We start from the raw sequence: 72,089 nt of genomic DNA, 5'->3' as shown, positions 1-72,089 counted from the left end.
ACATAACAAAACTACCACGTGACAACAAGAGGCGTGGCCGCGTAAAGACGTGTACGAGAGCTGTTTGAGAAATCGAAACTACAAATTATTATAGCTAAAATAAACACCGGCTGCAGCGGCCTAAGGCGACTGCTTCCGCCTGATGGAACGACCGCGTGTATTATCCTCTTGAAGATATGACTGATTGTAGGGTTTAACGCACCGACGCACGCAGGTGATTAGGTGCGGCGTGGTGGAGAGTTCCGGAATAATTTTGACCCCCTGAGGATCAATAACGTGCGCCGAAATCTTGTACGCATGGGCGTTTTTGCTTTTCGCTTCCATCAGAAAATCGGCCGAAGCGGCCGTGTATCGAACCTGCGTCCACGTGCTCAGCAGCACAACGCCTTAGACACTGAGCCAAAGCGGCAGGTCTCTTAAGGACCTGCTGGAACGGCCGTTTCGGAGGTGCCGCCCAATTATGGCGCACAAATGCGCCTGTTTTGACCTTAGCCGCCCAATGAGGTCTGGAAATGTATGGCGTCAGGCATTTCGCATTCCTGGACGTGTTTGCGGCGATAGCTAGAGACGTCTGGACGTTTTAAAACGTCCAGGCGTCTCTCTTTTCTGCTGCCTAAGCTCTGTTGGGGCGTAAGACTATCGCCTTTCGAAGACGTTAACTACAAAGTGGGCATATATGACGCAATTAGTTTTCAATCTGCAGTTTATATTTTGCTTGTTTAGCAGCTTCTGCCCAAAAGGTAAATTCTGCAAGCTTCATTCAACTGCAATTGAACACCTTTCCACCTGCGTCGGTTGTGGTTGACGCTAATGTAGGCGTATTCCAATAGTATCCTAAATCAAGAATTACTCCTCTTCTGTTACATCGTCTGTGACGCTTGCTGTAGTGTCAAGTGCAATTATAAGAATACTGTCACTGCTACTCAGATTGATCCAAAGTATAAAGTTTAAACAGGCCAAAGCTCCACTTGGGATATAAGGAGCAACCCGGTAGAGGGCATCAGGTAAATGATAATAACCAGCGATTACTTAAAATGCGCCAAAAGCTCGGCGGCAATTTTGCAGTTTGGCTTTTTGCCTCATTCTGAAAATTGGCCGCCGCAACTCGTAAACCAATCCACCTCCTCGGCATGAGAAACACAATGCTTTACACACCGGTTTCGCGTGCCGGTTGCTGACATCAATTCTATGGGCACATGGCCCTGTAAGTGAGCCTTGCGAATTTTTTCGCTGCTCTGTCACTTTCTATTTTTGTGAATTGATGGCCTTGGTCGGAGTAACGTTCGTAATTAATGTTCCTACAGTACATGTTAACATGATTACAGAATTTCAGTTTGCAGTGATCTGGTATTTTGTGCTTCAAGTACTAAACTATAAACGAATGCTTTGAAAAGTATTTATGTAAAATAAAAACTTTTTCTGGTTTGAAATATAAATTTGTAGCAAAACATTAAACACGGCGGGAGCGTAACGGCTTTCGTGATTTGATATAAAAATCTACATTAGAAAAGAAAGTTTATCACTGCTGGTTTGCACAATGTCTACTCACATGGGAAAGTTCAAGTGTAACCCACACTCACATTCAGGCACCTTTTTCTCTTTTATTTTACAGTTATATCGAGCAGGCTGATTAGACTATCAATGCTTCGAATTACTGTTCCACCCCCAAAACGGGTCGTGCCACACAGAATGCAGCGATATCGTTTGCGGAAACGCTGGCAGCTACTGAATAATCGCACCAGTATGCGCACAGTGGCGTCCACTGTTTTTCGAAATATGAAGACATCGCTAGTGTTCTCGCATTAAAACAATACTTGTTTTTTTACACTATGAATGCTGTCATCTGTCCGGTAAAATGAGCCCTAAGAGAAATAATAGTAACTTAGGAGATGCGGCGTAAAAGAAGGAGGCACTTTCTTAATGCCTTGTAAAAGCACAGGAGTGAGAAAAGAACTGTTTTCAAAGTGTCTGGGATAAACGTTTACCGGGCACTTTATCTGCAAACGTGCTTGCTGCTGCACCATTTGCTTCGAGTACGGAGTCTCATCGGAGTCGCTGTTTCTGGCGGTTGCAGGGCACTTAACATGCCGCACTAAATTAAATAGCATTTTGGCATTTTTCTGTTTGAGCTACGTGCGTCTTTATAGGCGGAGATAAAGTTTATTCGATGCGCCTAAAATTTTGCATTTCAGGTGTACAGTCCCTACAAATAAATGAAGAAAAATACTGATGATGAGAAAAGCAGAACTTTATTCATTGTCCAAACAGGAAGAATAAAATGTGATTCAAACCTAAAATGTCTATACACTTTTTCTGGAGAACCAAATAGAACTGCCACAGGGGTGCGCAAAGTAGCTGGGAGTTTTTGGTAAATATATCCAGCCGATGGCGATGTTTACACCGATTCAGGATGATCATGATGATGACGTGCACAAAGAAGCAAGTTGGGACTCCCTGACGAAAAGCACCAGGTTACAGCTCGAGCAGTTCTGGAACCGAATGATCTGTAAGAAGCGCCAAGAAACACAGAAAACCGAGATAAGAGTAATACAGCTGCATACGTAGCCTTGGTTTGATTCTTGACTAAATGTACACCCGCCCAATTTTTTACCAATATCACGTGAGCGTCGACCATTCCGTCGATCAGCGTCGTATGATGGGGTGATCCGATGAACTCGGCGAGAGTAACCGCATGCCAATTAAGCAGAGGCCGCTGCTGCTGTCTGCTAGGCTGTTCCAAGAGCAGACAGCCACACCCGATGTTTTTATTCGCTTATCACACTACCCTTCCACCCGCCGTTAACGGGGCGAAGAGGGCAAGTGAAAGCAAGCGGTAACAGCAGTGCGGGGTGTCTGCCTGCTCTTGGAACATCCTAGCCGACGACGGCAGCTGCGGTCTTCGCTTAGTGCGCATGCGGTTACTCTCGCCGAGTTTGTCGTATCACCCTATCATATGGCGCTGATCAACGTAACGGTCGACGCTCCCGTGATATTGGTAAAAAATTGGGCGGGTGTACATGCACCTCCTAAGCTGATTGTAATGAAATCAAACGTACGGGCGGGGGGGGGGGGTAAAAGAAATACGAACACCGGAGCCTACAGCCTCCGACGCATGCCGCACCGTCTGGCTGCACTGTCAGTAAACGGCGCGCATGCGTAGTTGTTTCCGAGTGTTTGAGAGTGTGGCCTACTGTTAGGGGAAATACTTGATAAAGAAGCGACGTTGGTCATTTATATTGAGGCGTCTTTTAGGCTCTGTCGCCACTGAGCATCCTCTTATATACTTTATTCGGTAGCAAAGGGCGCGGCAGATTGATTGCAGCTAGCATTACCCCCTTCAACGATCATCCTGATCAGTGCCGACCCAGCGTGAAAAGGCGCCTCAAAATAAACGACCAGAGTCGCTTCTTGATCAAGCATTTCCCATAAGTGTATACCACACTCTCAAACACTCTCGAAGAAGTGTTCATGCGCGCAGTTTACCGAATTTTCAGCCACATGGTGCAGCATGCGTCGGAGGCTGTGCGCTCCGTTGTTGTCATCTCTTTTAATCCCCCCTGTACTTTGAAGAAAGAAAACGAACATCTCAAAGACGCCCAAGTATGTCATATTTTCATGTAAGCAGCTAACGAGTAATCAGCTGCAGCCTCAGTCATCTGGTGACGACCACACACCTGAAGTGGCAGCGTAAAAATGCAGACTACGTTTTTCTTATTTATTGCGTACGCTGTACTTAAGTTGGCCGAAAAAAACATTCCGTGTAGGAATATAACCTTACTGAAGATCGGTTAATTCTGGCGTTCAGCCTTGCCGAAGGTAAGCCTGGGCTATGAAGCACGTTGTAATGGAGGGTTCCGGATTTATTTTGACCACTTTGGGCACCTTTAACGTGCGTCGAAATCTCAACCAAAGGGTTTTCCACTTTACCCATTGCCGCGGCCACCACGACCGCTAACAAATCCCTGTCCTTGGTCTCAACAGAACAACACATTAGCCACAATTCGGTGGGTGGGAATGGGATCAGTTTCTCACCTCGTGTGCGTGTGCCCAAGGAAAGAATGCCTCTTTGCTGGCTTCTACGCTTCTGAGCTGAGGCTTGTGCTGGTTACCCTGTGGCTACTGGCACTGCTCGTTCGTCCGTTGCTGCAGCTGCTACTGCTAAAAAGACAAAGAAAACCGTGCCAGCGTTCAAAGTATCAGTCTGTGTAAATGCCTAAATGGATATAGACCGGCTTAATTACCAGGGTGGCTTTCAGCAGGTATTGGGTAAAAACACATTAGGTGCACTGGCGGTGGGTTTGTTCAGCTTCGGCGAACTGAGTATTTACGGCAATCGCCATCATAAACATTCCTTGCATTGCGCAATACGAGTGCACGAAAAGCTGCTAATATTTAAAATGTTATACGAAAACAGTTCTTGGACAGTTTTATTAAACAACTGGTTCGTTGTGAACTAATTAGTTGGACGCGTACTTTGATTACCAGTTCGTTGTCTCTTTTAGTAAATGAGCATACTTATTTTTGCTTGTTTTTATCCAGGTGCATTCACAAACTGCCTGCCTGGGCTCTTGGGTTCTGAATGGGTAACGATCAATGTTTTCATTATTTAACAACACGCCACCGTTTTTATGGTTTTGTTAGGCGGCCTCAACCCCATATTTAACCGTTTCTCGTGTGCTAGAACATCAACCTTGTGTCCCTAAATAAACATTTGATTTGATGTCATTTGATCCTGCTTCAGCGGCAATGGCATCTTTGAACAGTGCAACTTACCTTGCAACGGTCACAAAGTCGTGTTCTGTTCGTTGGCTTGCTCCTTGTGAGCTAGTCGATACGTCCAGGCAATTTGAAACACGTTGTCTCCAACTTGTCAGAGACTTGTGGATGTAGTTGCCTTCAACACCCCGACGCGAACAGCATGAGCACAGAGACCCCATTGCAGTGTGGCTGGTCTGGCAAAACTACAAATAAATATTTAGGCCTATTGGAGGTATTATAAATAGAAAACTTCACAGTGAAACAAAACATCGCAATATACGTAGCGTGGCCAAGGTGCGAAAGCGTACTTGCCTTGAAGTGAACAGACTAGTTTAGCCTCTCGCTCGGACAGCCGGCAGAGTGTGTGCTTCAGCAAGGCTTCTACAGCCTCCCAAATTTTTAATAATATAGCTGGAGGCACAACCGACCGGCATGTCATCGCCTTATCAAGGCGCTCAGCAGCGATATATGCGAGAGTACGCGCACGCGCACAGGGCTATTTGCTATAGGAGGGTCGTCTGCTACGCGGTTTTGTTGAGAGTTGTACACCCCCTGCCACTGCATCTGAATGACTTTGTGCACCACGCTTCTTTGCTACCTTTGGCGTTAACGAAACGACCTTGCAAGATAAAAAAAACAGGGGGTGTGTTGCACTTACAACAGCGGAGCAGACGGCGCTCCCACAACAGATAGTTGCATGCGCGTGCGCGTACCCTCGCCTATTTTTCCGGTGCACCCCGTGATCGGGCGCTGACATGCTGATCGGTCGTCGCTCCCGTTACGTTATTAAAAATTAGCAGGCTGTACATAGATTTAAACATCCTCCTCAGGCGCATTCGTGGATGGAGTTTTGAAGTCGTAGTTAATAACCTTCTTGTAATCCTCGCGACTGTAATGAATAAACAAAGCTATGAAGACGCAATAAAATTCTAACAATTAATCGCAAAGCCTTCCAAGCTTGCTGGCTATTTCGCATAACAATGTCTGAGCTATGCCCGGTCGTAGTGTTGCCCGAGTGTTTTCAAATACGGCCTACTGGTAAAAGCATTACCTGATATGTAGAATGATGCAGCACACTGCGTCGAACGCTTCATCTATATTTTTGTCGATTGATTGCAGCGTTCAACGCGCCGACGCAACGCCGGTGATGAGGCTCGCCGTAGTGAAGGGCTCCGGGCTAAGCTTGCCCAACTGCGGATCTTTAACGTGCGCCGATATCTGGAACAAACGGCCATTTTTGCTTGTCGCATCCATCAGAGAAGCGTCCGCCGCGACGGAGAATAGCACCGACAGCCTCGTGCTCAGCAGCCCAACGCTTGAGCGACTGAGCCACCATGGCGGGTTCCATTCTTGAAGACCCGCCGCGGTGACGCAGTGGCTAAGGCGTTGTAAAGCTGAGCCCAAGGAGGCGGATTCGATTCCCAGCCGCGGCAGTCGCTTCTCTGATGGAAGTGAAAAGCAAAAATTTGGCTGTCGATTACGATACTCCCTAATGCGATATTTTGGCGCAGCAGCAGTGCGCTGAGCAAGCAGTCACTCATGTGATCTCTGATGATGATGATGATGATGATGATGTTGATGATGATTGCTATTGGTTTCTCATTTTAAGCGGGGTGATGACATGTCATCTTACCAAAAAGGAGTAATATACCCATGTTTAACACTCTTGGCCTAATACTAGCGCTGCTTAGGGCAGGCACAAACGCTTATTAGGCACAAAATGCTTTTCTTTCCTCTTTTCATGGCTCGACGGTAGCCATGATGAACACCGGCGTCGGCGGCGCGAAGTGCGTCTCAGGAAGGGACCGCGAACGGTGTTTTAAGCGAACGCACCTCATAGCCGCGCGCACGCCCACCTCACGTTTTCGCCCAGCGTCGCGCCGTCGAGCGCCCCATGCGGGCACAGCATATTGCCCTCTTCTCTCCCCCGCCGGACACTTTCTTTGAGCGCTGGCTCGCGCCGCCAGAGTGAAACATCCTCCTCTCCCAATTTCGCGACACTCTCCTCTTTTGCTTTCTTTAAGTCGTCGGTGTTCCAGTTCCAACCGATCGCTCGGTCACGTCGACAGCTACGCGGCTCAGCCCAGAGACGGGCGACAAAGGGCTGCGCACTAAAACGCCCATGTTCTTGAGACTTCGGCGAACGTTAAAGATCCTCAAGTGGTGAAAAGTAGTCCTTAACATTCCACTACGGCGCGCCTCATCGCGTGTGTAGTGGAAGTGCGTTAAAACCTCACAATCAGTCAAATCATTCGAAATCATCAATCAATCAAAAAATCAATCCATATATTTACAAGGTTTTATTTGTATTTGATGGAGGGGAGAAGAACCAAGCACATCCTTGTAGAACACATTTGCCGACATGCCGCTAACCCGAGACAGCAAGCACGTGCTGCTTTGAATGATCACGACGAAGCGTGTCTTTTTTTTTTTTGAGCGCAGCAAAGAAAATAAACCCTCCCCCTGACAAAAGCTTGTGCCACCATTCAGTAGAGTAAAAACCCGGTTAATTCGAACTCTAATGTGAGCATAAAATTGTTGTAAATTAGCAGAGTTCGAGTTAGCGGGCAGCAGGTACAATTAATGGACATCGTGGAACCCGGTGCGGGGAGACCCCAAAGTAGCCACCTCCTTACTCGTTATCGCGAGTTTGGCGCTGCTGCACGTTTGGGGCCGACGAGTTCATAAGTAATGTTCATAGAGCTCGAACAGCAAACGAAATTAATTGATCGGTCAGTTATAACTCTGAAAAGGATCGGACAGGCACTCCTGGTAGCATGAAGCCGCCCTGTTTAAATAATAATGCTGTTCATGCTCTAAAACACGTTTGTTTGCATGGAAGGGTCAAGCAAACGAAACTTCCAAGTAATCGATTGATCGTTTTAAATTTTGGGCCGACTTCATTGCGGAGTTCTTCTGCGAGGAGTGGTGGAAACTAGCAGAATCCACTTAGAATTATACGTTCTGGATAACGACGCGTTCGATTCATGAAGAGATTTCCCCTATTGAGAAATACAGGACTGTGCAGGGACGAGGGATTTAGTTCGAATTAACCTGAAAGTTCGAAATAATTGAATTCGAATTAACAATGAGGCGTGCTTTTGTGAAGAGCTCCGGAGTACATTGACTACGGGGGGGATTTTTGATGGACTACGCCCACAACTATTCTAGCTGTTAGCCTTCGTCTGAAACGACGCGGATAATACCGAATCAAACCCTGGTTTTAAAACTCAACAGAAAAAAATATTTTAGGTAACCAACCTTCGCATTCCCAGCACAAGTTTTTCTTGATCACAACCAAGTGTCCGAAATATCAACCCTATCATACCTCAAAGGTTCTCTATTCCTAAATTAAAATATCCCCAAATTGTTTGCATAAATACAATAAATAGCTGCTATTAGATATCAAGTTTGTAAAAGATATGAATATCCAGCCTTCATGCGCTGCAGTTTTGTATCTTTTTACATACTTCCCTTCTTTTGGAAATCTCTCACGCCATTTAAGACAACCCAACTGATCAAATCTTTATGCCTCCTTTACTATGCCGAATACAAACAGTACTTTCACACGTGAGGCGTGCATTCTAACAGCACGTCATTTAGTAAATTAGAGATGCTTATTTGTGGTTGATATTTACAGAACAGCGTTATTAAGCTCATTTATTTTCATTTTCTCGTGGTTGCTAGCCATCCGCTCGCAGCCTTGCTCCTCATATGTCTGCAGAAATACGTCATCGCTTCCACCTGGAAGGTACAACTAATACAGCGAAATACGAGTGAGCGCCTCAATATGTAGTATGTCGCAGCGGCAACTGAAGTCTGGAAGGACCACCGCTCTGGAGACAAAAGAAAAGGTTACGCGTTTTGAGCATATCTCGCGAGCATGCGGAGTGAAGTTTCTTTTATGCCCTGTCACAGGTAACGATCTCCCCGTACGCGCAACTGACCCGATCACACCAAAGCGCGTTTTCACCGATTGATAAATAAATTACATTGTCAGTAACATTACGCGCCAAAGTTCGTCTGGGGTATAACGCGCATCGTAGCAGAGGGCCCCGGATGAAATACAGACGCATGGCCGTTTTAGGGGCGAAGCTCCTAAAGCCATGGGTCTGTCCATCCCTTGTGTCTCGTGGTAGGTGACCGCCGCATGCTTTAGGAGATGTCGCAAAGTGGGCCGCATTGCACGCGCAAGAACCGGCCGCAACCGGCAGCGCAAACTCGGCACCGGCAGGGCGAGCTTGTCTGTGTTCGCCAACGGAGGCGCGAGCGCACGTGCACTGCGAGGGGGAGATCACGCAAGACATCGCGCCACGAACGCAGGCAGTCGTTCTCGGAGATCGAACGAGACGCAAGGACCTTTGCTCGTTTCCTCCCGTCTTGTTCGGGCACAAGTTCGCCCTAAATAAAAGTTCTTTCTTTAAATACGCACTCATATGTATCCATATGAACCCTACCACGATCCGAGGAACGTGTATAGACTTAGTGTTTGCAAACTTCCCATTGCAGCCAGTACAAGAACCTCTCTCGCTTCATTTCACAGATCATAAAGCCGTCGTAATGAAGGAACCTCGCCATCCAGTCATGACAACGACGAAATGAAAAGAACAAACGAAGAAACGAAACAACAAACGAACAAGAACAAAATAAAAGCACAAAATAAACGTTGATTTGTACAATGTACGCACACAGTCTTACGTCTTTCTTAATGATGTAATGGGCGAACTTTCACGGGAGAGTTACGGTCACTGATGATCTCCCCCTCTCGAGCTTCGCCCCACTTATCATCATTCATTTCGTGGATATGGCGTGATTTTTTTTGTGTTGTGCTTCCCACAGAAAATTGTCGCTGAGGCCGTAAGTCTAACGCGTAGAAAAACTAAGGAATTTTGAAATTATGAGCATCAATAAACTAAAATATAATCCGCAGTAAAACGTCTAATCACAAGGATTTGCGGACTATTTTTTTAATTTTTCCGCGGTGATATTCGTTACTAGCTTCGTTTCGCAAACAACGGATGTCGCTCTGTGGCGAACATGAAAATCATCTTACAAAAGGTACAGATGTCCTCCCACAGACGAGTCACGTAAGAGTACTCGACGTGTCTCTAGTGTGAATTGTTAGAGCGAATTTCACGATCGCCCAAAACGTAGAATGTCCATAATATTATAAAGCACCTAACCAAAGAAAGAATGGGACTCAGAGAAGAAGAAACGATTACACTCCTACAACCACGGATGATGAGCCGGATATACCAGAGTATACCGTGTCTAAAACTTATGCGCAGCCAAGAATACCCAATAAACACCATCAGCTGGACAGCACCTAAAGCTGCCCTCAAGCTCGGAATTCTTATCTTGAGCCGGAACAGAAAATCAATATACTTCTGCGGTGACATAATGAATACCCAGAGACGGGTCTATAAGAAGCGGACGGTTATTAACTTGACCGACGGAATAAATAAGAAAATTAGGAGGCAAATAATGGATTTGGGCAGTTCTGGACGGGAAGTGAAGGTCAGTAGGAAAAGCCTTCGTCTTTCATTGGACTTAAGGAGGCTGTTGCTGTAGCTGATGATGATAAAAATGTCCTCACAATGAGTGTTCACAACGCTGTTGAATAGATCAGAGAAGCTATTGCTTCACAACCAAAATACCAAGAAAGCGGCTGAAAAACAAATCGGGACGAGCCAAACTACAGCCCCCCCCCCCCCCACTACCAATAAATAAAATGATGGGACAGCATCATGCACATGTCAACAATACAGCGACTGTGATAAAAGATTTCTCTTGCAAACACTATGTATCCGAACCAACGCGAGGGCAGGCAATATTGGAGAATCCAGTTTATCCGAGGAAAGTTGCAAAAGCGTGAGAACACAGTACACATTGACTGCGGGACGTCGTAAGTACGGGGCAGAAATTGTCGTAGTTCACTCCTGCGATAATCCTTGTAACTGCAAGACAGCCCTACTTAGAAGAGCGCAGCAGAAGTTGAATGTTTCCTCTTGCAAATGGACTAGCGGAAGTATCGAATGTAAGCGCAAATATCGCTACAGACGCTCAAAGAACATTATACTGTTGGCAGCAGGCAGAATAGCCAAATGCTTAACGAAAATACGAATATACTACATAAAAATATTTTTTTCGTCACCTCGACATGCGGGCAGAAATGTCGGGAAGTAAAAGATAAAACTAACAAGAGGCACGTGAACTTGCATACCGTGCTGCTTGTGACCACGACTAGCGCACTACCCTCCTAGAAAAAAAAAACATTCAGAACATTTCCTCATTCAACGCCTAGGAACACAATACCTCTCCCCCGTGCCACAAGGGTGTCTCAACGTCGAATGACATAAAACTCTGTACCTAGAAATCCACGTCAGCGCGGATGAGAACATTTACCATTATCTGAAACACTGGCTAAATTCGTGGAAAGAACTACACTATTTTACAGAACGGCGCCATGTCCAATATATGCTTAGGGAAGAACAACTCAAGAATTACGCATTCCACGTGTATGTAAACATTAAATTACAGGCAGCTTTTACAGATGTTTATCTCATGATCAGCGCGAGCTGAATTTGAGGGCAAGAGAAGAAGCTGCTGCATGTGGGGGCCCTATACTTCAGTTTCCACCCTTGAGCTCCCAGCCATCTCTTTTCCCTCGTTTCCTTACCACAAATACATATTTCTCCAAAAAAAACTTCCCTCTCCCTCTTTCCCTTCCCTCTCTTACAAAAAGCATGAGCTTACAGTTTAGCCATGACAATTTTAAATTACACTTTTAAACTCCAGAAGTGACACCTTCTCGCTCAAACGGACCAACACCCCCCAGCCGCAAACTTTCATGCTGACAGGTTAGGACGCCGAAGTGCAGACCACATTTGTATCTCCATGGGTCAGAAATTAAAAACCCTTGCTTCGTGTCGTTGTATGTTCGCTGACCTTCAGCGTTCCTGCAGCTTAGATCTTAAATGCAGCTATTCAGTTAAAAACGGTCCCTGGGCGTCAAAGTAGCGCAGTCGCGTCGTGCCCCTTAAGACGAAAACGTAGGTGTCATCTGCAGTGTTTCTTAAAGTAACGAAATAATAATTTTCGGTTCAGATAGCAGGCAGGTGTTCACCTTCCAAAGTAGTAGTACAAATATTGATGAAAGCTCCAAAACACTGAGAGTGCCGGCTAGTTGGTAATCCATACCGCCATACAGCACACAAACCGGCAGCAGACAATGAAAGGAGACACACGTAAGTGGTTCTGTCTGTCTCTTTTCTTGGTATGTTATCGATTTGCGCTCTATGTAGAGGTAAAAATGTATTCTGCACTCTTTTCTATATTTAATGCACCGTGACCTGTAGTGTCTTTCAGGAACAGATCCCGAGACATCGTAACAAAAATTTAAAGTTGCTCCAGTTATGAGGAAAAGGCCGGTACATTGTAGTGTAAGGCTGTTTTGTTTCCCAGCAGATTCGGTGATAAAATTTTCAACAGTTTATTCTCAATTGCTAGTGTTTGTTATGTCATCTAACACTGCCGGCAAATAAACATTTTGTTGTTTGTACGGAATAGAAAGTGATACGAGCATTCTTTGCGGCGGTTAATTGGGCGGCCATTACCATTCACCCAGGTGTTAGGGAATGAAATGAGGGAATAAAATTACGTAGATGGAAATCGACAGATTGAACAAGAGTTCGGAGCAGGGGACGTTTCCGTATACAAACATAGCAAAAAAAAAACGCCCTCCCTCCCTGCGAAATTGTAGGCCTAGCGAAGCTGTTCGAAACCGTCAAACGTGCGTACAGGAAGGGTATGAAATTTTCTTTTTCGTCTAGGCGCGATTGTGGCTTGAGCTAGGCTTCCCTGGCGGCAAATGGTGGGGCTTTCCTTGCTTGACGTATGCGCTCGTCCTTCGAAAATGCCACCTTTTTATCTAACCTAACCTTGACCAGAGACACAGTGAGGGGGGGGGGGGGGGTACCATTGCTCCAAGGCCACTTTTTGTACATCAAGCGCTTCCGACACCTGCTTCGCCTTTTGTATACCCAAAAAAAATAGGCAAAATTATGAGAACACACTACATATTGCTTTCCGTAACTACGAAAGTGCGATGCACAAATTGCCGTATTCGAATACTGTTGCAATTGTGTTAACTGGAGGACCTTCCTACAAGGGAATCGAAGGGGAAGTTGAAGGGTTTCGTTTGGCCATTACACAAGCGGAAGCATCGAAAAAAAGCGCAAACGTCATTACAGACACTCAAATGGCAATATTTTTATATCGGCGAGCAGAATGCCGGCATGCTTCAAAAGAAGCTATTATTCAAAGAAAACTTTGAACCTAACTCTATGGCGCATGCTTGATTGGCGTGACGTGCGCGCTAGGTGTGTTCGACGATAACGGCTGGGTCCTGTCTGAGTTGTTTCATTACGACACGAAGTCTTCCCAGCAACCAGGTGCTAAAAGCTTCGCTGTGAAACACGTATGGTGCTTCTTAGCTTCAATAAAACATTCAAGCACAGCCAAGGCCAAGTCACCGCCTCATGTGGTTGCGTAGTTAATGCGTCTAAGCGCTCGGTGTTTTAAGGCGGAGGTGTTACGGAGCGGATATTTAGATATGGTAAAGTGCCGTACCACTTGAAGGAGGAAGAAACACCGACTACACCGCAGAGCGGTGACTGCATGGAGCAACGTCTGTGTTTTTTTTTTTGCGGTGCATTTGCCGCCACGTTCACCTATAAAAACAACCGTTTCGGCTCGGCCGCTCAAATGCGAAGATGCCAGACATGTTTGCCGGTCCCTTGGAAGGAATGCCTGAAGGAGGCGTTTTTAAGCACCAATTTTACAATTCAGCAGATCTCGATATTTCCTCCGAAATTGTCAACGTTGTTCAGCAAAAAAAATATATGTATACTTTTTCATTCTATGAAGGACGTCTTTTTATTGATCGCGTTTGCAGTGTTATGATATATAAAAGTAGCTGTGAGATGAATTTTTTCCAACCAAATCAAAGAAAATGCGTTAAAAAGAATTCAATTACAAAATATCGAACCAGGTTTGCGCGACAGCCTTGGACTCTTAGTTCAAGCGCTTAAGCGTAAAAGTACCAACAGGCGTGACAGAAGTTACAACGAGGCCAAATTGAACACTACAAACATTCATTACACCAGCTAAGACAAGAGGGTAACAGTGTGAGACGTGGGTGGATCGGACAGCAGAGGAAATTACTGTGCCGCAGAAGCCGAAGACTACTGTCGTTCGGCATTTGCAGTAGCGTAAATAGATAAGGGTACTATATTTATTCTCAATCTTTGCTTTTCTGCGTACAATCAAGCCGAACTTTGTATCTTGTGTACGGCCTCGTCAATCTTCTGGTTCAGTTTTGTTTACTTATGCCGATAGCTTGAGACAACGTTTAGCTATCACGGGCAGTATGATTGCATTACTCACGCTACCAGTGTTTAAAGGCGTTGACTCAGCATCTTTTGCCTGAGATTAGGTGTGGCTTTAGGCACTGCCCAAAGTTCTCTTTATATTATTTATCGTTTGCTGATGTTCATGCAATTGAGACGACTTGTTTGCGCATGCGCCTGCAAACTTTTTCCCATCAGTTATCAAATTTCCTTATCCTCGTCTATCAGTGCACTGAACACTACATGGAAGAAAGAGCCAAAGCTTCACAATGTGGCTTAGATCGAAACGGCTGCAAGAAGGATAAAGTTGGCAGCCTCTGTTCATTTTAAACCTAGAAATCTTTCCGCACGGGGTGCGTTTTTACAGTTTTGAGAGAAAGGGACTTCCGTTGCTGCTGCACGCCTTCGCTGTAATTGAGCAGTTGGCAATTAGAGCAGTTACTGAACGCAAGCAGCATGGGTGCTCTGTTAGCTTGCATGAAGCCTCTGGGACGAGACACCGAGGAAGACGTCGCTAGTGACATTAACCCATCGCTGGGATCGGATCCCGATGCTGCTCAGTTACGACGGATCAACCGGCCTTCTCGACAACGTACTGCGCAGGAAATTGCTGCTGCTAAAAGGTGAGGAGCTGAAAGATGCCGAGCTCGGATCTTTGGAGAGTTGTTGAACGTGGAACGCGGTTCATGAGGGGGCCGGGGTAGTATGGTTTAAAGCCTCCGTACTTGCAGGTGGTACGCTTCCCTCGCACACGTCGTCTCAGATTAGCTGTCCAGTTGGCGATGGCGGCAGGATCACGTTCCCAACCTCCAGCCCGACGACGACATGCGGAGTCTTCTAATTCAGGTAACGGAATAATTCGGGGAACTGGAAGAAAAGATTATAACTGATAATGGCAAGAACGTCGTTCGAAACGCCCAGAATTGTGCGTACACGGGGGTTAAATCAGATGCCAACAACGCAGCGCACAGCTTCCGACGTATTCTCCCTCATTTGGGTGCAAAGCCGTAAACTGCGTACACCCGCACTTCTTTCGAGAGCGTTTGAGAGTGTGCCCTTAGAGAAATGAATACTAGTAAAAGGGGACCCTCCCATACAACCCTGCGGCCGAATTGACTGTAGCGCACCGAGCTCCTGGGGAAAGAACGAACTGCTAACTTCCGGTTTCGGTTTTGCGGACACCGATTTTATCTGGTAGTTTGATTGGCTAGAAGGCGCTGCTTACGGCGACGGGCATGGGAATAGTGTCCCGACGCTATCATGAATTGGTTAGTGTTTATTAGGTGCGGAGCACCTTAGGACCACACAATGTCCGTCCGCGTCCGCGCGCATAGCATTTACAATCGCAAAAAATTACACAAGCACCGACAGGATCTGAGGCGGTACCTGGTAGTCCAGACAAAGTTAGTGTCGGTCCGCTTACCCAATGGACTACGACCGTGAATTTGTAACCGAGAGCGAAATGGCTTACTCCATCGCCTATAGCGTGCAGACTACCTTAGGACCTCCCAATGTACATCCGCGTCCATCCGTGCGCACACCACCATCACGCGAAAATCAAGCGAAATTTGATTTGAGCTGTGAGTTGCAGTTTCATTTAAGGAATAATCAGGGTGCAACTCACGGCTAAAATCGACTGACGGTCGGGGAGCAAATTGGATGTCACTCGGGGCGGAACTTGGATGTCATTTCGAGTCCACGCGTACTCTGCACCCTCGCCATCATCCCCGGAGTGGAGATGCTGCCATTTTTAAATATATTATTCTCAGACTTGTTCACAGCATGCTTTTAGAAGAAGATAATATTTGTTTTGAAATATGAAGTGGCAATTCACCAGTACTGTTTACAGATGATTACAAATTCGGTCGTGTGTTCACATCTTGCCTAGCCACACAAAAGGGACCCTCATAAATGAAGAAATATTTATTGCACTGCAATATTTCGTATAGCAAGTTCAAATTGTCATTATTCTTTGCAATACACATGTAATAATAAAGAGTGAGTAATACACCTCAACATAGACAATACACAGTAAAGAGAGAAAAAGCACGAAAAAATACACTACTAAGGTACCATAACCACACACGGGAGTTATCCTCCATGGTAATTGAAAACGAAGAGAACCCGGAAGAATCTGCCATTTGCGGTTTTAGTGGTATCTACGACACCCTCAGACTGTGGGCGCTGTTGCAGTGATACACAAATATCAACCATAACAAAATCTAGATACTCGGATACTTGCGATTGCTCACGACCGAAATCTCTGCAGATCATTCTTTTTCACTGTGGCAGCCTTTTCAGTTTGGATGTGAAAGAAGGAAAGCACTTGCTCCCCATTTATCATAACGGCTTTAATGGCCTTGCTTATTTGATGAGTTCCATGAGGTCTATTCCATCTCGGCAACTTCTAATCAGTAGCAGTAATTGAACAGAAGTCACATTTGTGTGGACATGCACACGCAAAAACGTTAAGAGGAGAAAAATCAAGTTCCTATTGGTTCTTGGCAAGGGTGCAATTTCGCTAGACGCTGGGTTAGCTTCCCAAAGCGTTGCCGTCCAGTAAAGGCAAAGGGCCAAGCGGGGATATTTTGGGTGTGCGTAGGTAGTGAAACGACAGGTTCCAGACACCACCAGGGAACACAAATTCACGTCTTCCGCAGCCTTGCGAACAGTATAATGTAAGAAACAGGTATGGAGTTTACGCTTCTTGTGAATGAGGCAAGGGCGACCCATTACATAGTCCCATAAAGTAACGCTACAACATTTGTCGAACCACGTGCCACATTATTGCTATTTTGAACGCGCAGTCAAGCACAATTTCAACAGAGCCGCGCACAAATGCACAACTGTACTTGACATTATATGCTTGGAATCTCGCAATCAGGCATCAGGAAGTGAGGAACGCTACTAGAGCACACTTTTCATCAGGCATGTTTACAAATCCACCATTTGCTGTGACAGGGTAAAAATGTTGTGCACCTATATGCTCGCGGATTACACAGCATTTGTCGATACAACTTGGCATTATACTTTTAGGTGCGGAGTGGGTTAGGATCACACAATGTCCGTCTGCGTCCGTGCGCGTAGCATTTTGCATTCACTAAAAATCACACAGGCACCTTCAGGTTTTGTGCCAAATGGCCTAGGTCTCGCTTGGAACGGTGCGGAATACTTTAGGACCTCCCAATGTCCGTCCGCGTTCATCAGCGCCCATCCGTGGGCACACCACCATCAAGCAAAAATCACGCGAAATTCGATTTGAGCCGTAACTTGCTGTTTCGTTTAGAAAATAATGAAGTTGCAACTCACGGCTCAAATTTAATCACGGTCGGTACCCGAATAGGATGCCACAAGGGGCGCAACATGGATGTCCTTTCGAGTCTCCGTACTCCGCATCCTCGCCAGCATCCACAAAGTGAAAATGCTGCCATTTTATCTGCCTCATTAAAAGAAGAAGAATTACAGTGGAAGTTTATTTAAGAGGCACATCATGGGAACACTGAGTATATTTGTTAAAGCATCAATAATGCAGCAACAAGCACTGGAGAGAGTTGATACAACTGAAAAACCCTGGGAGGACAGTTGGCACGAACATTTTTGTGAATCGTGCGAGGGCAGGATTCATGAATTTCTGTGCCATGAAGCGCTTACAGCATGTCTGGTATGAGGAATGCAGTTGGCTGGTTGACTTTGCCTTAATGGCACCTCGTCCAGTGTAGGCCACCCATAATATAGGCCTGCAGAAGGTGATTAATGAAACAGTACACAAACGGTTTGGAATCACAGATGACCTGCGAACAGAAATGCGAACGAGGTAAATTTCACTGCAACTAGTACTCAAGTATTGCCTCCAGCCCATGCCACCTATTTACAAAATGAGAAATTCTTTTATTCTATTCAGACATCACGTGGTCGCGATATTAACAACACTAAAAATATGCAAGTCTTTGTAATTGCGCAACACGGGTTAGGCACATTCTTAATGCAATTGAGGTATTGTTTGATATAACAAAAAACATAAGTCTGCTAACATAGCCTGAACCGTTTTCTTCGTTGTAACGTCAGCACGAACAACGAGAGAGAAATGAACGTAATACAAAGCTTAAACACACCGACTGTCCCATGTGCCCGCGAAACAAACGCATCCCGACACCAGGCCCCAGGTGAACGTATATTTCGCCGTTCAGTGGACGCCATGGCACGCACCAGCTAGCGTCGTATCGATGACCCCCAGAGGTCATGGACTGAAAAACATGACAAGAACACACATAACTCCGTGAATAGGTGCAATATGCGCAGAACGTGTTTTTCAAAAGTAGCCAAAATAAGAATAAAGGAAAAAGATCGAACGCTTTAAAAATAATCAGTGCGGAAGAGTTCTATGCAATGCCTGCGATACTAGACTTGATATGCAATGTTGAACGAAGAGCCAATTTGAAGGTTTCAATTCACTGCTTATCACCCCGCATTGTGCAAAGCTGTTATCTGCCGAATAAATACGCATTTTCACCGCAATTGATGCGCCATATCGAAGCGATGCGCGCGTGTCTTTGGCATCGGCGAGTGGGTTGGTTGGCCGGGTACACAGGCAGCCCATGATTAAAAGCATATCAGCTCAGATAAGTCAAATAATGCAGATACGGTTACTTCGTTGCGTACGTTCGCGTGTACGGCATTGCAGTGCATCACGACATATTACAGTTGAAACTAGATTTTTACAAAACAAGATTTTGCAAATGTCCTGATTTAATTAACCAACTCGGATTTCCCCTGCAGTTGCCCATAGTCCTAATGCTTTTCCGAACTTCAAAAAACGAAACAAACTTCGCCGCCAAACCCGATTTAACGAATCATTTTGGGAATAACGATGCATAGAAAAAGTCTTTTTTTCAACATTTATGGCGTCCTGAATTTCTCGCAGTATGCTGGCAGCGCAGTCAAAGCACTCGAGCTGCCAGTGTGCCGTTAGATCGTGTTACACGAGCATGAAGACGCATCGCCCAGTTGTTGGAGGAGCTTCGTCGGCGTGGCGAGGTGGCCTCAGCAAATAACATTGAAGACTTCCTGAACGCCGACGCAGACGCGTACACTGACACAACAAAAGTTCTTGACGGCGAGCTGATAGGGCAGCTTCTTTTCGGCGCACAAGAGTTGTCTGAGGATGCAAACAACCCGGATACTTTAGAAGCTTCCGTGCCCCCAGGATGATGCCACGTGATGGACGCCGTCGACATTCGGCGGCGGTTTGCTGGGGAACTCGAGGGTGGCGAGGACGGTTTGACTTCACTGACCAGCCACGAGAAGTGTCTGTTCACGCTGCTCACAAGGGCGCGCCAACGAAAATCACAAGCGTTTTCTCGAGGCAATAACTTTGTCCTTCTCTCGAACGAAATTTGTCGTGCTGTCGATTTTACGACGTTTCCGATTTAACGAAATATTGGTGGGTCACGGTGGCTTCGTTAAATCGAGATTCAACTCCAAATCATAGCAGTAACAGTTGGCCAAGCTATCTATGGCTAGCTATTAAAATACTTCAACGCAGCGTGCGGCTCATGTAACTTCAGTGAAGCCACAGCGCACAACGCCTGCTTCGACTCCGGACCACCGGTCAACCGGCCACTTCTGCAAGTAACTCACCGCCGTCGTTTGCGGGCGTGAACGCTACGTGCGACGACGGGCGCGAACCGCTGACATCCCTCAGCGCTTGAGCAAACCGCACAACCTGCCTAATATATTAGAGAGTTTTTGCTGAGCGTTTTTCATCGTCCGCTCCACTCCGATAGCAAGCATGGCGTGCTTGGCCGCGAGCGGCATTGGCTCCGGTTGCACTAAGCGGGCGGCCGATACCGAAGCGCACCGTCAAAAACACTCAGCTAAAACTCTCTGTTATTATGTTCGGCTATAAAATAGCTATGTACGCATTTCCGGTACGTTTCCTTAGCTCTTATCTTAAAGATGCAGAACCAGCTGTGTCTGATTTCACTGAAGCTACGCAGTGCTCGCCGCGTGTGAAGCACAAGGAAACGTAAATACGAAATACCATACCAGCAGGTTCTTTTTTTGTCTTACCTTTCGTTCAGGAAGCAAACCGATGCCGCGAAGAAAGCACTAGGCATTTGTCTCACCACAAAAGAAAGTGAGCACGAGGCTGCAGAAATGCACGTGCAAACGCTGCCGTAAGAGTCAAACGGCGACTTCCCCTTCCAGCTTGGGCACGCCTGCCTTCATATCGTGCCTAAAGAAGCCACAAATATGTACTTTCACAAATAGTCAACTTGTTACATGAATAAAAGTTTGCAGTTTTAAAACCAACAAAATTTTAAAAATATATTGTGCCGTAACTTAACTTAAGTAACCTAACTTAGTAGTAGTAACTTAGGTTAGTAGTTAGTTAGTAGTAACTTAAGTCAAGTAGTTAGTTAGGTAGTAGTTGCTTAAGTTAAGCAACTTAAGTAACCTAACTTAAGTAGTAACTTAACTTAACTTAAGTAACCTAAATAATTTTTTCACCACTGGCGCCAACTGCCTCAAAGACAAACAGGCATTCACATGACCATGACGCAAGAATTCGGCCAGGATTTGCCCGATTGCCCACTCTTTTCTTTCTCTATGGTTTGGCCTACATTTATGGCAAATGCTTGATCAAGAAGCGACGCTGGTGGTTTATTTCTAAGCTCCTTGTTAAATTGCGTCGCCACTGAGCAGGATGATCGTTGAAAGGCATCATGCTAGCTCCAATTAGGATGCTGTGCTCTTGGCACCCCAATGTTCTATATAACAGGTTTCTCAGTGGCGACAGAGCATCAAGACTCCTTGAAATATATGACCGCCGTCGCTTCTTCATCAAGCGTTTCCCTTAACAGTACGGCACACTCTCAAACGCTCTCAAAGAACCACTTTTTTTTTCTTTATTGCATACTTGGACACACCACAAACAAAACAACACACTGCTAAAAACGCTAGCCAGCACTTGACTAACACAATATAAAGACTAAAATTGTTTCCTGATTTGTTAGCGCTTCAAACAAGGGCAACCATTCCGGAGGCTAGGGCTGAGCCCTCTACACTTCAATATTCATGCAAACAGACTGAGAAAAGTACTCTTTGGATCGTTTGGCATCGATGTCGTGATGGCGTACCGTCATTTGCGATTTATAAATGTAGTGCAGGGCCTGAAAGATGACGAGATCATGTGGTGCGCAATCCTCACTTTTAAAGTGTAGAAACCCGATCCCGTAGGTATCAAGGTGATAGTCCTTCTTTATTGTGCGCTAACGCACATTCCAAAAGAAGACTCCTTCCCAACACTCCACGAAAACATGCTCAAGCGTCTCGATTAATTTTTTTTGCAAGGGCAACAGTCAACCACCCATGAAATTATAGACCTTTCTGTTTTTGCTAGGTTTTACTGGAAGGACGCCCACGTGGAGTACAAAAAACGTTTTAACTCATGGCGACGCTGCCATTCTTTCAAAGAAATACGCATGCATGCAGTTAACTGGAAACGCAGCCAGACGCTGTGGCATGCGTTGCAGGCTGTCTTCTCTGTTCGTATTTCTTTTAGTCCTCCCTCTACAACACATAAGTAGACCACTTGTGTGCCACCCTAACGTAGCGACGTAAGTCTAGATGAGTGCGAACCCTCTCAGTGTAATTGCAAGGTTTTTCATTGGTTAAACAAGAAATATTTTTTTGCGCGCGGCTTTCCAAACAACCACAGTAACCTAATAATAGAATTAGTACGAAGGAGTAGCTTTGTGCTTTAACAAATTGCTTCAAAGATTTATTACCTATTTTGTGACCGTGGAAGTAAAAATCCCATCCCTTTTTTTCTTGCAGATCAAAATACTGCCCAGGACCCTGCCCAAATATATGATGTGCCCAGTTGATTCGATAGGCCTATGCATGTTTTACATAATTACCGGTCTCCATGTCCTTCATTGCAAACAATGTATACGTTAGGTTTATCAGATTTTATATGTACAAGCCTCCTGTCGTGGCTCGCATTGGTTTATTTAGCTGTTTTTTACCCATGCATTAACTTGTACCTATACATGTTTTACTCCAATAAACACTTCTCATTTGGCACTGTGACCCGTGTTGTCAGAATAATGCTCCTGCATGCCTTTCTGTTAAAGTGGCATGTGCCGAGATAACATACCATATTCGCCATTTCGCTCCGTACGCTGCATCAACGCATTAACCTATACCAGCACTTGCCGCAAGTAATTTCCGGGGAAATAGTTTGTTTGAAAAGGGGGGGATTCGAAGGCACTTCAAAATGAGTAATTTTTGATCGAGATTAAACAAGGGCCCTGTACAGAAAAACAATTTTTGTTTCAATTCAAAATAAAAATTTTGTGTACGAACTTCATAAAGCGTTGCTCACCTGTGTAAAAGAGCCGCCATCATTTTTGCAACGTTTACTTCTTTTATTCGAGGTATTCCATAATCTATGCACGAACACGCCGCCATCCTAAATGGCAAGATATGGTCGCATTTGCTGAGACTCGAAACTAGGTTGGCGCAGCTTCGTCGAAAAAATTCCCACCGCTGAAAAAAAAAAGCCAACGGTATGTGCTCGTGTCATTGGCTTTGGCTTTAATGGCCGATGGGTATCAACATAACATGGCTACAGTGCAAATATTTAACTTTTGTTATTGTGTACGTCAAATTCAAGAACCCCTTTGTTTTCCCGATAAATATTTGGAACCTTTAACTCCGTTTGAACTGTTGCCAATAGTTCAAACCTAAGTGGGCCACCTAGCGTGAAACTGACTCTATTGCATTCGGTGCTTTGGAAAGCACGGGGCGCAAAATGTAGCGAAAATGTATCCGACACATTGGTGTGCATCCGCGTTCGAAGCCGACAGCGGAAGGACATTATAATGATTTATTTTGTGGTTTATTGCATTTGCCTCTGTTCTGTTGTTGCTTTCTCGCTATTTTTCGTGAACTAGTTCAACGGACTCCTTATTGCTTTATTGCATTTGTGTTTATTTGGTCACTTTTCCTTCTTGGTGTTATGGCGCGAGGTAATTCAACTAGCTGAGGGGCAGCAAACCCCAGCTATCACATATTAGGAGTACCGCGAGGATGCAGGTGCTCAGTTTACTCACGTTTCATGACTTTCCCTTGTAGCGGGGTACGTAACCCTTTAACTTTTGTTTGCCTGGCGTCAACGTGCGCAGAGAGCTGAGTGGTTCCCTAGGTGAACAAAATTAATCCTTAGCCTTCCACTACGGCGCGCCTCATCGCCTGTGTAGCGTTGAAGGCGCGTTAAACCTCATATTCAATTACCTCAGTGACAATTCATTGCCATCTTACTCTTGAGATCTGGGTCAAATCGCATCAAATCTCGTGCGTTTTGTAATTACTCTAAAAGGCGTCAGCTGTTTTCAACATTGGACAGCTGCAACTGCAACGGCTGTTTTGCGCACACTGGCTGATTTAGGACATTTGACGTAATTCGCATTATAGCAGCAACTGACCCTGTGCACGACTTTAACTCGCGGTTTATTGCATTCAGGCGAAAACTTTCTTAGGGGGGCAAGACGTTCTTTCAAAAAACTAATTTTCCCAGAGACAGGTTAGTCGACCGAAATGCTGATGAGATCACAGTACGCACAGCGCGTACGTGAAACAGGGCCCCCATTTTCTCAAAACTGTTACTTGAAAATCGCCAAGAGTGAATCTAAAGACGGCACCACACGCATCAATCATAAAGGAGTACAGTAGTATACCTGTATCTCTTACACCACACATCGGTGTATTGTTTGTAGATGCGTCTACTTAGTTCCCGAAAAACCATCATACAAGTTTTTTGTTCATTTACGAATTCGGTCTTGGATGATTTGGCAATCAATTAGGCGCTGTTTCGTAGGATTGGACAAAGGTTTCGCGCATTTCTCAACTTTGTTGGAATGAAAAGTCCAGCTTTCACCTTATAGACCACATCGATTTACCGAATAAGAATCATACTTGATTTGACAGGACACTTAAAAAGTTATGTAACGAAGTTATCAAAAATGACTAAGTCTTTCATTAAATCAAGGACTTCTTAAAATGTGGACTGTCCTTTTACAAGCAGCTGATTGAATAAATTTTACCTCAAGGGAGCCGCATCCCGGCAGCTACCATGTCATCGTAATTGCAGCGGCAAGCGGTTCTCAACTGGCAGTAATTTTGCAATGCGGCAATTGTCCACAGTGAAAATATTACCCATAAACTGCTAGGAGTTCGGGGGGAAACGAATTTATTTCCTGGCAATAAGGCCCGTGGTTTTCACTTGCATGCTCTTCGTTAGCTTTGAGTGGACCGACTTTGCGAACTACGCAAGGGCGCTGAACGTGTACTCGGTTCCTTCATGGGATTCATCAGCATAGATTCCAGTGAGTACGGAGCCCTTGAAGAGAGTGCTTGTAGTTATAGCAGAAAACTTTTCGTTAAAAAATACCGGGGGTTGGGAGACAGGTTAGAAAGGTTGGACGGCTCCGTAAACCGTAACTCGATGCCACTTTTGTTTTTGCTAAAGTTTAAAAACAAATGTGTTGGCGCTAAACGAAACAAATTCTATTTTGCTAATTTTTACCATGAAGCAGGATATGTCTAACCCTCCGCCCGTCTTCCGCTAGCGAGTATATTGAGCCTTCAACACCGTAATCATGTCATAACTGTGCGGGTTAGAGCCATTTCTTTATAATAACGTTGGTTACGATAGAAATTTGGGACCCGAAAGCCGCCTTCGAGTACTCTTAACAGCGTTGTCTGTGCCGTTTCCAAGTGGCGTAGCATAAACATTTTCATTGCATTTCGGTGTGAATAAACAGCGCACGCTGCGGATATGTACCATTTTGTGGGCAGCCTAACGAAAGCCAATTTATGAAGAAGGTAGTGTAAGCCTTACAGCCTGAACAAAATATTGACACGGACGCTGTGAGCCTCCCAAACATCCCGAGACGTACTAGTGAGACGTTCATGACGGTGCACAAAAATTAATGCATAGGGCAAACAAGAAGAAAACATTCATCTGAAGCAAGTAAACCACAACAAATGAAATAGAAGACCGCCGTTTTATATCCCGCTGTGCGATGCGCGGGTAAGGGACCGCTGCTTGGTGCGTAGCATTAGACCGTTGAATCTTCATAAAAGAATCTCAAAAATACTTTGGGGACGCCTACGGATTTGGATAGTTATCAAAGAGCTCTGAGCACTGAAACTGGCAAATAGGCTGAAAGGACGAGTTACACACGATCATCTCACCGATTGTCTTAAGACAGTTGTTCTCTCTATCGCCCTCCTCGTGCGTAGCGAACATGTGCGGGATACATTTAATATTATTCAGAGGTACCAGAAGCTCGTAAAATGACTTAATTGCTGTGAATCGGCTTTTTAATGCACTAAAGCATCCAAGCGGACGATTTATAGCGCAGCCAGTGTTGCCCTTCACAAGCGAGTGTAGCAGACGACAGCGGCGCGAGTCGCTAAGCCGACATCAGAGCCAGGGGGCGCCAATCAAAGATCTCACCGCCAATAGCCAGTACAAATATATTCGATGAAGATATTTTCTTGGATGTAGTGAGGATTTCGCGTAAAATATTCACTGCCTGTTCTCAGAACGTTTCAGAACGGTATTGTGCAGGTTCAATTTAAAACAAACAGTAACGAATGCAACATATTTACCTCAGCTTGCTAGGGTTGTAGTCCTCGAAGGGTAATCAGTGGCAGAAATGAACATAATGTCCAATTGTTTAAAGCGTCAGGCAGAAGCGCTATCCCAGAAGGCGCGAGGTAGCTCGCACCCGAGTTTCCAGCTCCTAGGGTAACAAAGTAGTGATAGTACGGCGTCCGAGAAAACTCAAGCGACACCCGCGCAATCGCGCATAAAGACTTGGCATTACAGCGCGCCAGGTTGAGGGCGCTCACGTTGAAAAACCATGGCTTGTGGGCGATGATGATGATGATTTGAGGAGCTCCCTTTGTAACGGGACGTCGGTTGTTACCAGTCGACTTGCCTGTGTTATTCTACTTATTTGCCCTACACTTAACTAACTGAATGGGTTAGCCCCCGTACCCCCCCCCCCCCCCCCCGTTTTACACTCCCATGGCTTCCTTCCCTTCTTGCTCTTGCACACCGGTTTACTCCCCCATCCCCACCCCTTTGTTTTAAATTTTCATTCGGTATATTACTCTTCCTACGTCCCACTCTCTTCCCCACATTTACCTACCACACCTCCAGCCGCCTGATCGTTACCTCTAATGTGACGAAGGATGTGGGCAGTATCATCTAGAATGCAGTAGCAATAAGCCCTGCGATGCGTAAAGTAGATAATCAAGCTATTTCTTTTAGAGCTCCGGCCTTGCCCCAGCATTCTTTTTAAATTTCCGTCTTCTATAAGCGGCACGGTGCGCCAACACTTTTCTCGGCGTACTGGTCTTTCACTAAAATGTGTTTGCAAAGTGATTTAAGGGTGGCTCCAGTGCCTGTCAGCGGAGGCCCAAACAATGTAAGCGAAGCAGTTCTCTGTAGCGAAAGGCACGCGCTCTTGCCCTGGCTGCCAAACGTGACCGGCTTTGTTCACGTGCGGACGGCAGGCGTAATACGAGACATCGCCCTAACTTAGCATGTCATGAGCGTGTTTCCACATTTTACGAGTGCATTTTGCACGTTGAAGTTCTGTCATCTGTCGTCGATTTTGCATTTGCGTTGCATGAATACGGCTGCCGTTGAAAAATTTTGTCGTCTTGGCTGGTCCCATCGTTCTGACTAGAGCTACCTCTTCGTTCCGACAGAACCCCCCTCCGCGACTGCGGCAGCATTTGATTGACGGTGGCCTTGGGACTTGGTTCAGTATTTGCTGCTAAGCTTTGCAAGTGACTCCGTAAAATGCAAGTGACTTCGTAGCTGCGACGGTATCACACGAGCGAAGTGGACGCCATGGAAGCCATGTTTGGATGAGGCATCGGTCGCTACGGCGCGCCCACGAATGAGCTGGGTGTGTGTGTGGGATTGTCACGAGAACTAGGAGGAAACTCGGTATTGATATTGCTCGGCCGAGTTATACTTGTGACGCTTGTGTTGGCGGCTGCTCAATGTTCAAGGTCTCAATAGCAGGCATATATCTATCCTGACAGAGTTCTTCCTTTAGCGGAGAAGGACGTTAAAGTCCTTTTTCGTCTCTGGAAAGTACTATGCAATGGCCGTGCAGCAATCTGGCGCACGACCCCTTTCTGACGACTTTGAGGGGCTTGCCCTCCATGGCTGCCGAGGAGCAAGTGTTGTGTGCTTAGCTGTTTTACGTGACGGACACCTTCCGCGGAAGCGTTGGTAGCGACCGCACCAGCGACCACCCCCAGTCTACAATCAGCTTGTGTATGCGCAACAGAATTATTGCAGACATGTTTTTTGCCTTTTTAGGTGGTTCGCCGGACAGGGCTTTCGCGGGTTCTTCCATGCGTTTATCTGGGTTCAGCCGGACCCTACGCTTCAGTCGTCACCACTCGATGGAAAGGAGGTTTCATTCGAGTGGCTATGCTTCAGTTATCGTCTGCTAGCAAAACATTCCAATGTGCTGTTGCGTGAACATGCGCTTCATTTGCAGTCAGCCCGGCAAACGGTTTCTCTTGAGGCGTTGCGTGTCACACTATTCTTGCGAAACTTTTCCGCCAGGATAGTATGTAATCAACGGCGTCGGTCTATTATAGGAGGCAATATTTACGCATTTCAATGGGTTTTGTCCAGTGTCCTTGTCGTCTGGTAGGAAGCGGAGCATGCAACGTTGGTGAAGGCGAGAGTTGAGACCGAAAGGAACAGCGCGACGCCAGAAGGGTGAAGGTAGAGAGTTCATAAAAAAACCGGCTGTAGAGAACTTCGTTGAACAAGAGCTTTGAAGAGCAAATCAAAATAAAAGAAACAAACTTGAAGAGCTGTGGTTGTTTTTATTCCGTTCTTTGTAGCTTATGCCTATTAGGGTGACTTGCCCGCAATTGGGAGTTTGAATAGAGAGAGGGGTCAGTTTGTCGAAAATTCACAAAAAAGTGAAGTGCAAAAGTGAAAGTTGCAAAATGATGTGTGCCGCGTAACACGCGAACGTGCCGGTATATGAAAAAGACAGGTGCACACCAGCGCCGCTGAACCCCGATTATACGGAGGCTGTGGTTTATTCCAGTCCTCTTGCTAACGAGTTTACTACAAAATGAAAAACAAACTGACGCAAACACGGAAGCCGGTCGTAATAAGGCCAAAATGTATGTCCAGAAAAAAAACGAGCAAAACTACGCAAGTACAATACATCAGTTAGGAATTCTCGCAAGTGCAAATATAAGTTGTTAATAAGTATCGCCAGTACAATGTATCAGTTGTTATTAATTATAGCCATGCCTTCGCCTTCAAATTACGTAGGAAGGTTTAAGTGCCCCAGGAAATTTCGTATCTCAAAGAGGACGGAGGGTTTCGATAACTGCGAGCACTAATTACTTTGAATGTGGCGCGCTTCAATCACCCGCTTTCTTTTGGCCAGTTTGCCTTAGTCACGTGATTGCACTGTGTGCCACTGACAGCACAAATGGGAAGAAACGGTAATTTTCTTAGAATTTACTATTCTTATAACGGCAAATTTAAAAAAAGAAGCTGATAAGAACGCCTAAAATAAAAAAAGAACATTTTAGTGAAACCCTGATTAGTAAAATGGAAGCGCGATAACGTAATGTAGTTGGATTTGCTTGCCTCCAGAAGTCACCAGTGCAACAGTGTAGAGAGAGAACGCAGTGAAAATGCGTCACGCGCAATTCACGCCACTTTGGAACGCGCTGCGCTGGACCGGTTACGTCACCCCAATATTCAGCGAATAGTATGTATGCATATTGATGGCGCTTGAACTCGGCCGCGAAATATTAACATTACGTAACCTGGGCGTCGCTAGTTGTTGTTTTTCCCGAGTTCCGCTCAATCCTGGGCCTTCTGGAATAGCACCCCAGGTTTGAACAAAACGCATTAGCCTGATTTATAAAATTCATTGCCAGCAAGTTCAGCTTCTCCTTCAAACTGACAATATGTAGACCTTTGAGGCCTAGATGCTTCCGTGAGAACTTGTGGCTGCTCAGTGTTACCAAGTTAGTGCGACAATCCTAAAAGCCGGATGAAGAGCGCAGGCGTACGTCAAGCACCACGCTAGGTTGTAGGGCGCAATTCCTACTTCTGCCTTTATATCTGGCGTCCGTTATTGGTGCGCTAGAGATTCAAAATAGTGTGTGCTTTCTTTGTAAAGGAGTGCTTTTAAATTCTTTGAGATAGGAAAAACGAGCCCTGCTTTAATTTATTCTCTGTCCATATTATACGCCTTCCAATGGCTTCGGTGATCCTAGCACACAATTTGACTTTTTTTTTGGTTTGGTGAGCCAGTTTTTGTGCCGGCATAGTTCCGGCAGGACAGGTGTTTTGTTTTGAAGACGTGAGTCCCAAGCACAGTTCTAGACGTTTATTTCAAAGCGTAATGCACTGTGAAATCTCTAGCAAGTCGGAAGAGCAAGCTTTTATGCCCACGCGCGGCGCCATACTATCATTCTCCTCCTCTGTACACTGCTGTTGTTTCCGCAGCCGCTTCCAGTTTCTCTACACCCAACTGCCCGTCGTACCCATCAGTACGACACCTTTACTGGGAGTGCCATCCGCCAGACCTACCACCACACCTGCGTTCCCGCATCGCTTCCTTGGAGGACTGGTTGAACCCGGGTCCTGGCGTAGATGTCAAATCGATGCAAGAACTTCTGGCGGCCCACTGCCTTTGTGTTAGTGCGGACCTCTGGGAGTTCTACGGCCCAGCCGTCTCCTAATGAAGAGACTGTGGCACGACGGCCCGGACTACGGCGGTTTAAAGAATAAAGTTTTCTCTCTCTCTCGCTCTCCAGTTCCAGGCAAGGTGCGCTGTTATGACGTCACGAATCTCTCCTTTAACAGGCTCCCTCATGTTAATACCTAAAGGTGTACGCAGTGATACTCCTATGTGTGTTAGTAAATAGTGATTGTCTTAACACACTGATTTGCAACAAATATTTCAACCCTATTCTAAATCTCCCAGTTATAAGTATTGAGAGTTTTTATTACTAAGCAAAATTCTTGTTTCCCTGTATTCTTGGTTTTTATGATTGCCTACAGTAAAGCCCGCTTATATTGAGCACGGATATATCAAATGAATGCCTATATCGAACCATTGCATAATTTTGACGAAAGTTACATGCATTTTATACTGTTTATATCGAACGCGATTTTGCTCACCGGATATATCGAACTCTCTCACGCCGGATTTTTCACTCTGCTTAGGCATGCGGCAGTCTTTCCCGCAATAATTTGTCGCGCAGCGGGGGCGCGGGTGTCGCTTGCGACTCCCGCGCGAGCTCAAGCGCTTCCAAACCGGCCATGGCAGAGTAGACTAGCTCCAACAATGCGTGCTGTTGGCACCGAAAGCGCCACAATTGGAGCTGCGGGCTGCGGTGTCACCGATCTTCATGTCCGCGCCACTCGCTGCCCGCAGTTGCTCGCTTCGCTCGGTTCGCCGTTATTCATTTATATCCATGCTTGTCTCCGCTCTGTCCAAGACGACGAGGAATCCGCAACGCTTGCGAGCACAAGAGAAGCCGTCGCTGCCGTGGCCCTGCTACGGCGATACTGCTGTGCCATGAGGGCAGCAGTCTTGTGCTTGTCGACCGTTTAGATACCGTTGAGCAAGCAGTCACCGGCAACACGTTGCGCTCCATGAAGCAAGCTACACTCACGCAGTTCTTCCGCGCCAATAAATGATTGTTTTCGTTCTGATAAAGTGGCGTATCAATATTCAACTGCAGGGTGGTAAGAGCTCAGCGTTAGCTAGTGACTCCGTTGGCAGGATTGCTCTCACGTAAATTTTTTTGCTTCAATTTCTATATCAAATTTTCGCTATATCGAACTATTTTACAATCCTCGTGCTGTTCGATATAAGCGGGCTTTGCTGTAGTTGCATCCAGCCTGCCTAGATGCTGTGCTTGCGTGAGAGTGCGGTTGTCAAGGAATTAAAAATATGACTTTCTGGACCAGGCTCTTTCAGGCTCCACATTCATACTTTTTGTACCCTTGTTTCGTACCAGCGGTAACCAAGTAGTCCATTTTTAACATTTATTAACAGGCCCTTTCTAGTGCGCACTTCACGATAGCCGCCTGCGGGCCGCCGTGAGAGCACCAAACGCACGTGCATTTTCCATACGGTGGAAACATTGGGATGGTGTGAGATCGCCTCATTCACTCTTTATTCAGCCCAAAATGTACACATGAGCTGTCATGGTGCAGTGGAGGCAGGTTGAGAGGAAGGTAAAATCCGCATGTAGCCCTACAGCCACGTATGGTGCCTTAAGAGTGGAAATCCACACCTCAAGTGATGATTTTGTAACTCCGCCAAGCCCAATTATGTGACACAGTCGGAGCTTCAGTTTTGGAAGATTCGTGCAAACAAATGATCACATTTTCAAGCACCCCCACCAGCGTCATCATGCAGAAATGTCGCACCGTCGAAAAAATTGCAAGCAAACTTCCGATCTGTGCCCAAACAACCAGGTATATAAATATTCACATCACCATTTCATCGCTTACTGTACTGTGAGAAGATGCTACTGTACATTTTATTAAAATTGAAAAGATGACCTCTTTGTTGCTTTGAATGAGGTTTGATCTTTACTGATCTACTCAGCCTTGCCAGCTTCGACACTGGTACTTGCCTACCTCCCTGCTTCAACGAAGTAGTACTGCCATTTATGCAATAAACAGAAACTGGGAACAATTTCTCATAGGCGACATAACCAAAGCGGGTGTAGAGCGCACAATGTTCCCCGTCTTCATCTTTTCATTTTCGCCATATCAAAATTAAAGCGTCTTTTAATGTCTTCAATGTACACGCATTCTCGGAAGCAGAGGCTCAATTCCTGGCGAGCAGCGGGTGAAACGCAATAAATCGCCCAGGCCCAAGAGATGCCCAAGTTCTGAGGCACTAGCTGTAAGGTTTATTTTCACAATGCGCGAGGTTTTCTCTTTGCACCCAGAAAGGCGTGCATGGTAGACAAGTATACCTAACGTAACAGCCTTGTTTGGGCTGCACATGTGTCGCGCCTTATTAGAGAGTTCTGGGTGAGTGGTCACGTTACCTGCCACTGAGAGGATGAACAGGTGTTTGTTTTTTGCTACTTTTTACCATTCATTTCGGCTTGTGACAGGCTTCGTTCAAACCAGTAGAGAGCATGTAGTCATTCAGGAGGGATTCACAACTAGCGAGTATTTGTAGCTTACAGACGACAACAAGGTAAAAAAAAACAAAACAAGAATGCCTTAGCGGTGACGCACACAGAGATTTCCAGCCGTGCTATAATTTTGTCGCTCTCTGGGACGACAATAAAATGGAAGCCTTATCCGTCCCGAAGGACCAGCGGTCGGTCTTCCTGGCAGCGTAGACTGCACCAACTGTTGCTGAAAATAAACGTGGGGCTTGAGTGTGCCGTCCCGAGAAATTATCGAGAACAAGTGCACTTCGGGCGATAGGCGAAGAGATGCGTTTCTTTTCAAAAGATTCCTCTCGACAGGACACTTTTTACGGTCTTGCAGTGCCAAGAAAGGCCCACAGGAAACGCTGCATACAACATAGAAGGCCTTTTTTTAAAGGTATAAAGGTGCGCAAAAAAAAAAAAAAAGGCTTGGGCAGATAAAGCAGCAGCCTTAAACATACTCGATGAAGTAGTCAGGGCTACATAAAATCGTTGCGTGGGAGAACCCTGACCGTTATTTCAAACGAGCTATGAATTTTGAAATCATACAGAGCGACACATCCATGAGCAAAGAACACATATTTTAAGGCGAAGATTTCAGTCGCTCAATAATGTCTGTGGGCGTGCCAAGAATCACTGCAAGAAAACCAATTTTCTCAGACGTTGACGATTACCATGGGTGAAATGAATACAAATTGAAACGCTTCTCCTGGTAGGAATTGTACTTAGGTTTCTCGCGTGACAATGCAGAGCCTATTCGACTTTAGCATGCACACTGATTCACGGTTTCGTTCATTTGGTATTGAACTTGACTTTGGAATCAATCGCCTTACCCTATCGTCATTTGCGCTGAGGAGCAGCTGATTTTCCCAATATACGCCTCGCAGCGATGTCGGACAAACATGATCTTGTGCAAAGAAAGGAATGTGGTATGAATGTGCATTCACACTTTTTTCACACAAATTGTCAACTTGTATAATCTTCTAAGGGGACGCGCACAGCTTTTATCTTATTTCCGTCTCTTGCGTCTAGTATCTGAAAGGAAATGAGGTAATGGTCTTTACCCGACGCCTGTCCCGAACATGTACATTTTCTGTTTTTGCTCTTCCAAAAATGACATAGAAAAAGCAAATTAGCAGGGGTGCTTTTCACTTGATTCACAGCCAATTTATGAACTTTTGGGACGAGCCAAATTCGTTACACATTTACCTCTTCTAAAGAGGAAGTGATTCCTTTGCCGTCAAGAAAAGTCAAGCGAGGTAATTTGTGGCGCTACTACGGACGGTGAAGTGCACTCAAGGACAGAGCTAATACCCTTGATGGAGCCGACCTGTAGACAACGTAAGTTAGCCCTCTGTTAACCTTTATATACTGCGTTTTATATGCGCCCTAAGAATACTTCGTTTTGATTGTGCAAAACAGACGGTATCCGCCATATGAGACTAAAAGAAGGCACTTTCAGGGATAGTCGTGAGTAGAGCAAAGCAAAATATCTTTTTCTTGCAGATTAAGCTGGATATTTTTTGTGAGGCAGTTTTTCTGACACTTGGAAGTCGCTGATAACCATAATCACGTGCTAAGATGGTGATTGAATCTTTGGCAGTATTTGGGGACGATCATATGCTACTCCGTACGCATCGTGGTTCTCTCGACACAATATTTATTTGTATAGCTTTCGCATTTCCCTTATCATTCTTGATGAAGCTTGAAACAGGTATTTCCGCAAAAATATTACGCGCTACTGGAGAAAAAAATGCATTCAAACCTAGTGACTAGCTCTTAACAAACGTAATTCTAACCATCACACGCGCTTTCTGTATGCTATTCGTAAAGGTGGCAGCAGCAGCCCAAACCCTGGTCCTAATAAACTCAAGAGGAGGGTGCTCTCGGGGATACGCATCGCTTACCTAATCGGCCCACGTGACGCAAGTCTTGCTGTGGTTGCATGAACACAAATTGACTTCCAGCAATATTGGTGTTGGGATAGCTAAATCAGCAGTATTTATTCTTGGCATTCCAAAGTAACTTTTTATTCATGTTGAGAGCTACTAGAGGAGAGCTAAAAGGGGAACGCGTAAATCCTAGGAAGGGATGAAAAAGCGCGGCATTATACACACAAAACACAAATTAGCCTCAATGGAAGTTGTTTGGCTGGAATACGTATTTTAAACTCCTAACGGCCGGTGGTCTGCTCCCAAGGGACGAAGCTCAGATCGCTCGCTAGCTGAATCGCTTCTCTCTGTCATTGTACGTCCTTTATGACTATCCGAAAGTTAAAATCTGGTCATCTGCTGCACTGAGTTACAGAAATGCTCGCTGCAGTAGGGGCATTACCCGGGCGCAAAGTCCGCTGCCTGATGCTCCACAAAGCCTGGCCATCCTGCCGGCAGTGCCTCCTTCCTCGTTGCTGGCGGCTTCCCCCGAGCCGATTGGCTCGCTCGGAGCTTCTCCAGGACCATCGATAACTCCAGGCCAATTAGGCCGTGAGTTTTCCCCATCTAAGCAACCTCTTCCAGAGAGCCAGAGTGATATCTCGGACATCTCTGACATTACTGATGCCTCTTCCACTCTCACCGAGATATTCGCTGATAAGGCCAACAATCTCTCCGAAACTCCAGAACCATTTCAGAGTTTGCAAGCTCCCAAGCGCCGTCGGGGATTAAAGAGTCTCTACAAAGCCTTGGACGTGCACGCAGCTGTAAAAAACCCCTTGAGATACGGGCTTGTCGTAATTGTAAAGCCCACCGATTCCTCAAAAATCATTACTAGGTTCAACCCAATATCCGTCAAGGAGGGTTTGAAATTTCTGGCTCTCGATGTCGTGCTGCACGTGCATCCTAACTACCGACTCAACCTCATGGCCATAGACCCACGTAATGCTGATGCAACGGAGCGCTTGCTGAAAATTTCAAGCGTTCAATGGAAGCGCCGCAAAAAAGTGAAAATGAAGCCGACGATCAACAAACCGGTATGAACTCACTCACGGCATCAACTTGTCTAGAAATCGGATGCCTAAGGGAAAAGGACAGATTTCAAAATTACCTAATTTAGAAAAGAAAAGTGGTACATTGTTGTGTAATATTTTCAAGGGTTGTACTCTCAAATGTGTAGGGGCTGCCTCAGCCGCCTTGAACCAAAGCGAATCGTTTAGAGTGTAGATAGTTGCCACAGAGTGTTAACGTTCTTGCTGGGTAAAGTTAAAAGGTGTGTTGGTTGGTTTGTTTAACGCAATCTTTGGGAAATTATAAAAAACACGCATTTTTAGAAGTTGGTCGCAACAAGGGTAGCGCTGCCTTTCGAACAGCACTACGTTTTGACCAACTAGTGAGCGCAGGTGTCTCAGAGGGAAGTGCAATTTTACGTAGCTTTAAATAAACATTCACACATTACGGAAAGTTCGACACAAAAGTGACAAGTTTGGCGTCATTAGAATGCCGTTTCTTTATTTTTTGACAGCTTGTATGCCCAATATGCGTCTGTATATATTGCGGTAGATTTAAAGCATTTTGTTATTGCTGTAATGCATGTGCTGCCTTGGCTTCCTGGGCAATATGCCAGGAGACGCGGGGACGTCAGCGTTTGGGGGGCAAGTGCAAGCAAACAGCGCATCGACGGCATGCAGACCTTATTGTTTGCAAGTGTCTTACATTTTTTTCGTGGAAGAGTTTTGTAGTAAATAAAGTTCCTACCAATATACCTTGTAATCTCGGTGTAGGTGTTTTGTTGATTGAGTGTTTTCATTGTATTAATAATAGGTGTTCACACGTATATCGTATTAGTGCAATTGCTATGCAATAAATTGAGTGTGCGCAGAAAACAAGCTTTTCTCGTTTTGCCATTCAACGTTCGAAGCGAGAAAAAGACTATAAAAAATATAATTCTAAATGGAAAATGAAAATGGGGCATGTGCGCTCAAAAAGAATTTCCAAATACACTAATAAATTCGACCTACAACGCTTATATCAAACCCGCCAAAAAACTAAAAAACACCTCCAATGCAGGTTATCACTGCTCCCAACGCGCCCTCTGAAAACTCACAGTTGGAGAAAATAATATACTCCCAATGGTCCCCCTGAAAACTCCCAATGTAGTGGCAGTAAAATGAAACTCCCATATGCTACCTAATAAACTGCGGAAATAAAGGGAGTAAGGCTATACTCCCATTAGAAGGAGTTTTGAAAACGCCGAATTGGTACTAAGTTATGCGATAAGCCATTTACTCCCATTTTGGCTTATTTGTGTTCTGTGTGTAATGAAAGAGTCATTACCTTGTCCACCGCTTTGATTATAAACCACAGCGTAGCAAGAGTTTTCCTTCCGGTCAAGCCATTCACGCCGCTGTATTAGAACGTGTCAGTCTAGGAACAAAGGTGGATTAGCCGGAAAGATTTTGCATGCGCGGCACCAACCATGAGTACAACCACGCCGTCTTAGAAACGCGAGCAGACAAATCACCCTTTTTGATCGGTGTCTCGGGAAAGAGAGCAGTGCCACAGGATAGAAGATCGGCCTATATCCACACTATGCCTTAAAAGTTTGGTTTGCTTCGTCTGCCATAACTCTTATGTCTGTTCTGTAGGCTGCCAATCTAAGCAACGAGGGTCCGGTAGCTTGTTATATGTCATAATGTGTTATAACATAGTTGTTATAACTTATTTTAAGAATTAATGGATGCATGTACAAACCTAATTTGCGTAGTGGCGCTGATAAAACGGCGCCCTTATTGGCAGCAGGAAATGCGTGCTTATGAAGGCGATCGTTCATCGTTGCATGATTGTTTTCAGGTTCGGACAATAAGAAATATTATAAACTACTTTGGAAATGACTGGGTCTTTCTGTTTATGGTACCCAACACCCAAACAAATGTACACAAATATGTACACAAATATACACAGAAAAACTAATGAATGTTGTGAGGAAACTCAGCCTCGAATAAACTGTCGAAGAACTTAATGTGTTAAAAAAATCAGTATTTGTTTTGTTTGTCACTTTCACAAGTCCGCTGTACCGCTGGTCATAGGCGCACAGTCCTGACGTGATGACAGCGATTCGCCAGGTCACACGTCGGTGTCCACGCTAGCACGGCGCGCTCCGTGGTCCCGTTCGTGTCTCGAACGCAGCTTCTTAGACGCGCCGCCTTCCTCTTCGGACATCTCCCGACTAGGCTATTACAGATAATCGAGGAGGGGCCTAGCGGTTTTAGTTGCGGGCGGCCGCTCTAACGTGTCACACTTGGCTCTGTTATCTGTGTCACAAGCGAAGCGCGTCTTCTATTCTTTGTTTTCATGCCGCACGGGCTATCTAATTCAGGTAAGCAAACTGTTTCGCCCCAACGTCACTAGCCCAGAATAATCTTCTTTGATATACAATGTTCTGGATGTGAATCGACGGCTCTAGAAACACTCGCGCCGAATTATAAAAGCCTGCAGAGTAGACGCCGCGGCATTTGAATCATTGACGCTCGCCTTCGCACGTCAGTTTGTTGAATGCTGCTTCGACACCTGTATTCTTTGAGTTGTTAGGGAACACAAGTTCGTTCCAATAAACTTGTTTTCTTTGAAGACAACTGCGCCGTCTTTGGCCACGTCACATCTGGTAAGGTGGGGGGTGAATGCACCCTACTCCCTCATCAATCCGACAAGCAAGTCCAAGTCATGCCAGCCGCCGACAGCAAGGTCTTCAGCAGGAGTTTGGACTGCTTCCGGACAAAGTGAAGAAAGAACACGCCGTGACCACCACCATGATCAATGCAGGAACCAAGACCAGCACTACCAATCCTGCCCTCGTTCTTCAACAGCCCCGGGAACCACCATCTTTCCGTGGATCCGCCGGAGAAGACCCTGAGGACTGGTTGGAGAAAGTGGAGCGCGTCGGCATCTTTCGCAGGTGGGTTGACGAAAAAACGTTCCGCCATGTTTTCCTCTATTTAAAAGATACGGCCCAAACGTGGTTTGAAAACCCTAAAAGCTTCCTAACCGACTGGACTCTCCTTAAGGGGGAGTTACTCAAAACATTCGCCACCATTGTGCAGAAAGAACGAGACGCCCTTTTGCTGGAAACGCGACTATAGGAGATAAAGCAACTATTTCGCCGCGCAGACCCCGAAATTGCGGAAGAAAAGAAGTTACGCTTCTTGATGAGTGGTGTGAAGGAGGAACTGTTTGCTGTACTGGAGATGTAGGGCTGTGGGTTCATTGGCGTATTCATGGGAATTTGTGGCCATTACTTCACAAGGGTGGCTGCCCGGCTCTGGAGAGGGAGTGCGTTACCGGCAATGGTCACCGGCGTCAGGCCGCATTAAACCCTCATTCTGCAATTCCATCAACACGCGGACTTCTTTTAATACGGCGGGAAATGCCTCGCACTGGGATTCGAACCACGGCCCCTCTGCACGCCAGGCCGATGCTTTACCTCTATTCCACCGCTGCTATCCAGTCGCAGAATACTCACCAGACAGGGTACCACGGTTGGGATCTACTGCACGTCCTTCGAATACCAAGCTGGTGACAACGTGGGGAGAGAGAGGAAAACAACTTTACTAAAACCGATTTTACGACGTCCTCACCCAGCGTCGCCGATGGGAGTGTTTGTCAATTCTTGAGACCCATATGCCTCTCTGGCCTCTCGTGTACTGGTAACTAGCTTGATTTTGTCTTCCAGAGTAGCGCTGGTAAGCAAGGTCTCCCATCGCTCGGTGAGGGAGGGGCTAGTGGGGGAATGGTTCAGGGGGGGAGGGGGTGTTTTTGGTAAAATCAAGTTCTCCGATTATGTCGCGGAGCATGCCGAGTTCTTTTTAAAAATGGGGCAATTGCGGGTGTAGTGTACTGGAAACATCTTATTTGGAAGGATGCGTTGAGGAAAGAACCTAGCCTGTATCTGTCCGTATATGGATTGTTGGTCTGTTCAGGGACTTTTGTGGGTCAAGGAACCGCTTTATTTGTTCTTTGTAGTATCGCGTTATGTCGCTACACCTCCTGATGGCATAGGGCTCTGACTCCTCTGTCCTGTATTACATTTCTCGGGCGAGTTGGTGTGCTATTTTACTGCCCTCCAACCCGGAGGGTACCCGCGTACATATAGGCTCAACATTTCTGTTGGTGGGAGTGGGACATTTCTCAAGTAGTTTAAGTGCTTCTAGAGACACCCAACTTGCTTTGTAGCTGGCGCATGCCTTTTGGGAATTCGTGATTATTTTCTTTACTGGTGGTTGTGTTAGTGCACGCGCAATATCGGTTTTAAGGGCGACTTGTAGATGGGACGTCCTGTTGGAGGCGCCGGTGAAGTGTTCTCTCCGTGTTGTTATCGCCATGGTGGCCCTGGTGGTGCCCTTTGGTATTGTTGCGTTGGTGTATAGCGTTCTGTAATCTTATTCTCCGTCTATTTTTTGCGATGGTGTTTGTGCGCTGGTCAACGGCCATCCTTGCGTCCTGATATCATGTTTTGGCGTAAGGGTTTGTTTTCTATTCTGTTGGCCCGTTCTACGGGTAGGCGGTCTTTCTCTTTACTATCTGCTTCTTGCCATCTTACCTTGGCGAGGACTCGTCGACCTGTCGATGTCTGACTAAGCCTGACTCTTTGATTTTATAGGTGAGAATCGATTATTTCTATTCCGTGTTGTGTTTTGACATGCCAAGGAGTCTTTTCGTTGATTCCAAGCGCCGTTCTGGTGGTTCTTTGTATGATTGCGTTGAGCTGATCCTTGCCTTCCTTAAGAAGTTTAAGGTAAGGTGCAGTGTACACTAAGCGTGACGTGATGAACGCTTGTACTAGTGTCAAGGCATGTTTCTCCTTGAAGCCTCTTATGTTAGCTACCCGCTTGATCATATTGATTATTTGCTCTCTCGATTGTTTGAGCTTATTGAGCGATGCTTCGGACTTCCGGTTGTTTTTGAAGACGACTTCCAGGATTCGCGCCTGGTTGGTTCGGTCTATGTGGGCGCCATCTGGGTGAGGCGTATGCTGTCTTTTTTGCCATCTTGCGTCTTGGTTTGATGATTAGAAACTCTGATTTCTGCGAAGAATTACAGAGGCTGCCCGTTCTTCCGTATTCGCGCGCGGTCTTTACCTGCCTCTGTAGGGTTTCCTCAATCCACCCCTCCAATCCTGCTTGTACCGTCCAGATTGTGATGTCGTCTGCATAGAGGGCGCAATTTATTACCTTTATTTTTTGGAGCAGACTCGGAAGTGGGAAAAATGCCAGGTAAACGATGAGCGGCGAGAGTACTTACCCTTGTGGGGTTTCTCTGTCTCCCAGGGCTAAGGGTGGTGACTTTTCTTCATCGCCTATCTTGATCGTTGTGGTGCGATTGCTCACAAAGTCCTGCAATCCTCATGGCGTTCCAAGTATCACACCAACTAGCCCGTCAACAAAGTCTTATATACATTTGAACGTTCTTTCTCCACAGCCCGTCTGTCTAAGATTACGAAGTATGCTTTCTTGTGTGACGTTGTCGAACGCCTCTTTTCGGTTGAGTGCCAAGATGGCTCGGGGTGCAAGATTTATCGCCTAGTTGATGACAAGTTCTGCCTTCATGTAACTGTAGCAGTACATCATGGATTCTCAGATGTCTTCGGAAGCCGTACATGGTCGAGCGCATTTTTTCTGTTTTACTTATATGTCTTTGGATTCTCTTGTATATCATATGCTCGACCACCTTCCCAACGCATGACGTAAAGGAGATGGGCCGCAAGATGTCCACTTGTGGTGGTTTCCCTGGCTTGGGAATGAAGAGGTCGTCTGCCTCCTTCCGTTCTTGTGGTAGCTTTCATTTTTTCCCTGCTTCATTGTCTAGCGTCAATAGTTTCGTTCGGTATTTGTCGTTGAGGTTTCTGAGCAGTTTGTACGTGATATCTGCTCCCGGCGCACTGCCTTCATTGCTTTCCCTGAGGGCTGCAACTAACTTCTGGTCAATGAAGTGTGTCTTCATTTCTGCCTTGGCGGCTGTTGCTTCTTGCTGTCTTGAGGCAATTATCTGCGAGGTGATGGATGAGTCGCGTTACGTTTCCTTCATATTTGTTAATCGTTTCGCCCTGCGTTCGTTCAAGAAGGTCTTTCGCCCTGCTGTTACGATGCTCCAAAAAACAGTGACCGAGCTCCGGCAAGCCTCCTCACCGTCTTCGTTACGCTTGGTGGAGGCAATCAATGAGCTTGAACATTGGAGGACGCTTCTTGCTCATTTACAGACGTGAACGTTGCGCGCGTGGGAATGTCCTAAATCTCCCGCTGGGTATGCGTCATTTGTGACCATTATCATCATCCTTTAGACGACTGTCTGTAAAGCGATTGTCCCCGCTAAGGGCAGCCATTGCCCAGGTATCGCTTGTTGGTAGTTTCTGCGCTTAACGCGCTCGTTTTCGTGCTGATAGCCAGGTCACTGTCCTGTTCTGGCGGTTGTCGACCAGGCTTTACTGCCTTTTTGCCTTTTCATGTGGCTGGAAGCAGGGAGAGCTCCGAAGTGTTTGTTTTGTTCCTCACGCTGACGAGGTCGGCTAGGATGATGGGGTCGTGAGACGTCCCGAACAACTGCGGAAGTACTACCCGCGAGGTCGACCTGCGCAAGCTGACATGGGAAGCGTCGTGTGGACGGCGCCGAAGTGCCTTTGCCGATGCCGATAAATTTAATGTCGTGTAATGAATTGGTCAGTCATTAGATACCAGCTCAAGGGTTAGTTTTATCGGGGAGAATGATTACATAGAGCAAAAAAGAACGTCTTTTTTGGAAACATTCGACAGTGTTTTTGGTTTTGTAGCAAAAGGGATCGAAACTAGACCCTGAATTTTGAATTTTCGGAGTCACTACACATTCGTTCATATACAACTTGAGAGCTGTAGTTGCCGAGAAATAATTACACCGTAACAATGGAAGCTTGCGGTTGGCATTGCTTTAAATGTAATTTTCACGGTGTTTCAGATATGGTTATGCGAAATGAAAATACGAAGGCACTTGCTCAAGAAAACTTTATAGATATGTTTTTATTGTATATATTGGGCGGTTTTTCAACCACCAAAGAAACTTGCACTGACTAAAACGTTAAAACCTACAGCTTCATATGTTATTTAGAGGAACAAGATGTTACTATACAAAAATCTGATTAAAGAGCCTCGTCATAGCCAGGATTAGTAACAACAAAATACTGAAGTCATTCGGCGAAGAAGCGTAGCAAAATTCTGGTAAAAAACAAATCGTTGCTATTTCTGTCATGATTCCAGTATGAAAAATGCTTGCGCATGCTTTTGTGGAGCCCACCCTCAGGGCTCAAGTAAACAGGGTTAGGGCGGGCAGGTTTCCTGATGCTCTTTTAGTGGCAATGGCCGAAGAGACGTTGAAGGCAGTACTAAAGAACGACAGGACAGTGGAATGGGAAGCGTCACAGAAAAAAAAAACGTGGCCAGAAATTCTACAGTGTATTGATAAGGTGGCGTATTGGTTAAAAGAAATTGCCTAAATGTATGACATTTCAATTGCTTTCGAGTCGCATGAGAGAGGCGAGCCTGCTGCGCCTGCTGCAGGCGTTCGTGGTAAGCCAGGTGGCCTACGTGGGAGCATTCCACGACGGGCGGACCCCGGAGCGAGCCAAGATCGACGCGGCGATCCGCAAGTCGTACCGGGCGGCCCTGGGCCTACTCAACAGCACGAGCAACGCGGCCCTCGCGTCTCTGGGAGTGCACAACACGCTCTCGGAGATCAGCGAGGCGCAGAGAACGTCGCAACTGGAACGCCTGGGGTCGACCCGGACGGGCAGAAGGCTGCTGCAGTGCGTGGGACTGAGCTGCCCCTTTGACGAGGAGGACGAGCTGGTCCCGCTGCGCGACGATATCGCCAACAGCTTGGTGGTGCCGCCGCTCCCGAAGAACGTCGCGCCGGGACGGAACCCGGAACGGAGAATGACGCGGGCGTGCGCGCTCGCCAAAGAGTACAACGAGAGGAGCGACGCCGTGTACGTGGACGCTTCCAAACGTCGCGACAAGGAAGACGCCTACGCGGTGGTGGTGGTGCGTGCCGCCACGGGAGAACTGCTGAGCTCGGGCAGCGTGCGCGCCAAGTCCGCCAGGCAGGCGGAGGAGGCGGCGATCGCGCTGGCCCTGCTCCACCCCGGGAATTGGACGGTGTTCAGCGACTCCAAGTCGGCCATCGCACACTTCGCCAGGGGCACGGTGTGCAGGACGACGATGCGCATCCTTTCCGGCATCGGGGAGGGAGCTCGCACGAACATCGCAACGACCGTACGGTGGTTCCCGCCCACATGGGACGGGAGCTCCGCAACGGCCACCGAAACGTCAACGAGGCAGCCGACGCTGCGGCCCGTGATCTCGCCGCGTGCCGGGCCGCGCCAGCGACGGACGCTGACGACGACGAAGACTCGAGCAACGACGAAGAGGACAACGACGCAGAACCCCTGACTACGTACGGTGCGACGCTGTGCTGGTACAGGACAGAGAGGCAGGCCTACCCTCCGCCCCACCCGGGGCTCGTGAGGAGGGAGGCAGTGCTTCTACGACAGTTGCAAACCGGGACGGTGCTTACGCCGGCGCTCGCGCGCCACGTGTGCCCGGACATGTACGAAGACGTGGTGTGCAGTGTTTGTGCGCGTGTGAATGCGGACTTGGCCGACTTGATGTGGGGATGCGACGAGCACGACCCGAGTGACGGGAGGCCGATCCTCCCTCCGGACGTTACGAACTCGATCCGCTCCTCGGAGCGCGAAAGCCAGCTGAGGGCCATCCAGCGGCTCGAGGCTGCCCTGGGCAAGAAACGGCGAAAGGGGAACCCGCACTCCTCTCGGCCTCCTCCCGCGGGAGCGAGGGCTAGGGGCGATCGCGGTGGCACTCCGAGTAGCCCGCGCCGACCGGACGCAGTCCTCGGGGTCGGCCCGACGCCGCGGTGAGCGGAGAAGACTACGGGACGGTGAAGCCCTGCGCGGCCTGATCCGTCCCCGACTGCAGGAATCTCAATAAAGTCCTTTCTCTCTCTCTCTCAATTGCTTTCGAAGTACCGAGAAAATTTGATAGGCCTTTCTAAAAAGGTCATCGAAGCGGAAAAACTCCAAAATGCCTCCTCTAAGACCCACAAGAATATATTTGTAAAATGTAGGAAATATATAGTGCACCACTTTCCACTGTCATGCCGAAAGTGCCATTTCGGGTAGCTGGGCCGCTCGATCAATACGAAACTCAGAGAGAATAAGAACAACCAACGCTACTTGTGTAATCATTGCCTAATGCGTGAGCAAAAAAAAAAAAAAGCCAAACAGTCACTCCCCAGTTGGCCTCTCCTACCCTTTCCCGCTCCGTAGCCTTCCAACGTGCTTTCAAGTCCGTGAGCCAGCGCTGCTTCTAGGAAACTATGCAAAAGAGTTGACAGTTTGTCTAGAGTTCCGAAGGCGGCGCTCCTACACGTTCTTGTTGTTCGCTTTGCCTGCCTGTCTTGGTCTGTCGTTGATGCAACCGGCTTTGCCACGGTGGACGCAAAAGCACTTGTGCGGCCGTGGGCTGATGCCGGCTTTGCGCGCTTACCTACTTAAATCACGGGACTCGAAATTTTCTGCTACGGGCACCCCCCTTTGTCCACTCTGTATTTTGGCCTTGTTTTGTCTACGCTGTTCGCACACCGAATTGGTACGCTGTTTTAAAATAGAGGACTACTGTCGAAGAACGCGGACAGCGTGGCTAGACCCTCAACTGCTTATTCTTTTGTTTTATTTAATATCTGGAAATAAACGAGCCCGTGATATTTTTAGACAAGTAATGGTAGAATTGAGGGCTTGAAAAAAATGTGTACGCAATTGTTTCTTCTCTCAATCCCCCAGGGAAAAAATAGCATTAAATTAATGCCCGAACCATCCAAAAAATATTGTTTTTTGTTTGCTGTTTGTCTGCCCGAAAATTATTATGTTCTTGGACAAGTTCAGTTTCGCCTCCGTCAATCATCTTCTGTAAAGTGCAGCAGGTATGAAGCGAGCGACACCTTCAACCAAATCGCCAGTGGGCCCCAGACCTGGTGCCCCGTCGCGGATAAGATGTGATCTAAACGGCTCTTGAAACCGCACAGGCACGCTGACACACGTCGTAGTTGTGGGTGCAGTGTTCGCGGCTAGCGAGCAGGGCCATAAGGCGGGACTTCCGCCGGCACACGCCACATAGGGGATGAGTGCCTTAACTAAGCGATCCTACCTCTCCCATTGGAAAGCGCGACGCGTTAGGCGATGTTTATACAGTCGGCGGTGGAACAACACACAGCGTATTACCCACCAAGGAAGGCTTGCTGATCATTTCCATCATTGCAACCAGTGCCCCAGCGTTCCAGATTTCACCAAAGCAAGTGTCACCGGCTGAGCAAAGAATAAGGTAGAAAGGAAGATACTAGAAGACTTCACCATTATCAGCAAATATGACTGTATCGGAATGCCGTCCGAGACCCTCAAAGATGGTGAGTTAGAAATGCTCACGTGTGCGCAAAAGAGCTGATGGGAGCGGGTTTATGACGGGTTGGCATCCTCTTTTCATCACTTCATTATATTTAGATTCCTAGCAGACACGGTCTTGTGAATTAGTGTAGGCAGGCAAAAAAATATTACTTTTATTGCTCCCGCATTGTTCTGTGTTTGTGTGTAATTCTCTTGTCTGGTTAAGGGCTCATACAGGGCGGTTGAAAAACAAAGGGTGTGTTTCACTGGAAAAGTGTTATCTAAAAATGTTGATGCGGGGTAAAATATAAGTTTGACTCAAGAAACGAAGATATGTGTACATAAATTATGTCCCGCATTTTATATAAAAGACCAGCCAAGGCTATAGGATCCTAACTAAGCGCTAAAAAACTACATGAGAGGTACTGTAAACACACCTAGCACGCCATCGCCATGTATAGCGCAGCCCGAAGTGGAAATCACGGCCTCAAGTGTTAATTTTGTAACGTTGCGAATTTACAGGACACAATCGGAGCACCAGCTCCAAATTTAAAGGTTCGTGAAACACATAAGAGCATTTTCAAAAACCCACATCAGCGTCATCATAGTCATACACAGATGACGACGCTGCGAAGAAAATTCCAAACAAAACCCTCAGAGGGTGCGCCAAACAACTGGGTGTATAAATATTCACTTCATCAATTGGCACTAAAAGGACGATGTAAATATAGTACTATTCATTTGAAGAAACTTGAAAGGATAATTTATTGTCTTAAAATGAGTATTCATGTTTTCTAGTCTACTAAACCGTGCCTCTTTTGATACTGGTGCTTGTCTACTTCCCTGCTTTGACAAAGAAGCGTACAATTCATGCTAGAAAAAAAGAAACTGCGAAATATTTCTCACAGGCTACACAGCAGAATTAGGCGTCTGCAGTGGTTCATGTTAGCGCTCTTCCCAAGTTCACTTTCGCCACTACAATATCAAAACGGCTTGTAGTGCGGTATACATGAATTGTTACATGAAAACGATTGCGGGGAGAATTGGCCCAAACCCAGTGTACCGATACGACGCGGAAGATGGCTTAGGGTTGAGGCACTGGCTGTGAGGTTTATTTTCACCATGCCGGAGCTTGTCTCTTTGTACAAAGCAAGGCATGCTTGGTAGGCAAAAATATCTAACGGTCTTGTTTAAGCTGCACATGCGCGCGCCCTATTAGAGAGTTCTGGGTGAACGGCAAAATTACCCGCCAATTGAGGCCGAACACGTGTTGCTCTCTGCTTAGTATTTGCCATGCATTTGCTCTTGTGACAGGCTTCACTCAAACCAGTACAGAGCATGCAGTGATTTATGCATGAGTGACAACTCTCGAGTATTTCTAACGTACAGGCGGTGGGAAAGAGTAGAAAACAGAACGGGAACGGCTGAGCGTTAACTTGCAGAGAGACTAACCGGCTGTAATACTGTCGCTTTCCTAAACGACATCAAAATGCCAGCCGCATGCGTTGCTGAGGGGCCACTGCTCAGTCTTTTTCACAGCCTTGAGTTCATGAACTGGTGCAAACACAGACATGCGCGTTTAGAATAGGCCATGCCTAAAAACATATGAAGCACTAGCGCACTTTTGCGGAAAAGGGCACAAATGGGTTTTCTTTCAAAATTGTGCTCTCGACAGTAAACTGTGTACGTTCCTGTGGTATCAATGAAGAGGTAAGAATACAAGTTGGGTAGGCAGTAGGAGGCTGTTTTAGAAGACTATAAAGGTGCGCACAGCTAAAAACAAAATGCTTCGACCAAGGAGGTAGAAGCTTCAAAAATACTGGAAGAAATTTTGAGGACTGTTTCAAATAACTTGTGGACTGACGTTACGGGGCAAATTACGCTGAAATTATTTTATTGAGTGCGAAATATTTGAACAGGTAAGGCGATACAGTTAACAGGCCACAACTAATGAAACAGAAGTTTGAGCCTTTCACTGGTGTCTTCTGTTGCGCTTCGGAGCCGAACCGCAAGAAACCATCTTACTTTGGTGTTTATAATAACCGTGAGGGAAATCAGGGAAAATTTACATTCTTGCGTCGTAGGAAATGTACCTGGGTTCCTCATGTAACAAAGCACAGGGCTATCATAATTCGAAATACACGCTCGCTTCAGATTTGGTTCCTTCGGCTTTAATCCTGGCTACGGAAAGCAGCGCCTTCCCCAATCGTGATTTTGCCAGAGGGGTGGTTAATTTTTCAAAGAGGCACCTTGTACTTTGACTTGTGCAAAGAAAAAACGTGCGGGTTGAATTTGCATTCAGTATCTCTTTCACGCAGATTCTTAACTGGTATAAGCTTGTAATGTTACCTTCACAGCACCTGTCCTATTTTGTGCCTTATTTCTAATGTCTAGAATTCGATAAAGTAATTGCCGACACCTGACGTCTATCCCGAACATGTACAATTTGTTTTTACTGTTAAAAAAGGGCATTGAAAAAACGAAATAAGTAGCGCTGCTGGTCACATGATTTACAGCGAATTATAACTTTAACGCAAAAAATACACTCGTCACACATTTCACTCATCTATACACGAACGACGTGTTTGCCGTGGAGTAAGACCGAGGGAGGTATTTCGTGGCGCGACAACAGAAGGTGAATCGCACTCATAGACACAGCCTGAATCCCTTAACCGAGCTGTTTTGGCTTGCAGCCAACGTAAGTTAACCCTCACGTAATCGTAACTGCTAAAGCTTATATGCAACCTAAAAATGCTTTGCTCTATATTATGGAAAACAGATATTTCACGTCACATGAGACCAAAAGAAGGCACTCTTGGGAATTACCGTGAGAAGATAAACGCAAACGATGTGTTTCTGTCAGACTAAACTGAACAATTTTTATAAGGGGGCCGTTCTGTAACTAGAAAATCGCTAAAAACTATACTGGGGCGATGAGAGGGTGACTGGCTCTTAGATGATTGTGATACTGTATACGCATGTGGGTTGTGTCGAAAACTTTTTCTCGTCCTATGGCTTCCACTTTTACCATGCATTCTTGGTGAAGTTTAAAACAGGTATTTTCGCCAGAAATGTTTCGCGCTACTGGAGAAACAACTTTATTTGAGCTCAGTTGCTAGATATAAACTGTAGACAAGCAGTAGGCAACACAAATCGATGCCTACTGCTTGGCGTTCGCATCCACAACGCCGAGAACCAGAAATTGCATAGACGACGGCTTTTTTACGTGAGGATCCAAGGCTCCTCGACGTCTGAGAAAGTAGATTTTCATGCAGGCCTTATTGGCGTACGATTGCATCAGTGAGTACACTAAAGCTGCACTGTAATATGGCGTTAATGTTCTGAAGATCTTTCGGTGAACCTTCTCACAGTTCACTTTTATTTTTTAAACGTGCAGAAATTTCTTCTGTTGCGGCTGTCTGGCATTCAGGTGCAGGCTGGGAGTCTCTTCTCCTTCTCACACACTGTCTGGCGTTCAGTACCATAGGTTCTGCGCCTGGGGTTGACGGCACGTTGAAAAAAAAAACTAATAAAAAAGCGGACACCCCAAAATTATTAATAACTAAAGAACTACTTATAATAGAGCGACAAGCAGGTTTGCCATGTTAGCTTGTTCTATTTCAAGTAGCATGAGTTGGCTCAATCAAAATTGTCCCCTAAAAGTTACAGTTGCCGGGAGTAATCAGAGCTAACAAAACCATTAACTGAGGTAAGTAATACTCGTGAATTGTTGGTCCTTGACCCAGCTAATTTTGTAGAAGAGTTTCTTGACGTTATACGTTGATTACCTAAGGTGTTAAACCATTTGATGAACTATTTAGTGTTGCTAACCACTGAGCGTTTTAAGGAAGAACAGGTTTAACTATCTGTATTCAGCTACCATATAATAGAGCGTTGCTTCAATTATTCGCATCTAACACATTGAAAGTTATTGAGCTTGAAGAATACATGTACTGTAGGCAGCAACTAGCCTTTGTGGTATGACACTTGTTGTTAAGCTTCTAGGATAACTCGTTTGGTCGTCTTTTTATTTTGCATATCAAGGTCATCAATTTTTCAGGAATGCCGGATCCTCAATTCAATCAATATGTGGGTTAACATCGCTGTACTTTTTATGCCTCTGTACATTAAAGCATACCCTTTTTTATTAATTACAACACCGAAAGGTACCAAGGGGGCCAGGAAGCTTTCGGTTTAGTTTACAGATTGTGAAAAAATACTGTTTGTTTGGTAGCTGAGAAAAGTAATTGGTAAACGCTGATTGAATTCGTATGGTACGAAATCGGCGTGGTTTGGCCGTGTTAAGTGCGCTCGAAGTAGGAGCAGAGTCAAGGAGGTAATCTATTGCGGCACATACGAAATTGTGAAGAACACAGCATGGAAAAATGGGGAAAGATGGCTGAAAGCAAATTATGGAAATCCCAAGTATATAGCCAATAGTACAAAAATCATTGTGTACTCTTGGCGCTCCTTAGTAGCGGCTACCAAAACATACTTTCGGAAAGAATTTCTAAGGGAGCATTTCGTTAGCGTTATATCTTATGGCTGCTTCTGAGTGGCGACGCTGTTGAACCCTATGTACCAATACAATGTTTTATAATAACACCCTCAGTTCTTGCTGAATTTATGGCGTTTCGGTCATTTTTTGAACGCCAGGGTAATTGGGCACGTGTGTGTCCATAGGTCAAAAGTGATTGCGGGCGGAGGGACATAGCACGAACACGTGTTCTCTTTCAATTACGGCAGCCCCACTTGCTGTCTGCTCAGTTTCCTTCAGCGAGGCTGTACTCTTCTTCTAAAAAACTACAAATTCCAGACCAATGACCTCCACAGCTGCGTTCCGTTCACTACAAACATGTTTTGCAGTGTGAATAACAAATTGGAATCTCAACCCCTCGGACACACTGTTCAATACAAAATTGTTTTTAGCTGAAGCAATCCAAGAATAAAGGAACACAAAGCTTTAAACAGACATGTGGTTTTTAACAGATTCAAAAAGCGAAGTGGTGTCTGTTGTTCAGGCATTCGTGCAGCCTCTCCGAGCACCTGGCCACTGTGGAGCCGCTTTCGGTAAGCTATTAGCGTTACGCACATCGAGCATCTAAATCACACGGTGTGCGTGCCCTAGTGGACAGTTTGCTTGCTGAAAAATTAGTTAATTTGTATTTGCGGAGTCCATCGTGAGGTAAAGATCGATTTATAAAACATCTTACAGACTTTCAAGGGTACTTGCATTGCAAGAGTTAAATGATTTGCCCCTAGGCTGTCCCAAAATGATAACGCTTTCAATTACTTTTGCAGACTTAAAATATTTGTTGCTGCGGACTGTCCAGAGTCAATCAGGATATGCTTGCAAGTAAAGTTGTTTGTAAGGGTCCGTTTTTTGCGGCAAGATACAAGAGATGCTGTTAAACGAGGAGGTAATTGAGGAGAAAAGAAAACAGTGTCAAAGAGGAAGTTCCGTGACTTAGATGCTTGTCATGTGTTAAAAACGCACCAGAAATCACAAAACAGATCATAACAAATCAAGAACTCATCTTCACTGAGATTTGATGAGCAGCTCTCGTAGACAGGTTCATATGGGACAACACTTAAAAGGTCAATCAAATTAAAAAATCAGAAAGAATAGAAAAGGGCCATATTTTAATTAGGAGAACGCGCACTTGTTACTTTTAGAATTTCCATTAGGTGGACGGGAGTGTACGCACAACTGCCAAGACACATATTTATTTTTACACAGCACTGTCAAAATCTCAAAGATGGATCGCGCCTCAAGCTTTATGTACAAAAAATCTCTGAGAACGTACAAGTGGAACTCCAGACCTGCAAGTCTAACTCTGAATCGGCAAGTCGAACTTTTGCCGTGCAAGTATATCTCTGAACGTGCACGTCCAACGTGTCCGGATGGCTGCAGTAGCCGCCATAGCTCAAGTGGCCCTGGTCTCTGCCCGAACAAAGAAGACAGAACAGCACCTCCACACTCTCCTTGTTCACTTGATTCAGTCCTGGGCAAAAGAAACGTTTTCTTGTTCTTTTTGAGAACTGTGAAGGTCTTGACGTCGCAATTACCACAACAAACAAAATTTAATCGAATGCGAATCCTGTGGGCGTCCCCTGTGGGGTGCTGTGTGCACGATTCTATTTGGTAATCACAAAATGTTCTGTGGACAGACGCACCACAGCACCGTAACCAAAAGCTATGATGTACGCGTTCCGGCTTTAGAAAAGTTCAGGACTGAGCCGAGCGTAGAAATGTAAGTGCGAAGTATGTGCGTGCTAGAAGGTTGACTTAGCTTACACAAGGAGTTACATTAAAGTGGCTAGGGGTGATGACTTAAAGTTACATTAAAGTGGCTAGGGGGTGATGACTTTACAAATGTAGTCGGCCTAATATAACAATACCCCACGAAATCAGGAATAGAAAACGCACCGAAAAACAATTGGCTCCAGGACACGCTGTGAAGGTGGTTCTCCCAACAATTGCCTATGCGCGTCACTTGAATCCGCACACGTGGCTCTACAAATAGCAAAACCAGAGATTCTGCCAGCCGTTACCTGGAATTGATGAGCTTGATTGTAGGGTTTAACGCGCCGACGCAACACAGGCGATGAGGCGCGCCGTAGTGGAGGGCTCCGGATTAATTTTGACCACCTGGGGATCTTTAACGTGCGCCGAAATCTCGTACACACGGGCGTTTTTGCTTTTCGCCTCCATCAGAAAAGCGGCCGCCGCGGCCGGGAATCGAACCCGCGACCTCGTGCTCAGCAGCGCAACGCCTTAGCCACTGAGCCACCGCGGCGGGTTACCTGGAATTCGCGCGGGTGGCGTCCCGAGCGCAGGACTGTCGGCGACGCCCGGGATATAGTGGCGGACGACGAGGCCGCTGGAGCCGGGCCGTGACTCGGAAGTGAGAGAAAACGGAGAAGAGGGTTTTTCAAAGGCTGCGACAGCGGAACCTAGTCATCCTTATGTGCTAGCTTAGGGGTACACCATCACGCTACACAAGCGCCAACACCGAAACAATTCGGCATATGAACTACTTAGTACTTTTCATTGATACCGATTGATAGTAGTTATTTCAGTAAGTTCGAAAATTCCGAGAAAGCTGTGGTAACTTTATATTCACTCATTGACCAGAATTAGTTGCTCCTTTCGCGTTTTCTAATACTTGCTAAAACACAACCGAATTGGTATTCATCAATTTAGAAAACCACCTCCCGTACGGAGTCCAGCGTTTCTCTACCCGCCATATGGCAGCTTGTGGTATCTACGTTTTGTTTTCCCTTCCTGTAAACCGATCTTTAACGTATGTTTACCGTACGAGCACTTAATTATGTCTGGTCCAAGTCAAACAGGAGGGGCTCTCCAAAACATTGATGAAACCGCGCGAAGAAAGCACAATGGAAGCGAAGCACACCCGAAGCGGCCAAAAACCACCGCCAAGGAGACAAAATAACCGTCCCTGCAACGTGGCCGCCGGTGCGGCCAGGCCGAGCAGGCAGCTGCGCGCGGGGAACGATATGTAATGGGGCCCTATCTCCATGCCATCTACACTGTTCTTCGGGAACGAATACCGAAATACTTTCTCTCTACACCCAACCCCCTTTCCCCCCCCTATCCGCGTTCGAAGTTTCGTGTCCCGCAGGCCACTAATGAATCGTTGGCTGGTAGAGGTGGAGAGGTTTGCATTAAAATCACACTGAGATCACATTCCTTATTATATTATTGATATGATTACAATCCGTGGACAGTGAGAGACCTGAAACAAAAAAAAAACTGATATGGAACACACCGGCTTTCGTCGAATAACCTGAGATAGAACAAAATCTCCCTCACATACGTATGCTTCTACTTTACAAAGCGTGGATTTTCACATTGTGCAAAGTTTAGGGTCAGTCTAATTTCAACGTATTGTGATGATACTTTTCGATAGTACACGATTTGTGGATTGTAAAAACCAGGGCTCATGTGCAGCATTCCTGAAAATGTACCGAATAATGACAAACTAGCGACGTTCGACCTGGGGCGGAATAACTAAAACCACGGTATCTTTGCTTCTACTTGAAAACGTTTGTAGGACGTTTGTGCAGGTGCAGGGATCTTTCAATGGATGCCGGGATGTTTCTCGGCCGCCTCGCACTGGTGACTGGGGGAGCCAGTGGAATTGGTCGTGCCGCATGCGAATTGCTGGCAAAAAGCGGGGCTCGGGTGGCGGTAGCTGACGTCGACATGGATGGGGCAAAAGCCGTTGCTTCAACACTAACAGGTGCTGCTGATATGTTTGCTTTTGTTAGGAACATTTTTTCATTTGCCTTATAATAAAGGGTTCTTAACAACACAGTCATTCACCGGGTGATTGATTGGTTGTGTGGTTTAACGTGGCGACGCAACGCAGGCGATGAGGCACTCCCTAGTGGAGGTCTCCGGGTTAGTTTTGACCAACTTGGAATATTTAATGTGTGCCGACATCTCGCACACACGGGCGTGTTTTGTTTTTCGCCCCCATCAGAAAAGCGGCCGCCGCGGCCGGTAATCGAACCGGCGTCCTCATGCTCGGCAGGACAACGCCTTAGCCACTGAGCCACCGCGGTGGGTCCATACGCCAGGTGACTTGCATTATTATTTAAATCCGAGAGACACTTGGTCACCCTATTCAATCACATATATATCTAAAGTGAAGCTAGAATAGTGATAGACGTACAATGCGCAGTATGTACGACTACATAGTTCAAAGGTATTGTTAAAGAGACAGATTCCCATAAAATTCCAGTTGATTGGCGAAGAAAATATTAGGTTTTTGTCAAAGACCCGCGCGACAACTGGTAGTATTTGTTTATTTGTCAGGGTTACAATTTGTGAAATTTATTGATAGTGCAGGCATTGAGCAGGGGGAACAGTTGATGTTTAGGTTTGGGAGTGAACAGGGGACTAGTGGTTTTCTGGGAAACCATCGTGGTTTTCCTAAGGCTACACCCTAAGCACTTGCTGAAACGTTCTTTTAAGCAAAATTCTTAGATTTCAATGTTGTGTGAACGCCTTGAGATGTGCACTGAGCAGCACACAATAAAAGTGCCGCCGGAAATCGGAGGGCAGCCAGAAGTGCGCGCGCCATGAAAGGAAAGCAGCAGCACCGGTGGAGGGTTCTAAGTAGGGGCGAAAGGCCGTAAGACGCTCTACGCGCTCCTTGTGTGCCGCGCCATATAGTTGCCCATTTCTACGGCTGATGGCGCGACCAGCACAAGTCCTGGGCAGGGCAGACACAGTGCGAAGAAGATCGAGCTTGTCGACACACTACCCGTCGGGAAGAAGTGGTCATTGAAATATTTGGCATGGTTAGGCGAGAGCCACATGAAAGTGCAATGGACAGTTCAAAAAGAGATCTTCAAAGTGTCCAACTGGGATTTTGTCTTCGCATTGTTACAGATTTTTGAGCATTCCTTGTCATATTTCTTTCTTCCTCAAGGCTTTAAATTGCATAATTGAAAAACTCCGCGAGCACAGGAAACAATACAAAATAGCCAGCGTGGAAGCTGATCATCCCGTTCTGATGTTGCAACGTTTTTCAAAGGGATAGTTTACTCAGAACATTTTCTCTGTGCGCAGATAAGAGAGCAAGCTTAATGAACGAGTAGAGGGATAATATAAAATCAGTGGTGCTGATAGCAGAATCGTCTCGTGTATACCGTGGTGACAGACAGATCTTACTGTCGCGTAACCTGTGTTTTTTAGGTGACCCATGGAGAATACGGGAAAATGTGCAAGTGCCAAAAAAATGCTGCACACTCCTAATAATATTTTAAACTTCACAACGCGACCCTTTAAACGGCCTAACGGTGCAAAACGCTAAAAGCATTAAAACTTTCAGGTGTTTGTGTGGCACCTCGGGTAATATTTTTGATCAATGATTAGCTTAATGTCAACATGATGTCCAGAGAATAGCACCCTTCGTTTTAACTGAAGACTAATAAATACATGTAAAAAACACTTACTTAGGAATATCATACTTTACAAATTTCGGCTTTGCATTTTAACAATAGAACGATAATCAGGAGGATCCAACAGAAAAGAACATTGATTACAACAGTTTTATTTCAATTTTCCTCCTTTTTCTTTCTTTTGTAATTTTGAGGGGGGGAGAGGGGGAAAAGGGCCTGAAACTGACTGACGAAGCTTGTTCTTCCTACATAGCGTACGTTTTGTATGCCGCAATGGTAACAATGCAAAAAAAAAAATCCATGAATTTCTCCTGAGGGGCGACGCCATTTTTTATTGACAAGCTCATTTTGGAAGCCAATGTACTTAAAATATCATTTGTACTCGTTGGGACGTTTTGGTTGCAACCTCATCCAAAGAAGGTCTCGGCTGCATGTATAAAAAGTACTCTGGGATCCTGGAAAAAAATTGGCTGGTATGAATGCAGTTCTGAGCGCAAATTAACGGTGGAGTGTCAAATCACAAGCGGCGTTGCAGGAGCGAAACGGCTTAATGTTTAATACTTCAAAGACGGGTGCAGCACTCGACGCGTTTGAGAATGTGCGCAGACGAAAAATAATATATTTCCACTCAGACAAAGCGAATATATATTATTTGTCCAGTAACCACGTCGATTATATTAAAATATCTTACTGCGTCCTCCGTCCACAAATCTTCCTGGTCTGCAGGAGGTTCCTACAGGACTAAATTGGGCAAAGTACTTTTAATGTTTTAAACTTTTCCGAAAAGAACAGTCTTGTTAAAATTCCCTAATATTTTTTTTCTTGTTAAGAAGTATTGCTGTCGTGTTTTAATTATTAGGTCGACGTTATACAGCCTTTGATTTCAATAAAACTGTGATGCACTTTCAAGCGATTGTTGCGTGCATATTTGCTACTTCAGACAACCCAGAAGCACCGCGCGTTGGAAAATTATCAACATTGTCTCATTTCGCTGCGCGCGAAGTTTCACAAGCGTTCACGTCTAGACTCAGTACACCGCAGCCTTTGTCCTTGATCTACTATGATTATCAAAAAACAAACAAAGTGCGTATGCAAAATAAACCAACCTAATAGATTCCACATCATACGTTTTTAAAAAACCCGCGACATTACCTACGTGCTCAGGCTAAAGTGAAGAAGTCGCTCGATGTTACAAAACATGTGAGGCTTTCCTCTACTCGAACCTAGGCAGGTTGCCTAAAATCCCTCTATCGGCCTACGCAACTGAGAGCGAACAGCGTAGCCAAGTTAGGAGCTGCTCAGAAAAGATGGAAGCCTTGTTTCAAAAGAACCAGTGGATGACGCTAGTGAGCGCGCGTCAAGTCAGCTGGTTTTCAGCACACGTGTTGTTAGGTGTTCAAGCCATATGATGCAGACAGCCATACAGCCTGCGGACAGGGGTGTAACTTTCGGCCCTCTGCGCTCTTGTGTTATAATGTACAAGCCATATTTTAGACTGGGAGTTCAATCGTCGAAGCTGACTTGCTTCTCTAGATACACACAGCGCCTAGGAGAAGGTTTATAACCTCCCTGCAGAGCGCGCTTACTTCAACACGCGACACCTTTTGGGTACAGTACAGTGCTAATCGTTTCGGCAATAAACGTACTCTATCTGTTGATGCGGCCTCCTAAGAGTTTACCCAGTACAAACTTTTTGTTGAATTTTGTAGCCCTCTGGCAATTATTTTCCCCTAATTTGTGTATATTGGGTGTCTATAACTTTATAAACCACATTGCTTGCTTTGTGGTACAGGTGGTCAAGAATGAGTTTTAGAACCCACGCTACGGAGCAGTTGATTGAGAACGCGGGACCACGAAGTTAAGCACGTTAATTCTGAACGTACCTTGGTCTCGAACGCGTGTGTGTTGCTTTATGAAAAATACGGAGTAGTTGACTCAGGTGACAACTGATACACCGGTTGAAGGTACGTCAGTCAAGACTGATTATAGGAGGAGGCTATACAGAAAAGACGTTAGACCGACAATAGGATAATAGCAAGGGTGAAGCTGATGCCAGGGGCGCCCTGACCGACCTCCTGGCGGGTTCCGTTACGGGTTCGGTATAATTGGTTGCGATGGCTTACCGCTACACGTTTTTTTCGCTCCCCTACCGTAGTACCGTAGCGACAGCTTGTTCTATATTTAGGCACCCCCCTCCCAACCTTCTGAGATCTAGTTTATGTTTTCCTCAACATCCTGTGATCAATAGTTTTAACTTTGCGAAGTACTTCAGGAATTGCGTAAACACCTTAGGCGACGCTTGTTTTATTGTCAAATTCGGCGTTGGTTGTTTTTATATGCACAAAGTTTTATTTACCTGTATTTTAAAGAAGCCCAGTACAATGAGATTTATCATAGTTTGCCCGCAAATGTTGCCTCTGCATAACTTTTTCAGAATTCATCTTTTCTTTTATTACTGCATGTCCACCGGTTTGCCATTGCTTCGATGAAGTCTCAGGAGACCACCAAGTACTCAGTTTTTACTTGATAACCTGCCGTTTAGTATCATCATAAAACGGTCAGTAGCTTCGTTCTATTTCGTAAAACTTCAAGAATTAGCTTCGCGTGCCTCTGAAAATGCCGCTATGACCGTTACACTGTTATGTGAAGGTCACACTATAGTTTGACCGCCCTTGTAGTGTTAAATAGTGTTTCTACTGTCTTCGAGGTTTTGGTATGCCGCAAGGCCTAAGTTTTTTCCCGACTTTCTTGATAACCCAGCAAGAGTCGTGTTTTCCCTAATTAAGTGCTCTCCGCTGTTTTTGTCTTAACCTAACACTATCAAAACAGGCACGGCTGTTTCAATCTCTCCCCTGGGGCCTGTATTGAAGCTTTGACCTGCTCCAATTGAGCGGTTTAGGTTCTGTTACCAAAGGGCCGTTGTCATCGTCTGCATTTTTTTACCTGTTCACTGCGTCGGTGAGGTGGCGCACAAGTAGTTGGGACATAAGGACCAAATTTGCATGCCGGCTAAACGGGGGACTACATTGAAATGTTGCTCCAGCTCTAGGGTACCAAGAAATTTTAAAAAGTGCGAAGCAGTCAAATGCTCTTTGGGTGAAAAGGAGACGTCCACTTACTGCTTCATGTATCTAGTGTTTCATCGGTGTATTCGTGCATAATACGTTCATGATGGAAGCATCGCACAATGCACAATCAATTTTTGCAAAATATACTACGAATAACTTATTAAAAGCGAAGTCGTTCAGGACTATGGTTTCGGGAAATTTTGCATACATCAACAATTTATTGTGCGCTAAACCCGAGGTTTGGAATAAGATGCAAGACCGAATGGAAGCTTTAGGGTGCGAAGTTTTGCTTGTCTTTGCAGCATGAGGTGTACCATTACGTGAAGCATGTGTGACTGTGCATTTTTGTTAATTAGCTTCTGTTTTTGTTTATTTGTTCGCTTGCTTTTGTTTGGCTCTGTATTGAGTTTAAAACGACAAGATCCCTTTTTTTATTTGAAGTATCACTTCCTTCCTATGGCCGTAATTGAGAAGCCACGGATAGGCCAACTCGACTGCGCCAAGATGCTGGGCAGCTTCTAACATTACGGGACATTTAAGACTCTCTTCTTAAAGTTGCCGTGCCTTGACTCTCATTCTCCACCACCGATATAAGCGTGTACTTCCAGATTTCAAATATTTTACAAAAAATAATGACGAGGAAAAAATCAAATCGCAGAAGCACTTGCTGTGATTCTTCCTGCATTGCTCCGCGGTGTACGTCAGCTCAGCTTCGCTAGTCACAAATCTGACAAAATAAAATAGCACATAGTTTTTGCTTGGCCTGTCTACTTTGGTTTTTAAGGTATCCCATTCCTATGGTGTTCGTGTTGTCCCTTATTTGTGTCCGGAGTTCAACTCCGTGAATAATTGTATTTTCTTGAACCTACTATAACGAGCGTTATAATTATCCTAAAATAAATTAATGGTTACAAATGAGTTCCGGGAAAAAAGTATGAGTTTAATAGTGATAACGCCATAATTTCTCACAGGCCAGGGAGACCACAAAGCACTTCATGTTGACGTCGGTGTTTCCGCTTCAGTACATGCAATGTTTGAGGAAATTCGAAGCTTCAGCAATGTTCCCGCAACCATCGTGGTGAACTCAGCCGGAGTAGGAACGGAATTCACTTCTCTTACGGACTTGTCGGAGAACGTGTTCGACTTCGTCTTAAAAGTAAATCTTAAGGTAAGTTTTTGCGGCAACGCTTTATGATAAATTTACTATTTTATTCAGTCTCTTAAGTTACCATTCAGGATTATGGAAATTAAAGCTACTGATTTAAAGCGCATTGAGGGTAGAATGAATTCACAATTTGGGGTTTAGGCAAGAAAACGTTTAAACTACCGTTAGTTACAATAGACATGAACAGAGGAAATATATAGTTTAAATATTAAACCACAAGATTGGCTTTGTGTACTTCTTGCTATTGAATAAAAATGTGGTGGCAGCGCATGTTGAGAAAGTTATTTAGGAGACCAGGATGGGATCGGGCATTGTGTCGTGTCTTGGTTTGTCTCTACGTTCTAAAACTAAAATTTCAAAAACTTTGCATCTGGTATTATTTACGCGGAAAACACTTTTTTGTTTTCTCGAAATGGCTACGTTATTGTTTCGTATAAAATACAATTTTGAAGTGTTCGGACTAGATGCTTCCTGAAGTTTGTCTTAAAGATGACATCAGTTTTGAAACTATACTGTGTGGCGATTTCTAAGTTCATGATGCTGGTTACAAAACTTTTAAAGCTTCCTTTGATTCTTCCTGTTTATAGCAGTTTACTATAGGAAGCCAATTCTTAAGCCAATTAAGTTGCTTTCTCACATGGTGCTGAGGCGATGTCTTGCCTTGCTATGCATAACAAGGCAAGACATCGCATCAGCACCATGTGAGAAAGCAACGTAATTGGCTTAAGAATTTTTAAAGTACCCGAACCAAATTCCATGGTATTTTTGTATGAAAAATTACTTATACAAGGCTCTTACTCCGCTGATTTTGCATACACAAGTTTTAACGCCTTTAATGGCCGAAGCAGACGCTGGTTGCAATATTTGACAGGATGACAAGCACACACACACGCACGCACGCGCACACACGTGCCCACACGCACACCCGCAGACGCACACGAACACACACAGCAACACAAACACGCACACGCACACGCTCAAGCACGCACACTTACAAGCGCACACGCACACACACACAGGCACACATATTTCTAGCTGCTCCAAGCTGTAAATAGTGCGAAGAGAAGATATCGCACAGTCGTGTCTCGCTAACATGGACCTAGTTGATACAGGCACCCCCGACTATGAGCGAAATTTTCGACGAACGGTCTCTCGCCATGAAATTCTGCCCCATTATTACAGAAACATTAGGTCCTGTTTATAGACTGCTATCTTGGAGACAAAACAGGTAAATACAAGCCGTTTTGTATCGTGAATAGACACTGGTGCAAAAAACCAAAATGACTGTTGACACGCGGAGGGCCGTCTCCTGCCGTCTCGTCTTTGGCGGCTCTCTGCCGCTCCCATCTCCGATTCCGCACCACTTACGGAGTCTTGTATCGAGCCTTGCACGTCTTGTCGGCCGTGAGGTGTCCGCCTCCGCAGAGGCTGCACTTGGGTACACACTTGTGGACGTCGTTGGGGTTCAGGACGCCACAGCCGCGGCAGATCCGGTTAGACGGATTTGGGCATACGTTCATTCGGTGGCCGAGGCGGCCGCACCGGAAACAAGTTTCTATCTGCTTCCGGTAGAGTTAGCACATGACGAGCAGGTTGCCATGCTTGACATAGTTTGGCACCTTGGGTCTGTTGAACGCGATCACCACCGACTTCGTGGTGCCCATACGGTTGGCTTGCAGGGACGTTGATTTCTTCGGCCGTGTCCGTGAGGGGAACCTCCGGATGACCCCCCCCCCCTTGACCGTGCCGTGAGTCGGCGATTCCTACGCGCTTACTTCATGTTCGGCGCCATAGACTTTGAGTCGAGCTACCGCCGAGTAGCGGTCGGCGTTTTTGCTTCTTAGGGTACTAGCGATGACTATGTTCTGCTGCTTGTTTGGGCATATCCCGTCTTTCCTTGCTTCCTCTCCGCCAATGTTCGCAACGGCGGCAATTGCTCGGCTGACATAGAAGCGGGAGACATTGCTGACGTCAAAACCACCTCTCGGCCTCATGACGATCTTGATATCGTCCTTGGTTAACTAGAGCATTCGCGCTGCCTTGAGTTGCTTCTGTTAAAGCAAGCCGGCCGGCGACCGGCATTTTTGGGCATCGCTGACTAGGCGTTTGTCCTCAGGCTTAGGTCCCGCTGCTGCACTTGGGTCCTCTTTTAGCCAGCAACTCGCCATCCCAGGGCTCTAGTCACTTGCTCGGGTTGAATTTTCACTCCCTCCACTTCTACTCGCATAGCGGCTGCCATGTTACAATGAGGCTTGGGTAAAATGTCCGGTCCTAGGGATCCGCGGAGGCGACGGCCTCGGAGTTCGGCCTACGGCCCTGCGGATCACGCCTAGACCTAACGAGGCCTCCGGCCAGCAGGCCTAGCAGCCGCTGCGCGTAGATCCAGGTGACTTTGGCGATCACGAAAATGTCCGCAGAATTTGGAAAAATGGTCCCCTACCTGAAAATCTGGAACCCAAGTATTCCTTGCGACTTTGCGAATCACTTGGTAAACACAGGGTGCACGATGAATAACCGAAGCAATCATCTAAAATTGGCGGATTCGATGTGGAACCCGCCTGATCGGCTCGGCAGCAGGTGGCGCCCCCAACCCTTGCAATTGGACGAAGAATACAAAGCCGAAGCACCTTTTTTCTCAGAATGCTCTTCCTCCCAATACTAAGAAATTAAATCCAGAACATTCGCGCTCAGCTGAAAACACTCCAGGGCAGGAAGGACAGGTTGACACCCTGTCCTTATCAAACAGCGTTACTCGCCATGGCATCAAGTGAAATAAGGAAGACGTGAGGCTCAGTACAGTATTACGGGACGGTAACAGTTCGCTTCGCGTAAAAAGCTAAACTAGCTTCTCTTGATGTTTGGACGAAGGCAATGGGTGGGGCTAAGCATAAACGGATGAGGTACTTGCTCACCAGCAAAAAAGTATGAAAATTCACATGTGAGACACCTTGAGCATGTATTGTATACGTCAAAAATGCCTGGCATTGATCTGACGAAGTCGACAGTAGCCTAAGCTGAAGTGCAAATGGCAAGCTCCACTACCTACCGGCAGGGACACCCGAAGCAGGGACGCCCAACTGGAGGAGGCTTCCAACATGTGGTTTGCAGAAATGCACTGCAGAGGCACGGCCATGAGTGACAAGGTGCTGCAAGAAGTTCAGTACAACGATGGGTACCGTATTGTTGCGCATTTAACCAGCCCTGAATACAATTGGGTATATCACAAACATTTCTAAAACTTTCCCATCCGTGAAACTTTTGTATACGTCACTTTTTGTACGAAACTGGAATACGCTGCTTCATTTCGGGGCTCCTTTTCTAAATCGCTCGTAGACACCCTTGAAGCAGTGCAAAACCGCGCAGGCCATTTCATTCCTTCGAACTACGACCGGTGTTCCAGCGTAACGGTAACGAAAAACCGAATCACTTCTGCCCCTTTCAATGCGCAGAGATATTTCGCGCATGTGCCTTTTCTTAATCATATGAGCTTAATACGTCACTTTAGGACGCATTTTTCACGCCACCAAGTTATATCTTATCTCGTATAGATCATTTGCGAAAAGTTGACGTGCCTCAATGTCGTACTGCATCCTACTTCAATTAATTCATCCTTAAAACATCAGCGTAGCGGAACCAACTGCCGTCTTTCTTGATGCTTGTAACCAAAGCTGAACAGATTAAGAAGCAACTGACTGACTTCTACATGCCACACTAAGTTTCAAATTGTTTGCCTTGTGTTTTGTTCTGGATACTGTGTATTTCGTTACGTTTGTTTATGGAAGTCAATTTTTGTTTGTAGGAGAGTGCTACGTTTCACGTGCAAATCAATTGGCCGCGAACGTTCTTTTTTCACTTTTGTTACACAACTGGGTTGTATAGTTGTGCCAACTTTCTTTTGCAATTCATCGGGAAAGGTTTTTTACGGTTTGTATTTTTATTGATGTATTCGTTTGGCACCACACTCCTCAAAATTCTCAATAGATCATGAGGGTATCTGAAATGAATAAATAAATAATGGCACTGTAGATGCCACAAAAATTTTGATCAATATAAGATACTAGATGCAAACCAACCGAGTGTAATGTGTCTGTAGGAAAGGCGTATAAGCAGCACACACTCAAATTTCCTGACTAGTTTTATCGTATTTAGGAAGGGCAGAGACGGGTGTGCTCATTGCTCTGGCGGTGTGGCCATTGTTGCCTGGAACTTCCTAGCATGTAATACCCTCAATTTAAACATTTTGTCGAGGCTGTGGCAATCACAACAATATTTAACGCGTTAATAACAGTTTGGTTCCTCTACATAACTCTTGATTTCCAGCTATCCAGCTCTGATTTCAAAGCGCTCATGAGCTGAAGAACCATGCCTACTTTTAGGCGACCGAAGCGCAGGTAAACCTCCTTTGGGCTCTTCCTGCACTGTTGCCCAAGGTCGCCTGATTAAAATTGTGAACATCCCCTGCAGAATGCATTTTAAATGAGAAACCGCAGATACAACTTTATAGGACACAATACTTATTCGCACCACGATGTAGTGATTGGCTCTGAAATTCTCCCCTCATCTCTTGACAACACGTGGCACGAACCCACACGGTAGTGACGGCTTTTCTACTTCACTACCTTGTATAGGTCCCAGTAGTTCTACTTACCCTAAGAGGCCCAAAGAAGACCGAGCGATCTGGAGTGCATGTTCAGAAACATCCAAACTACACAGCATATCCCTCACACACCTACATGTGGACAAAGCAGTCCAACTCAAATGGCGCAAATTTTCCACCCCGTAGTAAAGAATGCTCCACCAGACCTCTAATGCCCTGGTGGAACAAGGACTGTAGGCGGCAGCGAGAGTGTCTAGAAGGCCGGAGGTATCATTTGTCGATACTCCACGTAGGATAACTTCATCTCCTTTGCCAGGCCGCAGGCTTTTGGAAAGCATGCGTGTCGTGGGGCGAAAAAAGAGACCGTGCTTCCTGCTTACGTCCATTCACTTATACACTGACACACACAGAAAATCTGGACACGAATACGAAAACTCCAAGAATAATAAACCCAGAGCCTGCTCCTTGTCAGTACAACAGGCGACACACTGAAGGCTAGGCTAACACTCTGGCGCAACACTTCTAACAAGTGTCCAGTTCGGCACACAACACAAACGCTTTTCTGAAACATGGAAATCCATTTTTAAAAACATCTATACCCGACAACAGAAAAACACGCACTTCTTACAACTCTCGGTTTTCAATACAAGAGCTTAGGGCTGCTGTGAACACGTGTAGGCTTTCAGCTCCAGGTGGAGGCAACATCATGTATACTTTGATAAACACCTACACGCAGACACTCATTTATTACTCCTACACTGTTACAAGATGCGACTTTCGGGACGCATTTCAATGCGCTTGAGGGTGGCCATTGCAGTCTGATATCCTCAAAGAGAAAAAAGGCCTTTCTCTCTTCGAAGGTATCGACCCATAGCGCCTAACAGCGTACTGTGCAAGGTTTTCAAGAAAATGATCATTTGAAAACTCTTGTACTTGCTGGAGCACAATGAGCTTCTCGAGAGCTGCCACGCGGGCTTCTGGGAGGGGCAATTAACAAATGATGAGCTAGTTGCTTTAGAGTGCTAAATTAGGCATGCCTACATGCACAACCCAAACTGCATGGGGGTATTTTCCGATATTGAAGTGGCTTACGACAGGCCTGGCGATAGCTCATCCTTAGCGACCTGCAGTTTTTTGGCGTGTCAGGAAACATGTTGAACACTGTTTTTCATCAAAATGAAAATTTTGTGTCAGTGTTGCGTCGGCATTGTCACAAGTATACGTGCGGGAGAACAGCGTGCCTCATAGGGTTTTATTGAGCTTCATGTTTTTTTATATTTACATAAATTCGCATCAAAACGCATTGCCACCTTTACTCTCCTCTTAAACGTACGTGGACAATATGCAAATATCATATAAATCTTGTAACAAGGCCATATGTGAACGTCAGGTCGAGCTTATGTAAACAAAATTACTGTGTCGGCCGATTAAAATGGTTTTAACCTGATCCTCCAAGCAGCACCTGTGTCGTGTTCTCGAAAAGGAGCAAGTATTTTGGGGGGGCCAGATTTTAAGCTTAACGGCGTCTACATTCCTTCAAAAAAGGAGCGCTATGTTTAAGGTGTCCTTTAGAGAAAAATCACACATTCATTCCATACATAAAATAGTCTAAACATAAATGCCTAAAACAATTAGCATTCATAAATACTCTATAACCAGTCTCTTGGTGCGAACAAACAACTTCTGTCAGATGTTTTCAGCAGCTTGGAAGGCTCTCAATTGGACAAAGGATTGGGGTGTATGGGTCATATACAAAATTAGCCATAAAATGCTCGATTCAGTGCTTCACCTGGGGACTTACTTTTCGTGCGGTGCTTTCAGTACAAGCCCAATCCAAGGCCAGTACGTGGAATGCCACAATTGGTGCCTAGAGTAACCGCGAACATATGTTGATCTGGTACATGATTCTAAACTTTCATCAATTTATGTTAATCCTTATAAACCGGATTTTATAGACGCAACCCCGTCACCGCTCTTTGTAAGCCTCCAATTATATTATATTCCTTTCTTACTGAGATAGCGGTTGAGACGGCTTTATTCATGTCTCCTTGTGAGATACCTTCAAATCATCTCACACTAATCACATAGCACCATGGCACCTTCGTCCAATATCATGTTATGTCTTTTTCACACTTCAATAACAAACAGGATACCAATACTATTATTTTGAAGAATTTTATGTTTCTGCAAAATAACTATGGAAAGCAGAGTTTTCAAGTCACTCCATTGTGGTGTGTTGTGCACGGACCCGACTTTAATGAATTCAGAACCATTAATGTAAACATAAGCATTTCTATGGCTTAAGCGTGTGGTGTTGCGTTGCTGTAAGTCACATAATTGTACGTAATATTCCTAAGATCATTATATCTACAGACCACTCAGCGTCGTGCGCAACTTCTCTTTCGAAAAGTCATCGCAAAATCATATCGTTAATCTTGTTTTTAAAGTAATTAAGTTTGTTGTTCCTTAAACTTCGCATTGACAGTGTGTGAAGTGCCGGTCTATTGCGTTATCGAGAAAAATAGGAGGCAGATGAAATGGCCGCTGGCAGTCTATTTACATTCGACAACTTCGTAAAACACGGCAAGCAGACAGCACTGACCAGACAGACAACAATCCATAAAAATAAAACAGCAGTTAGGAACAACCGTTCACACATCCGACATACGAGAGGTACATTAGCCAGATTACGGATAAGCATTACGCATGTAACGCACTCCCACCTGCTCACTGGATCACCTAGACCCCTGTGCAGCGGGTATGGATGTCTATCTGTAATGCACACACAGATTCAATGCAAGGCACTAGACTCACTATGACACAAACAGTTTGGAAAACGTTACAAAAAACACAACCAACCGCAGCCAGCCCACTATTTATATGACCATCACATACTTTGTCTAAAGCGTGTCGAATTTTTTATCAGAAGTAAACCTCCACACCTAATTTAGCATAACACGTCATCACAACCTGGCACTTTACACCAACAATAATCGTCTTCTTTAATTGAGTTCAATTCTGGTCTTGCTAACCAGTCATAGTGGTAACTTATTCATCTAGGCTGTGTGACCACTTCATGTCACTCTTTGACATAGTTGGCACTGCGTCAATAACACCCGAACATCGTCATCAAGTATAGCTTTCGACGTAGAAAGAGGAGTTTTGTCATGATACCTTTGAAAAAGACGTTTTTATAGGTTAAAACAATAAAACGAATGAAAAGGCGTTTACACGAGAGCAGAAAATATTGTGAGTACGGGGAAGGGAATCGAAAAATAAATTTAGCAGGGGGAATCCCAGGTTCCAGGCTCCACTTTCATAGGCTCCTTCCTTTGCACTCTCGATAAGTGAGCTGTCATCAAAAAGGATAAGCTGAACAGGCAAGCTTCCCATGTCTATGGTGTAATGTATTGCATTTGTGCGTACTTATTGTATGCGAGGAGAGCCCAGGATGCGTAAAATTAGGTGTAAAATTATGCGCTCCGGTGATGAATTTCTGCCACCCTTAACCGATTCTTCCCAAATGTAAGTTTCTATCGCGAGTTCCCAATTGAACACAGAATTGAAGCTCTAGGACAAGACAAGCGAGTCAACACACAAAAGGCGCTTGTGTGTGAGCGCCTTGTGTGTTTTGAACGCCTTGTTTGTGTTGACTCGCTCGTCTTGTTGATCTAGCGCTTCAATTCTTTGTCATAATCTACAACAGGCATAAACGTGTTCCCAATAGAAGTTTTTTTGTGAGAATATTTGTAAGTGTTGTGGCTTCAATAGTGTTCAACATTTTGTGAGGCACAGAAAGAAACTTCTTCTGAAGCGCATGGTGAGTACCCGCTTTTCAAAGCCTCTAAAGATGGGAACATGAAAGTGGTCATAAGGGGTGCACCGCCGACGCGGCTGGTATATGTTCCCCGCCAGGCTCTCGTGCTCTCGGGTCCAGGCAATATTTTCTTTTTCATGGCGGACGGGAGATGGGGGCTTCTTCCTTCAAGCGCTCTGGAATTCATCTTGCGATTAGGAGCCACAAAGCCTGTTGGCAGTCTGTTATGGTGTTGAGAGTGTGGCTTAAATCTCCTCTGGACTGGGGACCCGAAACCTCACAGTATGGCCCTCACCATCGCCACCTCTGTTCCGCTTTGGAGAAGCGTCATATCGTCTTCAACTGCTCCTATACAGAAAGCCACCGACAACGGCGGCCTTCCTGCGACACGGGGTACTTATGTGACTTGCCTAATTACACACTTAGGCGTTCAATAAATCACTCAATGCACGAAAATGGGTACTAGAGGGGCCCAATTTGTTTGCTTTTGTGTGTGTATGTATTTCGCCTAGTGAGTGGAGATGGTTCCATACACTTGCACGAGGTAAACCACGACTGTTTGGTTTTTCAGGCTACATCGAACCTCCAAACTTGAGCTCTGTGTGAGCTCGCGACGAGTATTGTGGTTTCGCACTCCTATCTATAAATTCAGTCATGCTTCACAGAACAGATTCTCTGACGACTGTTGCAGTCGTTGTTGTGAATCGAGCGAATATTGCCGTACCGATGTGCGTGTACCACTGGGTCTCCTAAATTAGCAAAAGATTTCAACATGGGGACGCTCACTAACTGTCTGTAAAAAGTGCAAGAAGGCGGATGAGACAACCAGTGTTTGAAAACAAAAATTGCAAAGCAGCATTCTTCTAAAGAAAATTGAGAATCATAAGCAACGGAACATTCTTCGTTTCAAAAAGTTTAAGGATTTTTAAATCCGCAAAGAAAAAAGCGGCTGATTTTTTGGGGGTGTGAATTTCGGCATTCAAAGGCGTTTAACATATGTGATATATATTCGGGATACTTTCTGTAACGAAGCGCGTTTTACTTCCACATTTGTTATTTATCTTCATAGAAAAACTCGTTAGTACTTTACTACAGTATAGTACTGTTTTACCAATGTGCACTTTTTACCCGCAGGGAGTCTTTTTAGTAAGCCGGGCTGCAGCTCGCGCCCTGATAGAGGCGAAAGAACGTGATGGTGCCATTGTGAACGTCTCAAGCAAGGGAGCCCAGAAGCCACCACCCGGCATAAGCTGCTATGCGGCAGCGAAAGGCGGCGTCGATGCCTTCACGCGCAGTATGGCTGTCGACTTGGCGCCTCATGGCATCCGTTGCAACTCTGTAGCCCCGTGGATTACGGAGACAGCCATGGCGGCTAGCCTCCCAGACGAGTTTCGCCACGCTGCGATTCAAGCTACACAAGTTGGCCGGGCCGCCCGCCCGGAAGAAGTGGCCGAAGTAGTGATGTTTCTCTGCTCCCCTAAAAGTTCGTATATTACAGGAGCATCAGTAAATATTGATGGAGGCAACCTCTAAAGAACACGCTACTCACTAAAATACAAAGTTATGGATATTGAAATGCCAGGCCTTTTATGTAACACTGTACTGGCTATAAATATCTTGAAGGGAATAAAGATTTCTTGCACGTTACCACCTTGGACCGAGTTCTCAAACAATGAGTTCTGAAATAAGACGAATCTAGGATGCATTACAATTCGCCAATGTATTTGCATACTTGTAGCGTGTACGAAGTACCAGTAATGTGTGGCAGTTTAGATATACATTTACCGCTTGTTTACAGAATGTTATTTTTCCCTGGAGCCTGAGCACCGCCGTGATGGACACACTCAAAATATTCACGTTTTGAATAGAAGCAATGTAGATGCTCTGAAAGATTAAGGCGCCAACAAATAACCCGGGTTACTAGAAATACTTGAGAAATGCTTGCTTTGAGACCAACTGAGCAGAACGCTAGGTAATGTTTTTTGTAAATGTTCTTGAGGGATTATTAAGAAGGGCATTGAGGGATGCTTCCAGCATCTTCTTCACGACTAGGGGACTTTATACGTGATGAGCCTGCGCAGAAATATCACCAGTCCCTTTTGCGGTAAAACCAGAGTGTTGCTTGGCTCCGGCGTTTTAGCAAGCCATCGGGGATTCTGTTGCCACAGCCATTTTATGGTCCTAACTCCCCTAAGTAACTCCCTCACTCATTAAATATATTGAACAAAGTTATGTTCTACCAAATGCTTCTCTTCTCACAGTTGTAATTTTTTTCTGATGGAAGCGAAAACACAAATCGCCCCTGGGATCGAGCTTTATGCGCACGTTATATATTCCAAGGTTGATGAAATTATTCCCGAGCCCTGTACTTCTGCGCACCTCATCGCCTGTGCCGCGTCAGTACGTTAGCCCTCAAAATTGTCAGTCAATCGGTTGTGTAGGTTTTAGCAGCGCTAACAGTTACGACATGAGTCATTTGCCCGAGTTTTGTTCGATGTTTATCTTCAGGGTAAGCAGTTCCTCAAAGCTTCTTCAACTACGTTTTCCGTATTTGCGTGTATGTCTGCGTTCCTGTGCCTAATATTGTTTTTATTCCTGTGGTTGTTAGTATTCGTGATACTGTTTTTGTTTCTGTGGGTATTAGTATTTCTGCGCGTTGTCGCGTGTTTACGTAATGTCGCCTATGTGTACCCATTATATGTACCCTGCCTACTAGCAAGTCAAGCTCTTACGCCAGTGCGTCATAAAAGTTTATCTATTTCTCGTAATCGCCAGTCACATTATGTACCTCTCATTCTAGGAGCACCACCAACATATTTCGAGGAGAAAGCCGTAATCCTCAAAAAGTGATGGCTGTTGTCCCGCGAAAACACAAATGGCAACAAAAGGCAGCCAGCCAGGCCGAATAAAACTTCGCAGTTAATGATCGCAGTGCTGCTCTGGGAGGTGACGTTGCTTTGCCACAGTATTCCTCATTTTGTTTTGGGTGTAGGAGTGTCTATTGTACTACAGCGGGGATGCCGAAGAGTGAAGTACGAAGTAGAGTATCACTGAAAAATTTATCAAAAATGGATATTTTTTTACAGGTAATGATTAGGAAACCTCTTCCAAATCTAGGTAATGGTAATTGAAGGAGATGTTTTAAAACTTGAACCACCGACTGATAAGTACGGTTCTGGACTACCTTGTCTACCTTCTAAGAGTGCACTGAGACTAGAATTTTCGACCTTCAATATTTGTGCTATTCGATTCGACAGGTGCGCCGACAATATGATAATGTGTCAATACCACAATCCACTACCTTCTAAACGTGTATAGTATCCCAAACCAGCGATTTTAATATAATTTGTCAGGACTGAAATACATGCCGTTTCAAACAATCAGGTAGTGAATTGTCACGCGGAGGTCAAAGAATGAAATAAACCTGCCTGAAAATCAAGGACGAAGACAAAAGGAAGAGAAGACTGTGCTCGTATGACGAAAAACGGCGTTTAAACAAGGACCAACAAAGAAGCCCACTAACACAAGACTTCGTGTTTCTGTACTCTTTTTGCATTATTGTTTAGGGGATTGTTTTTGTGATATATTCCTAACCCGAACAGCTTTTGCTTAAACCCTTGCTATATTTTGCTTGTGGTGTCACCTTATTTCATTC

At 45.6% G+C, this 72,089-nt stretch overlaps 1 protein-coding gene and 2 long non-coding RNA genes across 5 annotated transcripts; 2 read left to right on the top strand and 1 right to left on the bottom strand.

Annotated features, from left to right (window-relative positions):
• Positions 1-2,233: 2,233 nt before the first annotated feature.
• LOC144141376 (uncharacterized) lies at positions 2,234-5,229 on the bottom strand. Of its 2 annotated transcripts, none has more exons than XR_013316562.1 (4): positions 5,071-5,229; positions 4,774-4,961; positions 4,033-4,158; positions 2,234-2,504 (listed from the first exon to the last, which is right to left on the bottom strand). It is a non-coding gene; the product is annotated as an uncharacterized LOC144141376 (long non-coding RNA). The 2 variants fall into 2 exon arrangements; XR_013316563.1 differs by having other exon boundaries at positions 4,774-4,952; positions 5,071-5,214.
• Positions 5,230-14,438: 9,209 nt separating this feature from the next.
• On the top strand, positions 14,439-22,253 carry LOC144141375 (uncharacterized). The gene is made up of 3 exons (XR_013316561.1): positions 14,439-14,791; positions 14,900-15,014; positions 22,008-22,253. It is a non-coding gene; the product is annotated as an uncharacterized LOC144141375 (long non-coding RNA).
• Positions 22,254-50,807: 28,554 nt separating this feature from the next.
• Positions 50,808-70,075, top strand: LOC144141374 ((3R)-3-hydroxyacyl-CoA dehydrogenase-like). 2 transcript variants are annotated; one of them, XM_077672963.1, is made up of 4 exons: positions 50,808-50,921; positions 53,930-54,118; positions 59,827-60,023; positions 69,569-70,075. In XM_077672963.1, exons 1-4 carry the CDS (start codon positions 50,825-50,827, stop codon positions 69,965-69,967), a joined length of 882 nt encoding a protein of 293 aa, XP_077529089.1. In that variant the 5' UTR covers positions 50,808-50,824; the 3' UTR covers positions 69,968-70,075. The 2 variants fall into 2 exon arrangements, with proteins under 2 accessions (XP_077529089.1, XP_077529090.1); XM_077672964.1 differs by having other exon boundaries at positions 50,815-50,921; positions 53,943-54,118.
• The last annotated feature ends 2,014 nt before the right edge of the window (positions 70,076-72,089 follow it).

Source organism: Haemaphysalis longicornis, unplaced genomic scaffold (assembly GCF_048455015.1).
Source record: "Haemaphysalis longicornis isolate Haplotype H1 unplaced genomic scaffold, Haemaphysalis longicornis Haplotype H1 scaffold_6, whole genome shotgun sequence".
NCBI classification, from domain to species: Eukaryota; Metazoa; Arthropoda; class Arachnida; order Ixodida; family Ixodidae; genus Haemaphysalis; species Haemaphysalis longicornis.
Note: the sequence above shows the minus strand (reverse complement) of the source record. Positions and strands in the feature narration are given on the sequence as shown.

Excerpts from the sequence above, each read along its gene's own strand:
- LOC144141374 (XM_077672963.1), top strand. The coding sequence starts at position 50,825 with ATGTGGTTTTTAACAGATTCAAAAAGCGAAGTGGTGTCTGTTGTTCAG. Across the intron at positions 54,119-59,826 it reads CGTTGCTTCAACACTAACAG|GCCAGGGAGACCACAAAGCA; the intron begins GTGCTGCTGATA and ends AATTTCTCACAG. Across the intron at positions 60,024-69,568 it reads TCTTAAAAGTAAATCTTAAG|GGAGTCTTTTTAGTAAGCCG; the intron begins GTAAGTTTTTGC and ends TTTTACCCGCAG.